This window comes from Homo sapiens, chromosome 12 (assembly GCF_000001405.40).
Source record: "Homo sapiens chromosome 12, GRCh38.p14 Primary Assembly".
In the NCBI taxonomy this organism is placed as follows: domain Eukaryota; kingdom Metazoa; phylum Chordata; class Mammalia; order Primates; family Hominidae; genus Homo; species Homo sapiens.
In genome coordinates this window covers 17,084,651-17,144,740 of record NC_000012.12, presented here as the reverse complement: position 1 = coordinate 17,144,740, position 60,090 = coordinate 17,084,651, and the positions used below count along the sequence as shown (strand labels likewise).

The 60,090-nt window shown below is 35.4% G+C and overlaps 1 pseudogene, besides 2 other annotated features; it reads right to left on the bottom strand.

Annotated features, from left to right (window-relative positions):
- Window positions 10,889–11,033: an enhancer, noted in NCBI's record as "145 bp 12:17286714 sequence used in MPRA reporter constructs". NCBI's record gives its function as "activates a minimal TATA-containing promoter with rs7139319 allelic activity by MPRAs in C283T melanocytes {active_cell/tissue: C283T}" and the evidence as "EXISTENCE:reporter gene assay evidence [ECO:0000049][PMID:36423637]".
- Window position 10,961: a transcriptional cis regulatory region, noted in NCBI's record as "rs7139319 or 12:17286714 MPRA-significant variant associated with a GWAS melanoma risk locus at 12p12.3". NCBI's record gives its function as "allelic transcriptional activity by MPRAs in C283T melanocytes {active_cell/tissue: C283T}" and the evidence as "EXISTENCE:reporter gene assay evidence [ECO:0000049][PMID:36423637]".
- RPL7P40 (ribosomal protein L7 pseudogene 40) lies at window positions 22,281–23,025 on the bottom strand (annotated as a pseudogene).

Here is a 60,090-nt window from a genome sequence, read left to right as displayed (position 1 = left end):
AAATTAAGCATGCAGAGAAAATGATCTCACAGTTCAAAGGGTGTAGATATAAGAAGATTCTTTACATGTAAGAAAGTGGGTGACTTTTTTTTTTTTTTTTACGTAATTCAGTGTATTCCACAGCATTGTATGTTCTAAGTCAGTCTCCATGAAAACCTCAAAGAGACAGCCTTTTGGTAATTCATTAAACTGTTAAGGCATGAGAAATCACATAGTAGGGAGTAAGGATTTTCTAAAGATAGACTGTTGGGAGAGAAAGGTGCTTTTTCTGAAGACTTTTCTGGGAAAATGATCTTCTCTACAACAAATGAAAAACCAGAACAGTTCAATAGGTATTTAACATTTTGCAAGATATCCAGTGCTATCAAAATTCATCCCAGATTTTCAAGATTGAGTTCTGGTTATCCCTTTTAAATCATATATGACACCCAGCAACCTCTCTCACTTACCTTCATAGTTCTATCAGACTTACCTTCATTGTTCTATCAGACTTAGTTCTTCGTAAGAGAAGCAAACATCAAATAACGTATCTTCTAAGATGCATTTGAGACCCAGATACTGAAAGTAGAATAGCATGCCATTTTGGTCATTTGACATATTCAAAGAGAACCCAAATAAAGCAAGTAGCTTCACTTGAAGGTGGAGAGTTGACTCTCTGGAACAAAACAAGATATCTTAATTTACTCTGATAATAAACAATTTCTATATTCTGATATGCAGAAAAAATACAAGAAAATACCTTTTGTAAAACTATAGATTGAATGTAGATTCTGCATGTCTTTCAAGTGTAATTTCTCCAGGTCTATCAGTTGTTATCTCCCATAGTCAATCAAACTTCAATTCAATTCTTTATTAGCAGTGTGATCTTAGAGAAATGCCTATTATTAGCCACAGCTCCTCATCTGCAAAATGGGATCATTACTACTATCTATTTCCTAGAATTATCTTCAGCATTAAATAAGATCATACATGCCACAATCCTTTAATGCCACCTTCAATACCACCATCCTCACCACTAAAATGATGATTCACAGATTATATCATGATGGAGAAAAAGTAAGGAAACTCATTTGGTAGTCATACTTCATGATTATAATTGCAGCTTTGTTGTGACTATCTCAAAATTTGATGTCCTGGAAAAAAAATAGCATTACCTTCCTTCCAGACTTGTTTGCCCTTTGTTTATTTTCCTCTTGTTCTTCAGCATCGATATAAACGGACATCAAGTGCCAGAATTTAGTTGCATACCCCATAATTTTGAAAAAGATAAATTACTTGCTGTGGGATAATTTTAACATTCAGCGCCTGTGTAATAAAGTTCTGCACCTTTCATCTTTGTGATCGGAAAGACCCATAGCTAGGCACAGAAACCAATGTTTATAATTCTTATAGAATTGGAGTAACTTGGAAGCAATAATAGAATGTTAACAACAGCAACATGAAAAAGAAAAACATTAAATTTAGAAAGGAGAAAAAGAGAAGGCAACAATTTGAGAAAACTCCAGTAAGGGATTTCAGTTGCCATTAGGATATGTTCCAAAAATAAGGACCCCAGGGAACTTAGATTAATCCATCATTTATCTTACCCACGAGGTGGATCTGTAAATGACTTCATTGATCCACAGCTGTGTTCAGTATCTTACACAACAGTGGATCAGGCAGAAATAAGATTGTGTGGGCAAAAGGGCATTAATAGAAAAGATTGAGCTAGAATTAGTTTCTCAGATTCTTTGCTAGTGTGTCCTGACAGCTTCCACCTGTTTGGTTTTAAACTCAAAGGAAATTTCTTCTTACATGATTATTATCATGGAATGCTGTTCAACGCTGAAGCAAGTCCTTTCACTGTTTCCATTGGCCAAATGAAGGAGATTTCTAAAGACATGCTATCAGATCATTTTCTCATCACTGATCTGTGATGTTTATAGTTTAGCAGCTATTTACAGGGGAGTTAAAGCTGATCTGTAAAATTTAAAAATGTATATTTTAATTAAAATCAAATTCAGCTCGGAGGCAACAATTTAATATTCTTTGTGACTAAATCCCAGGGAGGTCCCAGATTAGCATAGATTCATGTTCCTTGAAATTCAGAACATCTTCCAGATACCATCTTGCTGTTCCTTCAAGATCAGAAAAGGAAATGTATTGGCATTATGCACTGCTCTAGGTGAAAGGAGTGTGTCTTACAGAAGTAGCTCTGGCAGCACAAGGTTGCTACAAATCTCTGACAATACTATCATCTGACCCATGTGGGTTTGTAACTTCAAGAACAATCCTGCTGGTATACATTTGCAAAGGTCACCTGAAAACATTATTAAAGCAGCATATGTCTATGTGTTTCAAAATGAACTCAATTTTGGTTCTGACATGGCAACACTGAGAATCAGCCCATTGAGAGATTTGCTTAATTTCCTATATTACTTATTGAGGCCAAATTTTTTATTGGAAAGCAGCCTGGTATTTGAATAAAGAATCTAGGAATATCGAACAAGATTTTTATTCTGTCACACAGATGAACTGTCTCTCTTTCCCAAAACAAGTTTCTGCTTTACATCTTAATCAGTGCACTTTTCCGTTACTGCCCTTGCTTATGAGAGAATTGGTGCATGACTCAAATATTGACCAGACATGTGGTCCTCTTGCCATCAGATGTAATTTGGCTTGCCCAGTGGTAATTCTATGCATGTGGCCACTTGTGGGGAACTTGCATTGATATTACATCTCTTCCTTTTATTGGTTAGCAGAGATTACTTTGTCTCCTAAACTATTTTCCTGCAAATTCTTAGTTTGGTAAGAGAAATGGCAGGTGAATATGTGTAGAATAAAAAGAGAGCCACATATCTATTATTTGAACATCTTTTTAAAATGCAACATGTGGGCAAAGAAGTCCTTTCAAAAGTTGGTTGGTTGGTTATGTGACCAGTGTTAATGATAATATCTTGGGTGCAATGCATGTCACTCTCTGTCACCCAACATGACTAAAAGCTTTATATGCATATACACTTTGTGTAAGAGGGTTGAGTGAAACTAAAATAGAAAACCAGAGTTACAAGTCTGAGTATGCAAGAATGACAAAAGAGTCAAGTAAAGTGTGATAAAGGAGACTAAAAGATTAACAGAAAGAATAGAGACCTTGAGAACATAAATTATAAAGAATTGGCAAAAATCTTGGAGAATACACAGCGGTTTTAAAAGGTACTGAATTTTAATTTAAATCTCAGAGTATAAGAGAGCACTTGATAATATTTGGTTACATAATTTAAACAATAAATAAATAATTTTTTCTCTATAAACAGCTTCATTTCTGACTGAGTTTAGCATACTTTGGTCTACAAAATGAGGCAGGAAGGTTTTTCCAGTCTTTTATAATTTTATGTTATCCAAAAAGTTGAAATGTATACTAAATATAATGTGGGCATAAGTCAGGACTACGTCTGTGAAATTGACAAAAAGCAAACACACATATACTAGCAGAAATATGAAAACAAATATATTGCCCTCTTTATCTGGCAAATTAAAGGGCTTTCAGATCCAATGATTCAAAGAATGTGACCAAGTTATTTATTCTTTTAAGTGCCATCTTGTCATCTTTTGGAAGGCAAGCTCTTAGGAAATAATGAATTCCTTGTCAATGTAATTTGCATGACAAAATTGAATGATTCACATATTATAGAGATAATTTTAGGCTATGGATAGAGGTCACGTGTATACCCAATGAGATCAATGTCCTTGAAACCTCATGATTCCATGACACTACTAATTCTTTTATCAAGAGTCTAGAAATACAGACTTTAAACTGTTAAAAAACATATGCTTGGTAAGCATCTAAGCTAATGCATGTGGGGCTTAATACCTAGATGATGGGTTGATAGGTGCATCAAACCACCATGGCACACATTTACCTATGTAACAAACCTGCACATTCTGCACATGTATCCTGGAACTTAAAATACAATTGAATTAAAAAAAATCTTCCTTTCATACTGTCACCCCCACTCGACTGGTCTTCTTTTCTCTGGAGACCTTTGAATGCTTTGACAGTATCATCAAAATCACGGCTGTCCCTTCCCCTCACTGCTAAATGTGAAATGCTGTGGTAGTGTGAAATATAAAAGCAACATCTTGGAAATGGTGCCCTCTCCAAATCCTTGGGTCTGGTCTGGCTCTGGCCCACCCTAGGGACCCTAGGGACAGTGGGTCATTTTCTACAGCAGCTCAGGCCCAGCTTTAACATCAACCTCAAGGCCAAAAAAGAAAATGTACCTTTCTTCTGTGGGGCTCAGAAAACAATACCCCAAAATGAAGGCTTCAGAAATAGCCTCAGAAATAAAAGTTTTTCTCTGACCTTCTGCTTTCCTGTCTCTCAGTCCCATTCTCCATCCGAGGCTAGCAAGAGAATCTAGAATCCCTCTTCTCCAATGCAAGTTACAGAAATCAGAATGCTTTTTCCCCAAAGCCAGCCATAAAAACCTAAAACTGTTACTCTAATTTTCCCTTCAACTTTCTGTGTGAAAACTGGCCATAAAGAAGTAATCTGACCCAGCTTGTTTGACTGTAGGTCACAAGATTCCCATTCCAGAGAGGGCCCTGCCCCATACCCAGAAGAAAGGAATGCTGCTCAGAGAGGCCAAGAAGAGTCTAGACAGACAGGCTTTGCTGGGTTCCCCGACTCAGGCTATTAGCATTAGATCAGACCTTTTTTGTGCAATTGTGTTTCCACACAGCTGTCCATACTTTGTTGAACCTAAGCATAAAAATGGAAAATCTCCCCTATATTTTTGAGTTTTCATTCCGTATGCTCTCATGTATACATACATGTTAAATAAATTTGTATGCCTTCCCCCACCACACACAAAAAATCAGATGCTTTAGTGACTGTAGTTAATAATAACATATTGCATATTTCAAAATAGCTAGAAGAGAGGATTTTTAAATGTTCTCACCACAAAGAAATGAAAATATTTGAGGCGATGGATATGCTAATTACCCTGATTTGATCATCATGCAATGTATAGATGTATCAAAACATCACGTTTTACCCCATAAGTATATACAATTATTTGTCAATTAAACAATAAAATAAAACTTTAGAGAAACAAAAAACAGAGACTTACAAAATCAGTTAAAAGAAAAGATAAATAATGTATGCGATTATAATGGGAAATCAAGTTTTAAAAATCAAATTCCAATTTACATGCAGATTCTCAGGAATAATATCAGTATTTTAATTGACAAGTAGTTTTTTTTTTTAATTTTGTGGAGAGAGGGACAAGGTTTTAATACACCCATCCACCCAGACAGCTAGCCAGTCAGGCAGCCATTTGTTACTCATTTATAAATAAATATTGAGCAGCAAATATATACCAAGCCTTTTTCTAAGAGCATGAGATACATTGGTGATCTTATTAGACATGGCCCCTGCCCTCATGCAACTCATATTTCTAGTGGGAAAGGCAGACACAAAGTAGGTTCAAAAATAAATACTTTACATTAGAATGGGGAAAGAGTTATATAGGACGGTCAGGAAAGGTCTCCCCAAAGACCCGACATTCAACTTGAGATGAAATTTGAGGTCTCATCACTGAGCAAAGAAAAGCAAAGGGTATTCCAGTACAGCCAGTATCAACAAAGGTTTTGAAGGTAGCAAAGAGCTGGCCAGATCAAAGATATGAAGAAAATCTTTATCATCGAAGTCAGAGAGAAAAGAATGGCATTAGATAAAATTGTGGCAGGAAGCCAGTGCCAGATTATGTACATTTGGAGTTTGTACTTTATTTTAAATGCAGTAAGAAACCGTGGCCAGGCACAGTGGCTCGCGCCTATAATCCCAGCACTTTGGGAGGCTGAGGCAAGTGGATCTCCGGAGTTCAGGAGTTCGAGTCCAGCCTGGCCAACATGATGAAACGCCCGTCTCTACTAAAAATACAAAAATTAGCTGGACGTGGTGGCAGCCGCCTGTAATCCCAGCTACTCAGGAGGCTGAGGCAGGAGAATCTCTTGAACCCAGGAGGCAGAGGTTGTAGTGAGCTGAGATAGCTAGATAGCACCGTGTACTCCAGCCTGGGTGACAAGAGCAAAATTCCGTCTCAAAAAAAAAAAAAAAAAGAAAGAAAGAAAAAGAAACCATTACACCATTTTACATAGGAAAGAAACATGATATTATTATTTTATAAAAAACTTCAAAAGCAGATGAGTAGAAAATGTATTGAAAGTGAGAAAGAGTAGAAGCAAGGGGAAAATTAATGGATTTGAGATATAATGTAAGGTGAAAATGATAACATATGCTACTAAATTGAAAAACTATGTTTTAGGCAATGCTGAAACCATAAACCAGTTTGAAAACTCTACCTAATAATAAAGACAGCACCCTCCCTCCAGTGGTAGCAGCCCTGATATTATTTACTGTTTGTTAACAATAAGTTCCCACTAAATAATAGAGAAAAAGACTCACAGCAGTTTCTCCAATAAAAAGCAATATTCTGTGTTGATTGAGTCAACACAGGTTTTGCTAACTCCCTAAAATTTTCATAATCCTTGTAGGTAATGACTACCAAATTGTATGGTGAAACAGTTAACAATAACACTTAAAAAAAAGAGAGAATAACCTGTATCTGAATAGTACTTTGCCATCACGTTTCTCCTTCATTTTCTTGAGATATTACACATCTGTGCAATAGGTATTATTATTCATGTTTTACAGATAAAAGTAACTGAAGATCCCAAAGGTTAAGTGACTTGTCTAAGGTTGCAAAACTGAAAAAGCAACAGTCCTGATCAAACCTAGGTCTTCTGACTTTTAACCATTAACTCATTCTCACATGTAACACTGCCTTCTCCATGCAAATTGGATCTGTCCTGCTTTGTCTCATGCTTAAATATGAATTTGTATGAAGTGACTATATTAAAAATTTGCTTGTAATACCAAGCTAGCAGGAATAGTCATAGAAAGAAGAAGGAAATTTAGCCTCTTTAGTTAAGCCTTGGCCTTTCTGTTTAGACTGCAAATTAGCACTGATTGTGTTAGAGGTTTCCATGGTGTAGGCACTAGTCTCTCATGAACTGAACTTACATCGTCAACATTTAAAGCTGAAAGCCATTAGACAACAGCAACTGAGGTCACTTGTTACTGTTAAGAATTTATGCAGCACTTTACATTTGGAAAGAGGTCAATGAAATCTAGACAGATTTGAGTGCTGCCTAAATGGACAAATCTGTGCTGGCATCCCAACAGCACAGTCGCTTCATAGTACAGTTTTTATCCCTTTTGATTTATGACAGAATGTGGTATTTATAACACAGTGCACAGTTTAATATGTACGGACATTCACTCATACTAAACCAAAAAATACCATATTTGTTTTAAGTTAACAGCTTTATCATTAACTATTCCTGGGCATCAGTAAACTTGTAAAAGATCCAATTTATTCCTTGGTCCCCAGGTATTCAAGAAAAAAAAAAAATCTTAGATGTATCAGGCTTAGTTTGTATTGAAACAATTTAGCATAGTTTGATAGTTGTATTCTTTGAAGTCAAGGCACACACAGCTTTCAATTCTTTTGTCTGACCTTCTGGTAATTCTGTGACTTTTAGGTAGGTCATTTAACTTTTCTGTACCTTTAATAGCATTTCTTAGGGGTTGAGGAAAACATGTGGGTATCATTTATTATCTTTGGCCACCTAGCCACTAATGTAACTCCCACTAATCCTAAGCTGCTGTTCCCGATATTATACTTACTTTTTTAATCCTCCCTTCTGGTTATGAGGCAGACACTCGAACTATAATTTGTCAATCACCAAAGTTACCCTAGATATTGATTTAGGATCTAGTGATGCAAGAATTAGGGGACCCCCACAGAAGTGGCAGCAGCTATATCTCTTTTTCCAGGGGCAGAGGTAGGCGGTGTCGGCAACAATGTCCACTGTTTGGTACCCATCTTTCCATTCGGCACACCAGATGCCATGTGGGTGTCTAGTGTACAGGAAGGGAAGTGGGACTGTCACTAAACCGATTCTCCCCCATGCTTTTGAGTTTTCCTTCTGGTTCTTCTTGGCCCCTTACAGATCTACTCTGGGTTTTCCAATTCTTTTTCAAATAACCATTTGCTTCTGGCTAAATCATCCCAATCATCCCTTGTTGCTTGCACCAATGAACCTTCGACTTACAATAAAAGTAGTGAATTGGGTATCTGACAGTTTTATGTATTGGCTTTGAAGTTTTTGAAGAATTTTCTTTTATATTACTTCTCTTAATCATTGCAGTAATACAATGAAAAGATTAACAATTTACTGAAGAGACTGGTGGTCAGAGAGGTCTCATGAGGTTCCCAGTATTACGTTTGGGAACTACCAGGATTAATTCTTTTATTTTCCTGAAAGTATATTTGGTATTTATTATTAAATCATAACTGTTCAGACATAACATTTATGTGGGTTCTTGGGTATCCATTTTAATAAAGATCAACAATGCATATTTAAGTCATAAGATGTTGCATACAAGACAATGTCATTTATGTAGAGCAACCAGCCACCCTCAAATAGCACACTTACTATGGCTATTATAACATCAAACTTTGCATAAAGTAGACATTTTGACAACATTCCATCAGTTTCCAATCTCCTATCATGCATTATAAAACAAAAATGTATGATTTTCTAATTTTCAAGAAGCAGAGGAATATTATAATGTAAAAATTTCATATTTATTATAAAATATCCCAAATTAAAATTTTACTGATTCCTATAGAATATAAATTTGTGATTTTAAATAAAAATCCAGAAGTACTCAAATATATGATTTCCTAGAAGTCTCAATATCTCATTCAAGATGCACTACACTACAAATATGTTACTTATTTCTTTGAGAACTTAAAATATTAATTTTAATGGTCAACAAATGCCTCATGGAAAAATCATATTGTATGCTAAGATTTCAAATTGGTACAACAACTTTGGTTAATGGCACAAACTCAAGTTGAACATGTGCAAACTCTATAACTCAGAAATCCCCCTTCTATGCATGTACTTAGAGGAACAATTGCATCTTTCTAACCATGAGGAGCATACAAGAATATTAATTATGGCACTGCTTATAATGACAAAATATTAGAAATAAACCAATGTCAATCAACACGAGAATGGATAAGTTGTGGTATATTTTTACAATGCATTATAAAACATTAGAAAAAATAAATGATAGCTGCACACAAAATGGATGGATCTCAAATACATAGTATTAAGTAGAAAAAAAGCAGCAAGTCAGAAAATAAAATCATGCTTTATGATTTCATTCACCATAGTTCAAAAAGAGACAAATCTAAATGATATTTTTGGGTTGCATATAAATGTAGCAAATGTAGAGAAAAGTAAGCTTTTAAAAACTACAAAATTCATGGTAGCTTTTACTCCTGAAAAAGGCAAGAATGTGGTGAACCTTTAAAATGTATTGGTGGTATGATTAAATGAGTGATTATTTTATTTGTATTTTAGTAACTTAAACTACAAGTACGACCGAATTCTTCAAATAACAGATTTTAAGAATGAGTATATATGTGATTTACCTATTAATCATCCTAAGTATTCAATTGTTGAAAGGGTTCACAGATCTCAAATAGTTTATGCTCATGAAATAGCTTTATCATAGGCTCAGGTACGATATAGCAAGAGCAGGAAAAGTCTGCATTCCATGGGTCCTCACTTTTAATGCAGTCAACATGACTACAGTGTAGTCTTCTTTTTCCTACCTCCACTGGTCAAGTTGCACAGAACATATTGATTGTGTCAAGCTCTCAAACTGCTACCTTGTAGCTACGTCACTACCAGAAAGTTCAATGTCTTCTTCTTCCAGGGGGTTCTCTTAGAGTGAGCTGGTCTGTTCACACAGGTGTAGGCACATTCTAACTTTCTAACTGTGTGACATTTCTTAACCATTAAAACAACATCTACCTGCTTATGGTGGCTCAAGCACATACCTACACACCCCTCTACTCTGCAACCCACTTCCCAGGAGAGGCTCTACCACACAAGTTGCAATCCATAAATTCAATTAAAATTACTAAGTAATGCTGATGGACTAATGCAAATTGAGGAACTAAGAAACCTGTGGTCATAGAGCACCATTTTCATAATTAATAGGTTTCCTAGTACTGGCCAAGGGTCAGTACTTCTGGGTATAAGTATGGGGTCAATCCAGAGCAGGTGAGAGTAACACATGCTATGCAGTATATATTATGACACATGTGCACCACTGATAGGGTAGTATTGACTACATGCCAAAAATATGAGTAATTATTAACTAGCCTATGTGTTTCTATATCCATCTAATCTTGATTGCTAAGCCACTTAACCCCTACCTCTAGGCTTAGTCCAGCTGCTGATTTTTGGAAAGCCTCTGTTCCTAAGTAGAAGCAGTGTAGGGAGTATCTTCTTCAGCCAGCCTCAAATGTGCCTTCTCAGTGGTTTCTTTTTTAACAGCTTTGTTTTTAACAATGACTATAATAAGGAATACCACTTAGTAAGAACCTTTTACATTAAGCACTGGACTTAATAAGAAAAAAATTATTATCTCATTCAATGTTACAACAAGAAAATTGGAAGAAATTGAGATTCTGGACATTTACACAACTTTCCCAAGGCTAGAAAAAAAAGCATGTCAGTTAAACATGCTTTCAGTTGCAAGTATCAAAAACTTGATCATAATGTGCTAAACAAATCGGGGCTTATTTTTCTCTCATAGCAAGAAATAAATAGCCCTGGCCTAGGCTGTACAACAACATCAGCACTAGGTTCTCTATGATACGTTCAGCCTTCTTAAGTTGCAAGAGAGCTGCTACAGTGACATGAATTGTATTTGCATTTGAGGCAGGAAGGGGAAAGGGGCAACATCAGTCAAAAAAACAAAAAAAGGTCCCTATTATTAGGAAAATGAAGTAAAATTTTCTACTGACGCTCCCAACAAATTCTCCTTAGTTCTTATGTAGAAGTGTCACACGGACACTCTCAACTGCTGGAGAGAGGCAAAGAAGAAAGTATTTAGACTTGGATGTTGTGTAGGCCAACAAGAGTGTGTGTTAGCCAGTTAAGGGTAGTGCCTGAATTCAAAAATTAATATTAAGCAGCCACTCCTCTCATTCTCTTTGAATTAAATTGGTGTTCTCTTTCCACAATCAGGTTTTATTTTTGGTTTGTTGTTTTTATCTTGCATTTGAGTCCTTACCTTGATTCCCTATGAAGAACACTAATTTCTCTGAGAATGCTCTCCTACCATCTCTTACTCCACTGACCATCTGTTCTTTGCTCCTCAAAGCAGAGTGTGCACTTTTCTGGGCACCTATAATATCTTCTTATTTTGATCTGCTGGCTTGATCCATCCTTCCACTTGATACAATTATGGTCATTTGTTTTTCTCATTAGTCCATTTATTGCACCCAGAATATAACCTAGCATTTTCTCTTAAGATTGTGCCTGGGATGGCTTCTTTTCAATGACTGTCAATTATTCCAGCCACAACACATTGTCATATTGGAATTGTCTCAGAACACCACACCTATAGACAGATCTCTATCTTCTATGAAGAAAAGTAGAAGGTATTGTCTACCATCTGTTTGAAAAATAATCTCTTGCCCTATAAAATCTGTTGATATATTTGTTGTTTATCAGGTATTTTTTTATTTTAAATTTTAGAAAACTACAGTTTAATAGAAAGAGCATTGAATTTATAAATTGCTTTGGGCAGTTTGGCCATTTTAATGATGTTGATTCTTCCTATCCACAAGCATGGAATGTTTTTCCATTTGTTTGTGTCATCTCTGATTTATTTCAGCAGTGTTTATTAGTTCTGCTTGTAGAGATCTTTCACCTCCCTAGTTAGTTGTATTCATAGGTATTTTATTCTCTTTATGGCAATTTTGAATGAAAGTTCATTCCTGATTTGGCTCTTGGCTTGACTGTTGTTGGTGTAGAGGAATGCTAGTGATATTTTCCACACTGATTTTGTATCCTGAGACTTTGCTGAAGTTGTTTATTAGCTTAAGAAGTTTTTGGGCTGAGACGATGGGGTTTTCTAGATATAGGATCATGTCATCTGCAGACAGGGATAGGTTGACTTGTCCTCTTCCTATTTTAATGTCCTTCATTTCTTAATCTTGCCTGATTGCACCAGTCAGGACTTCCAGTGCACAGGAGATATAGGCAATGCCAAAGCTGTGCATCAGGCAAGACTCGCATTCCTCCCTCCTCCGTCATGGCCCACAGCCTCATCACCATGAGATGCCTTGGAATCTGTCTAAATTAACTCTATTATACCTTTTATTTCTGTTTACTTCAGTCCCCAAAGGAAGGCGAAGACCTCTTGTTATCTCTCATCATCTAGAATCCCATCCTTATAAGGTTTCATGCATCCCTAGTGTCATCTTTTCTTTTGTGCTTCACCAATTCCTAAAACTCTTCCACTATTCCGCCTAAAACAGGGTTACCAATCGCTTTATTCTTATCTTTTCTGAACATTCTCTTCACCTTCCAGTTTTAATGGAAACTTGACCATTTTCTAAGCACACTGGTTTCCTGGAAATTCTCTCACATGCTACTTCTCTGTCCATACCTTTCAAGTTACCAAGCTTGGAAGTACAGCAAGTATTTATCATTGTTACTTCCAGACCATTTCTCATCTCTGCTCTATTTACAAATAGAAATGGGAGAAAACAATTTTAAAACCATGTCAGTAGCTTTGTCAAACTCTACTCTTCTTCTGTGCAATTATCTATAAAATATATCCTTTTTTTATTCGTCGTTTGTTTTATCTCCATATTCTCTCTCATATTTCTCCTGTCAGTATTCTTGGTAACTTTAATAATTTCATAAACAATCCTTCAAATGCGGCCTTTTAGTTTTTTAACATTCTCTGCTTTGATCATCTGATCTGATCTACCTCTACTTTAAACATACACTCCCATAATTAGACGCTAACCGCTTCTATTACCAGCAACTAAAACCCCTTCACATAACATCAATGGTAGTAACTTCTCTCTGACAATTTCTGATTTATCCAGCGCATCCTCTCTAGAACCTTAATTCAACAACTTTCTTTATATCTAAAAACTATGAACGTTTTATCTAATAATTTTTCTACTCTAGCCTTCCTCCTTTATGTCTCATTAGTTGTGCTCTGTAGTTTATGGTCTATTATTAAAACTACTGCTAAAACATATCCACATAGCGCCACATTTCTTGCACTTTCTCCATTGGTCATACCTCCCGGATAAAGCCCAACCCTGGATTACTACAACTCTTTTTCTGTTCTTTGCACCTAAGCAAATAAATGTGATTTAGAAGCACATAACCCAAAAGGCACAAACATATTAATTGGTCTCAGGCCATTAAATATAGGTGTTACTTGACATTTCTGTTACATTTTGTTGTCCCTATTATCATTATTCAATCTCTCTCATTAAAAACTATTTTATACTTTCTCCAATAACTGTCCCAACAAATCCACTCTTGGAAAATAAGCTTAATTCCTATTTCACTACTAGTATAAGCACAATCAGAAGAGATATCATCTATAATTTCATCTATACCCCTATCAACCTACCTGCATCTATACTCCAGCTTATTTCCTGTAACCACATGTGAACCATCACACTACTATTTAATATCAACTTTTACATATGTGTGTATTTTTTAACTCATTCCTCCTATTTGCTAAAAATTATTTCTTCAAAAATTTTGCCCTCTTTAATATTAATTATTTCCTTTCTACTAGATCATTTCAACAGCATATAAACATGTGATAGCATCTTCCATAATGAAAAGGTAATTTAATCCCAATCACATTGTCTCATCTATTCTCCTTTTTAAAATCCCTCTTAAAAATTAAACTCCCAGAAATGCACACCTGTATTATTTAAGTTCCTCTTTTTGCTCTTCAGCCAACACCAATCATTCCTTCTTCCATCCCTTCTTAGAAAACTGCTGTTTCAATGTCATAAATCATGAATTATTCAGGCAGTGGTTTATTAGGAGCCCTCACCTTGCTTCACCTAAAGGATTTAATACAATTGTTCATCATCTACCTCATGAAACAATTTGTTCACTTGGCTTCTGGAATATACTCGTTCACGGTTCTACTCCTACTTACAGGCTGTTCTTCATCTGCCCCATCTGCTGCATCCTCATCTTCTTGGAGTCCCTTAGGGATGTGTCCTTGAACCTCTTCTCTTTTATTTTTCATGCTCTTTCTGTTGCAATCTCATCAGGTCTCATGGCTTTGATACTGTCTGTATACTGATGACTCTCAAAAGTATATCTCCATCCCAGACCAAGAGCATGAGCTCCAGATTTGCTTACCCAACTATTCCCTCACTTGGATTTTAGACAGCTTAACATATCCCAATCTGAATTTTTAATTTACTTCTTCAAATGTGAATTTCTAATTTACTTCTTCAAATGCGATCCTCCCTTGTGTTCTGCAGCTCAGTGAGTGGCAATCTTTACCTTCAGGTGCTTAGGTTAAATTTTTTAAGTCATTTTGACACCTCTTTCTCTTCATTCCACATCAAACTTGTCAGCAAATTCCTTTGACTTGGATTTCAAAATGTATAAAATATCCAATCTTATCTCATAACTTTTGTTATGATCACCATAACTGGTGTTACCAGGATTATTGCAATAGTGTTCTAATTCAGAGGTCTACAAATTATTGCCTGAGGGCTAACTTACTTGTTCATATCTTTTGTGCATTTTGACGTGGATTTTTTATCTTTTACTTATTGATATGTAGGCAATAGTCATATATCCTAAATAGTACTCATTTGTCTGCTGCATATTTTGCATCTGTCATCTTCTAATCTTTAGCTTACTTTTTACTATGATTTATAGTATTATTAGTGTACAATTTTTCACACATTTTACCAGCTAACTAAATTTTAAATTCCCTGAGGACATTGTCCCTTGCCTGCTACTTTAGTATCCTACTATGGCTAACTCATCATGAGTGTTTAATCAACATTTGTCAGTTGATTGATCCAAAATACTGCATTTCACTTGAGTGAAATTTTCAGTACACAGCACACAGGTAACAAAGTTATAATATTCAGCAGTCTGCACTAGCACTGACCTGTACCCTATCAGCAGCCAGAAATGAGCTTTGGAGGATAAGCTGGTTTCTCATGTTCCACTGTGTCAGAACTCAGGTACACAGGGCAATAAGTAGGAGGCAGCGTATAAATGCACAGAGGATTCCAGACAGAATCTTAAAGTAGTAAATGCACTTTCAAAAATGAAAAGGTTCATTTCAAGGTCCTGCTTCTTTACACTGTTAGAAATATTATTCAGGAAAAGTCTTTTAAAGAAGCTCTGTTCACATAGTGTGCAATTTTATACACACAGGACAGTCAAGCTACCAGGGACTAGTTTTGTATTCTATAATTCATTTGCCACCTTCAACTGTTAGCTTGCATGTATGTTTACATAAGACTCTATTTTACATTTACTACCAGATCAAATAATATATATGCAGCACCAAGAGAAAGTATTCCTACTGCCCCTGCAATAATATCATTCACTAAAACTTTAAAATATAAGAGAGATGCCTTTCTAGCCATATACTTACTCTGTCTCTTTTTTTCCTCTCACTGTCTCTCTCTTCGCTCAAAAGAAATAACTATCTTGGAATTTTACTGAGTTTATAAGCCTGCAAATAAGTTATACTGATATAACGAAAGTCAGGAGGGACAACATCTGAGCAAGATAAATCTGAGGTAAGAGAAAAGGAAAACGTATACAATGCTACAAAAACTATGAACTAATTAACATTAGACTCTCACTTGTTTTGTACGTATAGGCTTTGCCTGGTTATTGCATCTGTGTGTCTGACTAGAGAATGTTTTTAATGATTTCTGAACATCTTAAGTCCACTGGAAAACTACTATCTTACATAGAAAGAGTGAGCATAACATAAGTGACTAGTCTGACGGTAGCAGACCTAAAAGTAATAGACAGACATTAGGAAGGGAAGTACTTGAAGAGAGAGATTGAAAGAGAAACAGAGGTATATAGAGAGAAGGGTTAAAGAGGCAGCCAGTTCTGAAATGAAAGCTAAGAGGACATAATATTCTGATATAAATGATTTATGTACTCAACACATTATTGCCATTTATTTTCTGCACTGTGAAATATCAGCTAATGTTCTTAAACTTATATGGTTAGAAGGATCGGCTAGAAAACTTTTAAAACATTATTCCCCAGATCTATTCCTCTGTCTCTGAACCTCCACCCCACTTTATGGTTCAGGATGGCAGCTGGTCATTTTTTATGCATATATTTATTTACTTTTAAAGTATCTTGGCTATTTATTTATATACAGATGCATTATATATGCATGTATTAAGTTCAGGAGGTGATCCTGATTTCCAAAGAGGTTTGGGAAACTCAGACTAATTTTGTGATTCACTGAAAGCTGGGTAGGAAGATATCTCTGCTTTTTTCTCTGCCTCCTTAGCTTTTCCTTCAAAATTAGAAGAAATACTAGTCACATTGAATGAGGTTTCAGGCCTGCCATTAAAACATAAGATTCACAGGATAAACTCTCTCTTCTGCTAGATTGATAAAAGGACTAGGATCTGAAGTTCTAACAAGTAGATGTGGCCAACATACTTATTTTTCTGTTCCATTTAATCAAGATTTCTTTGATCCCTTTGATGATTTTTTTCTTGAAACCAATTTGAGGTAAGGTTTGGACTTATATGGAGAAACGTTCCTAAGAATTTCTCTCAAAGTAGTTAATTTATAGCTTTTTTCAAGTGTTAATTGTGACTCTGTAAAATAGAGATAATAACACTTATCTTCCTTTTGGTTTTGAAAGAGTATAAATAAATAATGTATATGTATGGCTAGAATTTAAATGTATTAATATGCTAATATATTCAGATATGCTAATATGTTCATATATGCTAATATTTATATAACAAATATGTAAAATGGCATATAATATTATTTATATAGTTTACCAAAGATAGAATTGTGTTTCAACTACCAAACTAGATTTATAATATGCTCATGATCATTTTTAACATGCTCATGATCATATAACATGATCATTTTTCTAAAACAAATCACACTGCATGGTATATGGTCTCTGGTTGCTGACCCAGCCCAATATTTCCAGACATCTAATCTATTAATCTTTCATACTATTTTTAAAATTCATTAAATTCTTTATTCCATCTGCATATACAAAGAAAAGGGAAATCAGACCAATTCATGCTGTTGAAAAGTATTCTGAGATATGCAGCCTCGGTTATCAAAATAACATAGTCTTATAGTCAGAGACTTCAGATTACTGAACCATGCCAAAGTAAAAAGGAAAAAAAATTAAATATATATTTCAAAAACAATTTTATAAGAGTTACAAGAGACTTCAACTATCTCACCTGCATTTGCTGTTAGTCTTTGAATAATTATTTAAACTTGTTAGGTGAAATTTTCTTCATATTTAAAACATCACAATGATTATCTCTACCATATTTGAGTGTTGTAAGAATTAAATGTCATCATTTACATAGAAAACACTGTATCATTTCTGGCATATTTTAAGGGCTATACACAAGTTATCTATTTTTATTTACCATTATACTTATTTAACATCATAATGACAGAATTCATACTCCAGGAAGTCCTCTGTGTATTCTAACCTACTCCCTAAATTATTATTTTACAATTTCATTTGTATATTGTTATATATATATTGAATGCCGTGTGTATCCCCAAAATTCATATGCTGAAATCCTAATCTTTAGTATGATAGTATCAGGAGGTGAGGTCTTTGGCGGTGATAAGATCTTGATGATGGAGCCCCCATGAATGGACCCTGGAGAGTTCCCTCACTCCTTCTGTCACTTGAGGGTACAGGAAGTAGTTAACCATCTTTGACCAGAAAATAGGACTTCACCAGAACCCAATAGTGCTGACATCCTGGAATAGGGCTTCCAGCCTACAGAACTGTAAGAAACAAATTTCTGTTATTTATAAGCTACCCTGTCTGTGTTAGTTTGTTGTAGCAGCCCCAACAAACCAAGACATACAAATAAAAACTTGTTTCAAAATATACATTTTAATTATTACAAAAATTACAGAAGGTTGAGAGTTTTTATCCTCAATCCATCATTTTAGTATAAAACACAGCATAGTAATAGAAATATTTATATTTGTTATAAATAAGTTAAATGAGCCAATAAACTGATTCTACCTACTAAAATATATTTATAAAATGTATTAATTAATTATTTATTGATTTCTCCAAAAAAAGATACTATCACTGGCTATAGGAGCAATTTTAACATGACATTAAAGGAAATTTTCACACCAAACTGAAATTCAAACACTGGCTCTGGAAATTTTAATCGATGATGAAGTAGCACAAACATATAAAATATCTAGATATTTTTCAAAATATTATTTATTTATTTATCTGTCCATCTATATAACCTGTCTCTTTGACAAGAGCCATTTTGAAAATTGCATTTTACAAAACATGAGATGCAAAATGACACTACTAACAAATCATTAGACTTTCCACTACTTTCACTGTAAAAATATATCCAGAATTTTGCCTAACATCAAACTTAAGAAAATGATCTTGCTTTTGAGAAGGTGTTAAATAAGTCATGATAGGCCAAAGCTTAGAGTTCAACAACTAGGAAAACTTGGATTAAAAATATTAATCATATTTTTAAGATACCCATGTGCTGTCAAAGCAACAAAAAATAGATTAACAGGAATTTTACAGAAGAAAAGGACTTTCTGAAGTAAGTTGACAATCTGAGGCAGTTTATTTGCTTATTTGCAAATTCTTGTCATGAACTAAAAATCAAACTTGCTCAGGTAGAAAAAATCTGTGGGATGAAAGAGTAATCAACAGAACTTTACCCATCATGAGTTGTTGATGAGACACATTGGAAACTTATGAGGATTCAAACAAATGACTTGTTCTTCTGTTAGATATTTTCTAAACGCTGTTCTCCACCAGAGGCTAGGGTGTCAAAGTAATAGCTTCTAAGTGGCAAAGTAAAATTTCCTATAGTTTTATAAATTATAGCAATAAAAAAATTGTTGAAAATTCATTACTTTTTTCAAACATTAATGTATTTTTAAGTTCATATAGTTGAGAAAATGGGCTGAAACTTCTGAATATCCAAGTTGAGATATCCTAATGTTTCGGGGCTGAGAAAATGGAGAGCTAACATACGTTCAAACTGACAATGTGAAGAATCATGTACTAGACAGGGACTAAAAAAAGAAGTGTGAATCTTAATACACCTAAGCTCCTACCATTTGTTTGGATTCGAATGATTAATCTCTTACTAGTTTTCAAAAAGAATAGAAATAAAAATATTTTTGGTGAAAACTAACATTATCTCAACACTGTCCATCACACAGCCAACAATTACTAGATAGTCGACATGGCAAGAAAATATGGCTTATAATTAATGTAAAAAAACAGAAAATAGATGGATATCCACAGTTTTTTAATATTTTTGACTTAACAGAAAATAATTATCATTAATATGTCACAGAAAACAGAAAAGAATAGATGGATCAAATATTTGAAAAGATTAATGTCACCAAAGAACTGGAATGTGTAAAACAGAATCAAATGAACATTCTAGAATTTAAAAATGCAAACTGATGTCAAAGAATTCAAAGTTTGGTTAAATTATACTTTGGATAATATAGAACAGTGTTATTAAACTCAAACATACATTTAATATAATTACTGATTAGCTAAAATTTACTATTGACATTTTGCCCACTGTTTTTTGAATGTTTTATAGTTCCTTCATTTTTTTTCCTCTCTTTTTGTTTTTCTTTGTGATTTGTTGATTTTTTTTTTGCAGTGGCATATTTTGATTCCTTTGTCTTTATCCTTTGGGTTTCTACTAATGTTTATTTTTCTTTCTGGTTACCATAGGGCTTACATTAAATATCTTATTGTTATAGATTTCATTTTAAGGTGATAACAACATCAATTGCATACAAAACTCTACATTTTTACTTTTCCCTGCCACCACATTCTATGCTATTGATGTCACAATAGCCAAAACATTCCTAAGCTAAAACAACAAAGCCAGAGGCATCACACTACCCAATTTCAAACTAAACACCAAAGTTACAGTAACCCTAACAGCATAGTACTGGTAAAAAATAAATAAATAAATAAATAAATAAATAAATATATATATATATATATATACACACACACACACATAAATATATATATATACACACACATAAATATATATATACACATATATACATAAATATATATACATACACATATATATACACACACACACACACACACACATATATATATATATATATAGAGAGAGAGAGAGAGAGAGAGAGAGAGAGAGAGAGAGAGAGACCAATGGAACAAGATACAAAACTCAGAAATACAGCCTGATTCTCATCTGATCCTCAACAAGGTCAACAAAAACAAGCAATGTGGAAAAAGACTCCTTATTTGATAAATGATGCCGGGATAACTGGCTAGCCAATATGCAGACGAGTGAAGCTGGACCCCTACCTTTCACCACATACAGAAATTAACTCAAAATGGATCAAATATTTAAATGTATGACTTCAAACTATAAAAATCATAGAAGACAAACTAGGAAATACTTTTCTTATCACTGACCTTTGTAAAGACTTTTTGGCTAAGTTCCCAAAAGCAATTGCAACAACAGAAATTGACAAGTGGAGCCTAAGATTAAACTAAAGAGCTTCCACACAGCCAAAGAAACTATTGAAGCAGTAAATAGAAACCTATGGAATGGGATAAGAGATTCACAAACTATGCATCTAAGGCCTAATATCCAGAATTCATAGATAACTTAAATAAATCTACATACAAAAACAACTCCATTAAAAAAATGGGCAAGGGGCATGAGCAGCCACTTCTCAAAAGAAAAGATATACGCAGCCAAAACACATATGAAAAAATGTTTATCATTTGTAATTATTAGAGAAATGCAAATCAAAATCACAATGAGATACCATCTCACACCAGTCAGAATGACTATTATCAAAAAGTCAAAAAACAACAGATGATATTAAGGCTCAGGAGAAAAGGGAATGCTTAGACATTGTTGATGGGAAGGTAACTTAGTTCAGCCACTGTGAAAACCAGTTCGGAGATTTCTCAAAGAACTTAAAGCAGAGCTACAATTTGACCTAGCAGTACCATTACTGGTATCTATTCAAAGGAAAATAAATCATTCTACCAAAAAGACGCATGCACCCGTGTGTTCATCACTGCACTGTTCACAATAGCAAAGACATGGAATCAACCAAGGAGCCCATCAATGTTAGATTGGATTTTAAATGTGGTACATAGACACCATGAAATATTATGCAGCAATAAAAAAATAAAATCATGTCCTTTGCAGCAACATAGGTACAGTTGGAGACCATAATCCTAAGCAAATGAATGCGGGAACAGAAAAACAAATGCCATGTGTTCTCACTTATAAGTGGAAACTAAACATGAGCTCACATGGATATAAACATGGCAACAATAGACACTGCATGCTACTAAAGTGGAGAGGGAGGCAGGGGTATGGGTGGAAAAACTACCTATCAGATACTATGCTCACTACCTGAGTGATGGGATATGTACCCAAAACCTCAGTGTCACACAATATTCTCACTTAAAAAACCTGTACATATACCCTCTGTATCTAAAACTAAAGTTGAAATTTAAAAAACAGTAACAAAAATAAATTATTGTCAACTGATAAGGTACAATTTACATCTGCCATATTACCAGGTAATTGATTTCTATATGCCAAATATCCTTCTTTTTCTTCTGTTCCTCCATTATTGTCTTCTTTTGTGTACATGTTATCTAATGTGGCATTTTAATTCTCTTATTAAAACAATAGTTTCCATTACTATAATAAAATAAAATACAGTAAAAATAAAAATAATGGGTAAAACAGAAGATAACTCAAGGAATATCCGAACAAAGCCAAAATTTAGCCTTTATGTAATTGAAGTACAATAAAGAGAAGATAGAAAGATGAGATAGTAGTAGTTTTGAAAAAAACGTGGTAGGGAATTTCCCAAAACTGCTGAAAGATATCTACCCACATACTTCAGTTCTCAGAAAACAAAGCAAGAAAAATGCATACAAACATAAAGAAAAAAAAACAAAGAAAGAGAAGAAAATATATAGAGAGAGACAGAGAGGGAAAGAGAGAGAGATTATAAGAATAATCATAGTAGACCCCTTAATTTGTCCCTCTAATAAACCTGTTGATCTGGTCTTCCCTGCGGCCAGAATCTCCCCTTCAACAAAATGGGTGTTCTTTTTTTCATTCCACTTCATGGAGAAGATGATTTGAAGGGCCACATGAAGTTATTTGCTTGTTTGACACATTTTCCAAAAGTATAGGTCTCACGAATCAGATATCCCATGCAGATGATGCCAATATTTACCAAGACTTCAAGCAACCTAAGTGTTATCTGTCAAGGCAACTTGCCTCTTACTGATTTTGACATCACCACATTTGTTGATTAGTTCTTTTACTAACTTCAGGTTCAGGTACCCCAATGCAATATACGGTTCTACAATCCTCAGCATGTTATTTGAAGCATTGTTGAGCTTAACAAAGGTTGCGTTGATGATATGACAAAGGGAAAGAAGCTGCAACATCTTTTGGACCTTTGGGCTCACACTATTGATACTTCTGGTCCTGATGACAAATAGCAATTTGGGTTCTGCAGGTATGTAAAAGTTGCCAGCTTTTCTTGCCAGCCTACCCATTCAAATCTCAGTTTTGTACATCTGCTCATATTCCTCAAGGTAGTGTTTAGTTTCTTCATAGATGAGTTTTCTTCTTTGCTTTCAAAGCATTTATGGGTAAACTTCTTCCTCAGGTACTCGATCTTCCGCTCTGCAAAATTCCCTCACTTTTTCTTAAGGGTTTCTGCCACAACAGAGACCTGCTTTATCTTCTCTTCAGTATCCTCCATGGGGTTCCAGCTGGAAAAGATCCATTTTAACTATTTTTAAGTGTACAGTTTGGTGATATGAAGTATATTCACATTGCTGTGAGGCAGATTTCCACAGCTTTTTCATTTTGCAAACCAAAGCCTATATTCATGAAACACCGCCCTCCACCCTAGCCCTTGGTATTCACTACTCTACTTTCTGTTTCTATGAGTTTAACTACTTTAGATTCCTTATAAAAGTGAAATAATACAGCATTTGTCTTTTTGTGACTGGCTTATTTCAGTTAACACAATATCTGCCACATTCATTCACACAATAGCATATGCCAGTATGCCTTTACTTTTTTAAAAAAAATTTTGTGTATTTATTTAATGGAATACTATAAAATAGTGAAAATTAACTAGCTATTTCTTTTTTTAATTTTTTAAAATTAGGTTTATTACATGATCTGCTTTTTTTTTTTATTATTATTATACTTTAAGTTCTAGGGTACATGTGCACAATGTGCAGGTTTGTTACATATGTATACATGTGCCACGCTGGTGTGCTGCACCCATTAACTCGTCATTTACATTAGGTATAATCCTGCCCCCCTTCCCCCACCCCACGATAGGCCCTGGTGTGTGATGTTCCCCACCCTATGTCCAAGTGTTCTCATTGTTCAATTCCCACCTATGAGTGAAAACATGCGGTGTTTGCTTTTCTGTCCTTGCCATAGTTTGCTGAGAATGAACTTTAAAGTAGTTTTTTCCAATTCTGTGAAGAAAGTCATTGGTAGCTTGATGGGGATGGCATTGAATCCATAATTTACCTTGGGAGGTATGGCCATTTTCACAATATTGATTCTTCCTATCCATGAGCATGGAATGTTCTTCCATTTGTCTGTATCCTCTTTTATTTCATTGAGCAGTGGTTTGTAGTTCTCCTTGAAGAGGTCCTTCACGTCCCTTGTAAGTTGGATTCCTAGGTATTTCATTCTCTTTGAAGCAATTGTGAGTGGGAGTTCACTCATGATTTGGCTCTCTGTTTGTCTGTTAATGGTATATAGGAATGCTTGTGATTTTTGCACATTGATTTTGTATCCTGAGACTTTGCTGAAGTTGCTTATCAGCCTAAGGAGATTTTGGGCTGAGACAATGGGGTTTTCTAAATATATCATCATGTCATCTGCAAAAAGGACAACTTGACTTCCTCTTTTCCTAATTGAATACCCTTTATTTCTTTCTCCTGCCTGATTGCTCTGGCCAGAACTTCCAACACTATGTTGAATAGGAGTGGTGAGAGAGGGCATCCCTGTCTTGTGCCAGTTTTCAAAGGGAATGCTTCCAGTTTTTGCCCATTCAGTATGATACTGGCTGTTGGTTTGTCATAAATAGCTCTTATTATTTTGAGATACGTCCCATCAATACCTAGTTTATTGAGAGTTTTTAGCATGAAGCCCTGTTGAATTTTGTTGTCTTTTCTGCATCTATTGAGATAATCGTATGGTTTTTGTCTTTGGCTCTGTTTATATGATGGATTATGTTTATTGATTTATATGTGTTGAACCAGCCTTTCATCCCTGGGATGAAGCCAACTTGATCGTGGTGGATAAGCTTTTTGATGTGCTGCTGGATTCGGTTTGCCAGTATTTTACTGAGGATTTTTGCATCAATGTTCGTCAGAGATATTGGTCTAAAATTCTCTTTTGTGTGTGTGTGTCTCTGCCAGCCTTTGGTACCAGGATGATGCTGGCCTCATAAAATGAGTTAGGGAGGATTCCCTCTTTTGCTATTGATTGGAATAGTTTCAGAAGGAATTGTATCAGCTCCTCTTTGTACCTCTGGTAGAATTCGGCTGTGAATCTGTCTGGTCCTGGACTGTTTTTGTTGGTAGGCTATTAATTATGGCCTCAATTTCAGAGCCTGTTATTGGTCTATTCAGGGATTCAACTTCTTCCTGGTTTAGTCTTGGGAGGGTGTATATGTCCAGGAGTTTATCCATTTCTTCTAGATTTTCTAGTTTATTTGCATAGAGGTGTTTATAGTATTCTCTGATGGTAGTTTGTATTTCTGTGGGATCGGTGGTGATATCTTCTTTATCATTTTTTATTGCGTCTATTTGATTCTTCTCTCTTTTCTTCTTTTTCAGTCTTGCTAGCGGTCTATCAATTTTATTGATCTTTTCAAAAAACCAGCTCCTGAATTCATTGATTTTTTTGAAGGGTTTTTTATGTCTCTGTCTCCTTCAGGTCTGGTCTGATCTTAGTTATTTCTTGCCTTCTGCTAGCTTTTCGATGTGTTCACTCTTGCTTCTCTAGTTCTTTTAATTGTGATGTTAAGGTGTCAATTTTAGATCTTTCCCGCTTTCTCCTGTGGGCATTTAGTGCTATAAATTTCCCTCTACACACTGCTTTAAACGTGTCCCAGAGATTCTGGTATGCTGTGTCTTTGTTCTCATTGGTTTTAAAGAACATCTTTATTTCTGCCTTCATTTTGTTATGTACCCAGTAGTCATTCAGGAACAGGTTGTTCAGTTTCCATGTAGTTGAGCAGTTTTCAGTGAGTTTCTTAATCCTGAGTTCTAGTTTGATTGCACTGTAGTCTGAAAGACAGTTTGTTATAATTTCTATTCTTTTACATTTGCTGAGGAGTGCTTTACTTCCAACTATGTGGTCAATTTTGGAATAAGTGCGATGTGGTGCTGAGAAAAATGTGTATTCTGTGGATTTGGGGTGAAGAGTTCTGTAGATGTCTATTAGGTCCGCTTGGTGCAGAGCTGAGTTCAATTCCTGGATATCCTTGTTAACTTTCTGTCTCGTTGATCTGTCTAATGTTGACAGTGGGATGTTAAAGTCTCCTGTGATTATTGTGTGGGAGTCTAAGTCTCTTTGTAGATCTCTAAGGACTTGCTTTATGAATCTGGATGCTCCTGTGTTGGGTGCATATACATTTAGGATAGTTAGCTCTTCTTGTTGAATTGATCCCTTTACCATTATGTAATGGCCTTCTTTGTTTCTTTTGATCTTTATTGGTTTAAAGTCTGTTTTATCAGAGAGTAGGATTGCAACCCCTGCTTTTTTTTGTTTTCCATTTGCTTGGTAGATCTTCCTCCATCCTTTTATTTTGAGCCTATGTGTGTCTCTGCAGGTGAGATGGGTCTCCTGAATACAGCACACTGATGGGTCTTGACTCTTTATCCAATTTGCCAGTCTGTGTCTTTTAATTGGAGCATTTAGCTCATTTACATTTAAGGTTAATATTGTTATGTGTGAATTTGATCCTGTCATTATGATGTTAGCTGGTTATTTCACTCATTAGTTGATGCAGTTTCTTCCTAGCATCAATGGTCTTTACAATTTGGCATGTTTTTGCAGTGGCTGGTACCGGTTGTTCCTTTCCATGTTTAGTGCTTCCTTCAGGAGCTCTTGTAAGGCAGGCCTGGCGCCTCACAAAATCTCTCAGCATTTGCTTGTCTATAAAGGATTTTATTTCTCCTTCACTTATGAAGCTTAGTTTAGCTAGATATGAAATTCTGGGTTGAAAATTCTTTTCTTTAAGAATGTTGAATATTGGCCCCCACTCTCTTCTGGCTTGTAGAGTTTCTGCTGAGAGATCTGCTGTTAGTCTAATGGGCTTCCCTTTGTGGGTAACCCAACCTTTCTCTCTGGCTGCCTTAACATTTTTTCCTTCATTTCAACTTTGGTGAATCTGACAATTATGTGTCTTGCAGTTGCTCTTCTCGAGGAGTATATTTGTGGCATTCTCGGTATTTCCTGAATTTGAGTGTTGGCCTGCCTTGCTAGGTTGGAGAAGTTCTCCTGGATAATATCTTGAAGAGTGTTTTCCAACTTGTTTACATTCTCCCCATCACCTTCAGGTACACCAATCAAACGTAGATTTGCTCTTTTCACATAGTCCCATATTTCTTGGAGGCTTTGTTTGTTTCTTTTTACTCATTTCTCTCTAAACTTCTCTTCTCACTTCATTTCATTCATTTGCTCTTCAATCACTGATACCCTTTCTTCACTAGATCAAATCAGCTACTGAAGCTTGTGCATGCATCACGTAGTTCTTGTGCCATGGTTTTCAGCTCCATCAGGTCATTTAAGGTCCTCTGTATGCTGTTTATTCTATTTAGCCATTTGTCTAATCTTTTTTCAAGGTTTTTAGCTTCTTTGCGATGGGTTCGAACATCCTCCTTTAGCTTGGAGAAGTTTGTTATTACCGATCATCTGAAGCCTTCTTCTCTCAACTCGTCAAAGTCATTCTCTGTCCAGCTTTGTTCCATTGCTGGTGAGGAGCTGGGTTCCCTTGGAGGAGAAGAGGTGCTGTGATTTATAGAATTTTCAGCTTTTCTGCTGTGGTTTCTCCCCATGTTCGTGGTTTTATCTTCATTTGGTCTTTGATGATGGTGACGTAGAGATGGGGTTTTGGTGTGGATGTCCTTTCCATTTGTTAGTTTTCCTTCTAACAGTCAGGACCCTTGGCTGCAGGTCTGTTGGAGTTTGCTGGAGGTCCACTCCAGACCCTGTTTGCCTGGGTATCACCAGCGGAGGCTGCAGAACAGCAAATATTGCAGAACGGTAAATGTTGCTGCCTGATCCTTCCTCTGGAAGCTTCGTCTCAGAGGGGCACCCAGCCATGTAAGATGTCAGTCAGCCCCTACTGGGAGGTGCCTCCCAGTTAGGCTACTTGGGGGTCAGGGACCCACTTGACGAGGGAGTCTGTCCATTCTCAGATCTCAAACTCTGGGCTGGAAGAATTACTACTCTCCTCAAAGCTGTCAGACAGGGACGTTTAAGTCTGCAGCAGTTTCTGCTGCCTTTTGTTCAGCTATGCCCTGAACATAAGCTATGCCTTTTGTTCAGCTATGCCCTGAACATTTTCTTCAGATTCACCCCAGAGGTGGAATCTACAGAGGCAGGCAGGCCTCCTTGAGCTGCAGTGGGCTCCACCCAGTTTGAGCTTCCCAGATGCTTTGTTTATCTACTCAAGCCTCAGCAATGGCGGACGCCCCTCCCCCAGCCTTGCTGCCGCCTTGCAGTTAGATCTCAGACCCCTGTGCTAGCAGTGAGTGAGGCTCTGTGGGTGTGGGACCCTCCAAGCCAAGCATGGGATATAATCTCCTGGTGTGCTCTTTGCTAAGACCATTGGAAAAGCACAGTATTAGGGTGGGAGTTTCTCAATTTTCCAGGTACCATCTTTCACAGCTTCCCTTGGCTAGGAAAGGGAATTCCCCAACCCCTTGAGCTTCTCGGGTGAGGCGATGCCCTGCCCTGCTTCAGCTCAGGCTCTGTGGACTGCACTCACTGTCCGACAAGCCCCAGTGAGATGAACCCAGTACCTCAGTTGGAAATGCAGGAATCACCAGTCTTCTGTGTCACTCACGCTGGGAGCTGGAGACTGGAGATGTTCCTATTTGGCCATCTTGGAACCCCCACCTTTACTTCTAAGGCTGAATAACATTCCATTGTGTGTGTCCGTGTTATATATAAAATTTAAAAAATAAAGTGTGGACACATACTTTATTTTTCTAATCTCAACTTTTATTTTAGGTTTGTGGGGGTATGTTTGCAGGTTTGTTATATGTTAAGTTGTATGTTGTTGGTGTTGGTGTACAAATGATTTCTTCAGTGAGGTAGTAAGCATAACATCTGATAGACTGTTTTTCAACACTTACCCTCCTCCCAACCTCTTGCTTCAAGTACGCCCCAGTGTCTATTGCTCCTATATTTGTGTCCATGCGTACTCAATGTCTAGCTCTCACTTATAAGTCAGAACATTCAGTGTTTGGTTCTCTGATCCTGCTTTAATTCACTTAGGAAAATGGCCTCCAGCTGCTTCCATGTTGCTGCAAAGGATGTGATTTCATACAAAAAAAGCTGGTAACAATCCTATTGAAATTATTCCAAAAAATCAAGGAGGAAGGACTCCTCCCTAACTAATTTTATGAGGTCAGTATCTTTCTGATAACAAAATCTAGCAAACACAATACCTAAAAAGAAAACTTCATATCCTTGATGAACCTAGATGCAAAAATACTCAACAAAATACTAGCAAGCCAAACTCAAAAGCACATCAAAGAGCTAATACACCATAATCAGGTAGACTTTACCCTTGGGATGCAAAATTTGTTCAAGATATGCATATCAATAAATATGATTCATCTCAACAGAACTAAAGACAAAAACTACATGATCATCTCAATGAATTCAGAAAAGACTTCCAATAAAATCCAACATTCTTCATATTAAAAACCCTCAACAAACTAGGCATTGAAGGAACATACCTCAAAATAATAAGAGCCATTTATAACAAACCCACAGCCAACATCATACTGAATGGGCAAAAACTAGAAGCATTCACCTTGAGAACCAGACCAAGACAAGGATGCCCAGTCTCACAACTCCTATTCAACATAGTACTGGAAGTCCTAGTCAGATCAATCAGGCAAGAGAAGGAAATAACAGGCATCCAAACAGGAAAAGAGGAAGTCAAACTGTCTCTCTTTACAGACCATATGATTCTATACTTAAAATACCCCATAGTCTACCCAGAAGCTCCCAATGCTGATAAACAACTTCAGTAAAGTTTCTAGACACAAAATCAATGTAAATATTTTGTTCATTTAGCCCTTGATGACATTGAAGTTGCTTCCATCTTTATTGTGAATAATGCTTTTATAAACATGGATGTGCAAGTATCTCTCCAAGCTCCTTCTTTTAATTCTTTTGGATATATACCTAGAATTGAGATTATTAGATCATATAGTAGTTCTATTTTTAATTTTTTGAGGACGCTCCATACTGTTTTCTATAGGAGTGGTAAAACTCTACAACTCCACTAACAGTGGGCAAGGGTTTTAGTTTCTCCATATTTTTACCAACACTTGTTATCTTGCGGTTTTTGTTTGTTTTGTTTTTGATAGCAGCTATCCTAATAGATACTTTTGAAAGATCATTTCACTGGTTACAAAATTCTAGCTTGGCATTTTTTTTCTTTCAATACTTAAATATTTAATGCATTGTCTTTTTTCCTATATGGTTCCTAAAGAGAAGATTCATGACGGTCTTATACTTGTTCCTCTATTGGTAAGTTTTTTTTTCTGGTTGATTTTTATTCAAGTTATTTGTTTTCTTTAGTTTTCTGCAGTTTAAACACAATGTCCCTAGGTACAGATTTTTTTTGTATGTATCCTGTTTAATGTTTGCTTCTGGGATCTATGATTTGGTGTCTCTCATTAATTTTGGAAAATTCTCACCAATGCTGACTTTAAATATTTCTTCTACTCCTTTCTGTTTTTTCTTTCTAGTATTCCCACTACACATATTACATCTTTTGTAATTGTGTCACCATTCTTGAATATTTGATTCCATTTTATTCATTGTTTTTTCTCTTCACATTCAGTTCGGAAAGTTTCCGTTGACATATCTTCAAGTTCAGTGATTCTTTCCTTGGCCATGTCCAGTCTACTAAAGAGCACATTGAAGATACTCTCTATTGTGTTACATTTTTTCTAGCATTTCCTTTTGATTTGTTTTTAGATATTTTATCTTTCTGCATACATTATCCATTTTTCTTACATGTTATCTACTTTGTATGTTAGAGCCTAAACATCTTCATCATAGTTATTTTAGATTTTCTGTCAAATGATTCCAAAACCTCTATCATATCCAAATCTGCTTTGTCTTTTTGGACTCTTAGTGTGCCTTATAACTTTTTATTGAAAGCTGTTGATGACTGATGCATCTGGTAATAGGAACATTTAGGTATTTTCCCACCAGTTAGTGAATCCAATGACTTCTGCTCCTAGTAAGCTAATTTTGGCTGTGATTCTAAATATTTGTCTATATCTCTAGTTTTTTGGATGGTGGCTTCTCCTGTGACCTCAGTTCTCTGATGAATCTAAGAAAAGTCAGTGGTTATCAGCTTATTCTACTTTCTTTTTTATTGTGGATGTAAGAATGATGACTTCCAAGCTTCATGCTCTTTAGATATTGGAACTGAAATAAGAATTCCTAAGTGTTGCTTTTAATACTGTGGTTTTATAACAGAGAGCTATTATTTCTATGAACACCTATATACACATTTATATACATGCTCTTTTACTTTTTAAAAATATGTAGAATATTAAAGTTTAATTCAAACATAATTCTACCTCTCTTTTACCCAAATTTTACAAAACAAGAAGTGAGCGTTTTTACCTACTGAACTCCTTGGCTTTTCCACTTCACTCCACTCAGGGCTAATTATTATTTTTTGATTATTATATGTCTTTCCTGACTTTACCTAAAAGTATACAGATGCACACATATACTTTTAAAGCAAAAGTTGAACCATGTTTTATCAATTGCTCTGTAACCTCAAGATACTTAACTCCATACAGAAAGATAGTGGAAAGAATGAAAGTAATAGGACCAAATTACATTTTGCTACATAATAACTCTACCGTAGGTGCTCTTGGCTAGTTTTGTAATGGTTATCATCCGTAGCAGGCATTTGTTGAGCATCTATTTTGTTCAAAGCACCCTAGTAGATGTGGGATAATAAGGGAGGATTGCAGAAGCAAAACATACATATCTGAATATTGCACTAGAAATTAAAGAGAGTATGGTATTAAAAATAAAAAAACTAACACAAATATATAACTGCTTTAAGTTATAGGAGAAAAACATTACTATCTTATGCAACTGCATTGTATTCATTTGGGTAGGATGTGGGTAGAAATACAATAATTTGGATTTGAGAGCCATATAATTCAGGGAAGAAATCTTGAGCCAAACAAATAGTAAAATTTTTGTTAAGCTAACTTATATTGGCCATCTATCTTGTGCCTTTTCTCTTCTAGAAACTTTGCATGTATTAATACATTTAATACTCAACAATCCTATGAGATAGATACTCTTCTTATCTCCAGTTTTGCTCTGAGGAGATTGAGACATAGAAAGAGCAACAACTTGCCCAAGTTTATGCAGGTTTTGAAGCAAGGTATTCTCTAGATCCAGTGCTTTTCACAATGCTAAATCCAGAAGGTGGACGCATATATCATTTGGGGAGGGGAAAACAGTAATGTTGGAAAAGTAAATTAAAGCTTAACTTTGCAGGCTTCTGAATGCCAAGCTAAGTATTTTGAATAATTTTTCCCCAAGCAATATGGAATCAATGAAAACTCGACCAGAGGAATAGCTTGTACAAAAGAGTGTTTTAAGATAATTAACTTAATAGCAGTATATGGAATCATCTGCGTCTGAATAGACAAAAAGCAGAATAATTATTGAGAAATTTGTTTCAATAGTTAAGTAATGAAGGGGTGAGTGCCTATTTAAAGGTAATGGCAAGAAATAACAAAATCAAAAGGCAGACATTTCAGTCATATTCCTCCTTTAATTCTGCCAGAGGCACTATTATTATTCACACTAAAAAGAAAAAATGGCTTTCATAGTCTGAAATGTCAAACGCAAAAGAGCTTGCCTCTTAGTCTGGCCAAATACAAGATTGGGCAGATGAAAAAAATTCTCAATTGCCATTCAATACATATGCCAACCTTCAGCACTTTCTAAAAGATGTTTTATAATATGAAATTGTAAATGATGTACATATTTGAAAAGTTGAAAGATCAAGATATTCATGATGAGGTCAAAATACATATGTTAATCTACCATATATTACCTTTAGTGAAGGAGCCATTCTCAAAGAGGTAAGCAGCAAAAGGCTTTTAACTGAGGCAGCACAAATTAAGAGGAGCCTCATTAAAGCATAAGCACCTGAGAAAATGAAAGAATACAAAAACAAAAGCAAGATCTGAAAAACAGATATTTTCAGGCAGACAGTAGAACATTCAATAATATAATAAGAAAAGGCATTATAATAGAAAAAGGAGAAAGCATAAACACCTCTGGTGCACAGACAAAAATAATAATTGTTTTTAGAAACCAGGAGATGGGTTCCAATTTCCATAACTTAATAAAAAGACACTTTACATGCAAAAGAACCCCAGAAAAGATTAGAGACTGAGTGATCTAAAATAATGCTTTAAAAGAGCCCTCTTTTTTGTCAAAATTTCACATTATTCAATATAATCATACATACAAAAGTAATCTAGCAACAAATTAATTTTTAGATGCCTGAATGTAACAGAGAAGGACATGTGCAAATAAACTCAGCAGGTAGTTAATAGCTGGTTTTTCCCAAGAACTGATTGTCATCTTTACATCCGAAAAAAAAAAAATCAGGGTTCTGCCTTTGGGAATATCTCTATCATATTTGTACGGCTGATGCACCTCACTAGTTAATGGACATCAATATCCTGACACAAAAATAGAAATACTGGAAAGAGATTAAAATGAACTCAAAGAAAACATTTCACTCTAAGATAAATACCATGAAAATATAGTGGATTGCAGTTTCTTGGGCAGAAATTGTCATGTGTACACAACTCATTAAAAAGGAGTTTAATATTTAAAGAAACTATTCTTGTTACTCCAGTAACGTGTTCATTCTCCCCACCTCTGGTAACAGCACAGCTTAGCTGATAAGTTAAATGCTAAAACAGAAGAAAAAAATATTTTGCAATAGTAGAGCCAAGAGCTATTAGGGGTGGCTTAATGATCACAATTAAAGTACATAATTTTCCTAGAAAGAAATCCAAATCCAAATCCCACTAGCAATTCTGACTTCTTATCTTGAACTAGATTCCAAATTCCTCATTTTATAAAGGTGCTTTACACAACTATGAACACATGGCATTGTCTTAGGAAACATGGGTGTAAAATACAAAAATTAATTTGTAAAATTTAATATTCAAAATGCTTCTGAATGTTACAATTGCATTTTGTACAATTGTCTTCACTATGAATTTATACTATGATCTCAGTTTAAAATATAGAATTTATAGTTCCATTAATCAGTAGTTACTAAAAAATAAAAAATCTAGTTTCACTGAACCAATCCCTGCCAAAACCTCATGGGCCTTCTCTCCCATCTGTGCTTAATTAGCTCATCTGGCTATCAAAATGCTGTCTACACGATTGTCACTCATTGCATGCCATGAAAATAGTCCCAGATCCATGATGAATATGATTCCCAGTACCCTGAGAAGTACAAAAACTGTATCATCTTGGAAAAGTTATGTTAGGACTGTACTATATTTTGCTCATACTAAATGAAATAGTTGAACTTGACCTTTTAGAGACTTTTCAGCCTTTGGCTCCTACATTGTCATGCCCTCACCAGTATTTTCAGATTCCAGACTGACAAGTAAGAATGTCAAGTGTGATGAACTGAGTGTTTGACAGTATTCAACCACTGAAATTCTATTAGGAATTACTAGGACAAAGTTATCCCTGGTCAAGTTATTTTCAACATGTTAGCTTTGTGCCCCACAGTGCTCAGCAGCTTTTTGTGCATGGGGTGAAGATGCTTCTATGTTCTCAGTCAAATTCAAATTCAACTAACACTGACCAAGCAAAATCTGTGGGCCAGGTACTATGCTGAGTTCTGTCGTGTAAATTATTTAACTTAATTATTACAAAAGTTCCTAAATTGTGTTGTGTCAGCATCATCATTTTACAGTTGCAAAAACTGATACTAATAGAGCCTAATAAAGGGAAGAATAAAATTTTGAATCCCAATCTTGTGGTCCCTATACTTAAAGAGATTCTGTGTGTGAATGTGTATGTGTTTGTGTGTGTGTATGTGTGTGTATAGTATTTATGTATGTACCATTATTAGAATATTAGCTATTGACCAGACATTGTACTATATGAGATGTGCGTGTGTGTGTGTGTGTGTGTGTGTGTGTGTTGCAAGGTAGAGATTATGGAACAGATAAGACACAGAGATTTAATAACTTGTCCAAGGTGACAAAGCTCTCATGTGGTAGAGCAAGATTCAAACTCAAACAGGTTTGATTTTAGTGTCCACGGTCTCAGCCACTTCATTATACTGCCTGCACGTTGTATGCTTATTTCCATTCCAGTTTTCATTAACTTTCATCATTATTGGACCACAGCTCAGAACAATTTTGAGGTTATTTGAATCCTACACAAAGATATGTGGGATAGACAAATATTTTTAATTATCTTCTGAAGTCACCCAGTTTCTCTCAGATTAACAAGATGACAATGTGGAGAAAATGTTCCTTGCTTGATCTTTGCTTTGTTTTCTAAATAAAATTAAGAGATTTCCATATGCTAATTTGTCTAGTCTGTTTAGGGAAAGGCAGGGCCTTTGCTCTAACCTCTGGTAGGGACTGTGAAGATCTTATGAACATTCTGCTCTTGGCCCGTGTTCCATTTGCATTGAGTGTGTGTGGAACGGGAAGGGAGGACACATACAGGACTGTCCTACACCACATCTGACCTTTCAACCACCATCTAGAAAAAAATGGCCTGCGGAGTAACACCCTGTTTAAATGTGAATTCCATTCAGCACAATCACTTGGATGACTGGCCATGCATTACTGCATGGTTTTGCACTCATAGATATACTCTCAGTTGCAGCTGTAATCTACCTTTAAATACCACATTTGCCCTCTGAAAAAAAAATTTTTCTTTTGAAAACTTAGCCTCAGTTCTCCAAAACAAAATTTATCAATCTCCTTTGTGTTTTTAGTAGCAACAATGAAAAAAAGAAAAGACAATTTCTTAAATGGAGAATTGACAAGTGACAGTGATTAATGACATTTTTGTTTATTGGCTTGGCTGTTGGCCAAGTATGAAGCAGTGCTTCCCTAGACCCCTTGTTGCTAAAATTGCAGTTAAAAACAGGTGCAAAAACATTACACATAATGTAGTAAAAGAGGGCTTACATCCAAGAAAGCCTACCCATATTAGTTTATATATTTTGTACTTCACTAAAGGAGAAATGTGAATCAAATTTGTTCCAACACAGTTGGAAGCTCTACTTTCTTTTTTGGTCTACATATTGTTTAAAATGCCAGTCAAGATAAATGTAAAACACTTATGCTAGTTTCTATTTTATAATTATTTTTAAATTTTTGATGGCTCTTTACTTTTTAATTACTTTTTCAAGCTACTTTTATCTTCATAGCAAATATGCTAATTATCAAATCAAAGAGTATTTATCGGCCAGGCATGGTGGCTCACACGTGTAATCCCAGCACTTTGGGAGGCCAAAGCAGGAGGATCACGAGGTCAGGAGTTCAAGACCGGCCTGGCCAATATGGTGAAACCCTGTCTCTACTAAAAATACAAAAAATTAGCTGGCATGGTGGCATGCGCCTGTAGTCCCAGCTACTCAGGAGGCTGAGGCAGCAGAATTGCTTGAACCCAGCAGGCAGAGGTTGCAGTGAGCCGAGATCGCCCCACTGCACTCCAGCCTGGGCGACAGAGCAAGACTCCATCTCAAAAAAAAAAAAAAATTTAAAAAAAAAGAGTATTTATCAAACATTAGCTTCACTTTCCTCTTTATATTCTACAGGACACAGTCTCTGTCCTTGCAAAACTTCCATTCCTATCAGGAAAACAACACTTTCAGCATGGGTTGCTCTCTTCTTTAACTAGACAGTAGCTCCTGCAGCTCCATTAACGTCCCATATGCTTCAGTTACACTATTTATTTCTTTCCACCATCTCATTCCTTAGATTCCATATTTGAATTATTAATGCATCAAATGTTCACATTAAATTTATTGACTGTGATGTCCTCATAGGAGAGAAAGAAAAGGCAACTCAGGCTCTCACAGTCTACAGGCACAGATAAAGGAGGTAAAAGACGAGGAAAACAGTGACTCATTTTCACTGAGGGAAAAATAAAATGGAAAACTTCAGATGAAAAGAAAGCCCATAATATGCAAGTACTCAGACAGGTACATTGGATTAATAAAAAAAAATTGTAATCCAAAATAGGCTTATAAAGAAAAAAAATCATAATTTTAAAGATGTATGTATATCTATTTTACTTAATATCAGACATCTTGGGGCCACCTTGAATGTTCCTCAACATTTTCTAAGAATCATTCAAGTGCTCTAAAATGTTATGTGAATTTCTCCTGATATACTCTCTGGATTTGAATATTATTAAAGTATTTATTTCTATCAATTAAATGAGTATATCTCCTATGAAACCAGTACCTAGACTCAGGTTTGCAACCCCCTACCGTACACTGATATTGTGAGAAAGAAATAAAGTTGTAATAGCAATAACTTTAATATGTTAAAATTTTGTTATGACTTTTATAGCTCTTTACCCTTAAGGCGTTTTTAAACCTCAAAAGTTGAACAGAGAATTTGAAGCAACACCAGAATCCTCACCAACTGTTTAAAATGTAGTTCAGTCAAACATATCCAAACCATCAATCCCCATTTCATTGTCAAAATTACCCCATAATCAGACAAACTAGCTGAGTAGTTTCCACCCTTAGGAAACTCAATCCATTAGGAGCATTTGAAAGTGAGTAGGGGCATTTTAAGCTGTCTAGCAAAATGATGAATTGTTCCAACAAAACTTCCAGTGGCACCCCTATGGAAAATAACTGCCCAAATCTAGCTCTTTCTCCATAAAAATAAAATAAAATAACCCTAAAACCTAGAAAAGAAATGTCCTACATGAGCCAATGTCAACCCTAGTTTTGTGGGCACCCCAGGGTATCCCCAGTTATCTCAAGCGGAGGAATGACATTTTGCAAAAACTCCTCAAAGTGAAGGTTTAGGACCTATTTAAAATGAAGCTTCTGTGCTGCATTTTATGGTGAGAAGGTCTTGAGATCAAGCTGGGTAAGGTATCAAAACTTCCAGTTCAAGAGCCTGTATTATGGAGCCTATTACTTTACAGCCTTCCTGAAAAAAGTAGGATATTGTAGGGGCCGCGCGCAGTGGCTCACGCCTGTAATCCCAGCACTTTGGGAGGCCAAGGCAGGTGGATCACAAGGTCAGGTGAAACCCTGACTCTACTAAAAATACAAAAAATAAATCAGCCGGGCGTGGTGGCAGGCGCCTGTAGTCCCAGCTACTTGGGAGGCTGAGGCAGGAGAATGGCGTGAACCCGGGAGGCTGAGCTTGCAGTGAGGCGAGACTGCGCCACTGCACTCCAGCCCGGGCGACAGAGCAAGACTACATCTCAAAAAACAAACAAAAGAACAAAAAAAAGTAGGATATTGTAAATCATCTATAGCTTTGCAAGATCAAGTGAATGGACTACATGAGTGGGTAAATATTTTGAACAATGCAAAGTGCTGTAAAGGATGTCAAATTAACCAGGTGTTTTCTTGTTCTTATGTAGCTTTGTAGTAAATTGAGGAAAAACTAGTAACTATTTCAAAAATTTGAATGGAGTAAGTACCTTTAGAATACAGAGACCAAACCTATTGCAGGTTTTTCTTGAGAACTCTGAGAATCGCCCAGGTGATAAGGTGACAGGTAAAGCTTTGTCTCTTGTATGACTATTTCAAAGAAAATAGGTGGGCAGAAATGAAAATGAATGTTTTTAATAACTTGTTGTTTCATGAGTTAGCCCCTCAGTATAATAATATTTAGTAAATTTATAACATCATCTATCAATCAGTGAATTAAAGAGACAAAAATAAAGTCGATGTAAGAAGTTATGGAAGTTTGATTATTAGCTTTATTTTTTAAGATTTTAAAGTGTATTGTATATATATATATATTATCTTGGGGACTTTATTAGAAAATGTTTCCATTTACTCATTTATTCATTCATTCATTCATTCACCACTAAAAAGGTTTCTGTTACCCAAATTTATGGGCAAAACAGTTTGCCCTGTGCTAGACAATTTGGGAGGAAACAGGCATATAAGACAAAAGACCTTAAAAGACCTACTTTCTAAGATTTTACAACTTTCAGGTCTTCTTTGACAAAATAAATAATGAAACACTCCACAAAGATGTTGATTTGACAGCAAATAAATTATTGCTGATGTATTATACTAGGTCACTACTATATCTTAATATAAGTCTAGAAATACCATCTAGAGAGAGTAAAATAAATGTCAAATTTATTGTGTTCCACACTGCCCTAAGTGCTCTTATGAAACCACAAATTAGCCTGAAATAGCCTAATCATTTCTCTATTCACCAAAAAGGGGTGACACCAAGTTTGCATTCTCTCAGATAAATGTTCATAATTTTCCATTTTTATTCTGATCCTAGATTTCAAATAGGCATTCCAATATAAAGTAATGATAAAAAAAAGCAAAACTGCAACATTAGGATGATTGACACTTTTATGGTATCTTCAGCAGACATATTCAGTAGAATACTTTTCTATATGTCTTCTTTTACTTTTCTACTATTATTCTGTCAGTCTTCAGTTGGATACAAATTTAAAAATATGATTGTCACAAAAGTCTGTCCCCTCCTTTCACGTATCTGTATATCTATATATGGGCATATATAGATACATGCACACACATATACATATATGTGTGTATATATATAATAGGTATAGGTATGTGGATGTATGTATATATGCATTTATTTACTGACACACACCATTTAGGTGCATATTTAGATAGATATAGAAAGAGAAAGAATAAGAAAGGAAGAACAGAAAAAAAGAAAGGAAGAAAGGAGAGAAGAGGGAGGGAGGGAGTAAAGATATCTTTACCACGTTCAAATGTGTAGACCCAACATTGTATAACTTTATTTTAGGTAACTTCATTCCTAAGAAAAGACAGCCATGTTCCTTTTTAAAGTTCTTAAACCATGGATACCATTTTTCAGGGACTAATGTTCCAAACTGAATTACTTAGGCCTTTGAATGTTCCTCTTTTTTCCTGCCGTCTGTCTCTGGATAACTTCACAGATCAGTACATCAATCAAAAAACTAGAAAAAAATGTTAGAGATGAAATTAAAATCTTTAAATTCATTTTGTGCATATCTCTGGGCAGGAGCTTTGGTTAGTGAAAAATTAAAAATGACTACTGCCTCATTTCATTTGGGTTTGTTTGCTTAATTTTAACAGAGACAGCCTAAAACAAACACACCAAAACTGGCTCTCCTTCAAACTAAGATCCATCCCCATTCTCTCCTTTTAAAATCATATCTGCTGAAAAACTGCCTTTACCCACAGTTTCCCTCACTGATTCTCTGGCATTCTGTTCACATCCTTATCATTCTATTGAAATTTCTTTCTCAACAGCCATCTATAGGCTATTCTTTGTCAAATCCAATGACCTTTTCTCGATTCTCTCATTTTACTCCCTGCTGCATTTTCCATTCCGGATCATTTTCTCCCAGGATCCCTTCTCTTCTGGTCTTAGCAAAAAGTCTCGCAGCTGTCTAGTTTTCTATCCTCTCTGAATGTTGGGCATTCTCCTTCCAACCAGTCAGCAAGCCTTGCTCACCCACACACGCAGCTTACAATCAGCTTTTCAGTGTCTTAATCTTAAATATAAATGGATAGCTAAGGTCATAGGACATTTGAAGAAAGACTTCAATGTGAAATAGCACAGAAAACACAGAGGAAATTAGATAAATTTGACAAAATGCACTACATAGGAAAAAAAGCAAAGCAACAACAAAATAACTTCTTTCTTGGTTTAATGATTTCTTGTAAGTTTGTATCCTTTGTCATATGCAGTTACTGAAGTCTCTGCTTATATAGCTTAGTGGTCAGATAATAATTGGTCAGAGTTTTCCTTAAATGCCTGGAAACAATAAGTTTCCCAGTCCTTGCCAAAGGAATCTGGGTGCATCTTGAGGCACATTTTTGACCCTAAAGCCCTTCGGTTTATAACTCTGCCTTAGCCTTCATTTCCTTCTTAAGGTGCAACTGCAAGATTACCCAGAAATTAAATAACAGGGCCCCAGTTCTTTGCTGACCATACACATAACCCTCAACATGCACACAGCTGTTCACATATGCACCACCCTCTAGAATCCTAGGGACATGTCTGAGGTTTTCAAAGCCCCTATAGACATCTCATTTCCCTAGATTTTCCTACTAAGCTTTTTGATTTGCCTCTTGTCTGCCCAAACTTTTACTCAAGCACCCACAATGTTAAAAATTGAATCAATGCATGTCTTTCAGTGGTATTTTACTTTTTCTACTGTAAAACTCTGATAAAAATAAAATTTAAAAAACTAAATAAATATTTAACAAATGTATAAATAGAGAAAAAACTTCGTAATATTTTCATATGGTTAATGAGGAACTACACTTTGCCTGGTTAATCCCTCCCATCCTACAAGTCTTTGTGTAAAGGCTGCTTCCTCAAGGAAGCCCCCTTTAACTTCCCATCAACCTCCAACAGTGTTTAACACTGCTGCACAGCCTCCAAATGTATTAGATGAAACTTATCACAGTTGATATATCTAAATATTGGTATAATTCTTTGACTACTGCTGTTAGCCTAGTATAAGTTCCCCTTGGGCAAGAACATATCTGCTTTTGTTACCTCTGTATCCTTACCACTTATTTCACTTACTGTCACATAATAGAGTGTTAAAAACATGTTGAATAATTACAGTTCTACATTCTAGCCATAGGAGAACTCACCTAATTCCATGACTTTATTTCCTCTACATACAAGCATAACTCCAGTCTCCAGAGGTCCATATGCTAAATTCCTAACTGTCTGCTGAACACCTCCCCAAAGGAGGTCTGTTAGGAACACACACCTAAATGTCTTCCTTTTCAAATATGCTTCCAATGCCAACTTATTTGTATATACCCTGCAGCTACTACCATGCTTAGAACATATTGGTTATTCCACATCAATTTATGGACTTACAATTACTTCATAAAAGCTGACATACTTCTCAAATCTTGAAACCCTATACTATTTATTTTCTGTACAATGACAGATAGATAAGCCAAACACCTAGTTATTTGCTATTTCTCATAAAAATAACATGGAAGAGCTCTATTTTATCAAAATTTGTAAGTCTTGTAAATTGCTGTGTTGTAGCATCAACATGGAAATCTGATGCTATAGTGTGAACTAAAGTAGTTTATCATATTGTAGTTGTTTACTTATTATACATTTCTATACAGAGACTCATTTGTTAAACAAAATACACATGTTTTTGTTTACAAATTTTATTGTAACCTTATTTTTATTTATTTTAAATTTATTTTAGACAATTATAAAGCAGGTACATAATTAAAATTTTAAATAGAACAAAAGGGTATTCAAATGCTAATATTTATAGTGTTTTTCTTTTCTTTTTTTTTATTATACTTTAAGTTCTGGGATACATGTGCAGAATGTGCAGGTTTATTACATAGGTATACATGTGCCATGGTCGTTTGCTGCACCCATCCACCCATCATCTACATTAGGTATTTCTCCTAATGCTATCCCTCCCCTATCCCCCCACCCCCTGACAGGCCCCAGTGTGTGATGTTCCCCTCTCTGTGTCCATGTGTTCTCATTGTGAGAACTTGCAGTGTTTGGTTTTCTGTTCCTGTGTTAGTTTGCTTAGAATGATGGTTTCCAGCTTTATCCATGTCCCTGCAAAGGATGTGAACTCATCCTTTTTTAGGGCTGCGTAGTATTCTATGGTGTATATGTGCCACATTTTCTTTATTTAGTCTATCATTGATTTGGGTTGTTTCCAAGTCTTTGCTATTGTGAACAGTGCTGCAATAAACTTACGTGTGCATGTGTCCTTATAGTAGAATTATTTATAATCCTTTGGGTATAAATCCAGTAATGGGATTGCAGGGTCAAATGATATTTTAAATTCTAGATCCTTGAGGAATCGCCACACTATCTGCCACAATGGTTGAACTAATTTACACTCCCACCAACAGTGCAAATATTCCTATTTCTCCACATCCTCTCCATCATCTGTTGTTTCTTGACTTTTTAATGATTGCCATTCTAACTAGCATGAGATGATATCTCATTGTGGTTTTGATTTGCATTTCTCTAATGACCAGTGATGATGAGCTTTTTTCATATGTTTCTTGGCTGCATAAATGTCTTCTTTTGAGACGTGTCTGTTCATATCCTTTACCCATTTTTTGATCGGGTTGTCTGTTTTCTTTCTTGTAAATTTGTTTAAGTTCTTTGTAGATTCTGGATATTAGCCCTTTGTCAGATGGATAGATTGCAAAAATTTTCTTCCATTCTGTTGGTTGCCTGTTCACTCTGATGATAGTTTCTTTTGGGATGCAGAAGCTCTTTAGTTAAATTAGATCCTGTTTGTCTATTTTGGCTCCTTTTTTTTTTTTTGCCATTACTTGTGATGTTTTAGTCATGAAATTTTGCCCATGCCTATGTCCTGAATGGCATTACCTATGTTTTCTTCTAGGGTTTATATGGTTTTAGGTCTTACATGTAAGTCTTTAATCCATCTTGAATTAATTTTTGTATAAGGTGTAAGGAAGGGGTCCAGTTTCAGTTTTCTGCATATGGCTAGCCAGTTTTCCTAACACCATTTATTAAATAGGGACTTCCTTCTCCATTGCTTGTTTTTGTAAGGTTTGTCAAAGATCAGATGATTGTAGATGTGTGGCATTATTTCTGAGGCCTCTTTTCTGTTCCATTGCTCTATATATCTGTTTTGGTACCAGTACCATGCTGTTTGGTTACTGTAGCCTTGTAGTAGAGTTTGAAGTCAAGTAGTGTGATGCCTCCAGCTTTGTTCTTTTTGTTTAAGATTGTTTTGGTTATATGGGCTCTTTTTGGTTCCATATGAATTTTAAAGTAGTATTTTTCTAATTCTGTGAAGAAAGTCAATGGTAGCTTGATGGGGACAGCATTGAATCTGTAAATTACTTTGAGCGGTATGGCCATTTTCACGATATTGATTCTTCCTATCCATGAGCATGGAATGTTTTTCCATTTATTTGTGTACTCTCTTATTTCCTTCAGCAGTGGTTTGTATTGCTTCTTGAAGAGGTCCTTCACATCCCTTGTAAGCTGTATTCCTAGGTATTTTATTCTGTTTGTAGCAATTGTGAATGGGAGTTCACTTATGATTTGGTTCTCTGTTTGTCTATTACTGGTGTATATGAATGCTTGTGATTTTTGCACATTGATTTTGTATCCCGAGACTTAACTGAAGTTGCTTATCAGCTTAAGGAGACTCTGGGCTGATATGATGGGGTTTTCTAAATAGACAATCATGTCATCTGCAAAAAGGAACAATTTGACTTCCTCTCTTCCTATTTGAATATCTGTTATTTCTTTCTCTTGCCTGATTGCCCTGGCCAGAAATTCCAATACTATGTTGAATAGGAGGGGTGAGCGAGGCCATCCTTGTCGTGTCCCAGTTTTCAAAGGGAATGCTTCCAGTTTTTGCCCATTCAGTATGATATTGGCTGTGGGTTTGTCATAAACAGCTCATTTTATTTTGAGATACGTCCCATCAATACCTAGTTTATTGAGAGTTTTTAGCATGAAGGGGTGTTGAATTTTATTGAAGCCTTTTCTGCATCTATTGAGATAACCATGTGGTTTTTGTCATTGGTTCTGTTTATGTGATGGATTATGTTTATTGATTTGTATATGCTGAACCAGCCTTGCACCCCAGGGATGAAGCCGACTTGATTGTGGCAGTGCTGCTGGGTTCAGTTTGCCAGTATTTTATTGAGGATTTTAACATAGATGTTCATCAGGAATACTGGCCTGAAATTTTCTTTTTCATTGTGTCTCTGCCAGGTTTTGGTTTCAGGATGATGTTGACCTCATAAAATGAGTTAGGGAGGATTCCCTCTTTTTCTATTGTTTGGAATAGTTTCAGAAGGAATGGTACCAGCTCCTCTTTGTACCTCTGGTAGAATTCGGGTGTGAATCCATCTGGTCCTGGACTTTTTTTGGTTGATAGGCTATTAATTACTGCCTTAATTTCAGAACTTGTTTTTGGTCTATTCAGGGATTCAACTTCTTCCTGGTTTAGTCTTGGGAGGGTGTATGTGTCCAGGAATTTATCCATTTCTTCCAGATTTTCTAGTTTATTTGCATAGAGGTGTTTATAGTATTCTCTGATGGAAGTTTGTATTTCTGTGGGATCAGCGGTGATATCTCCTTTATTATTTTTTATTGTGTCTATTTGATTCTTCTATCTTTTCTTGTTTGTTAGTCTGGCTAGTGGTCTATTTTGTTAATCTTTTCAAAAAAACCAGCTCCTGGTTTTTTGAAGGTGTTTTTGTGTCTCTGTCTCCTTCAGTTCTGCTCTGATCTTAGTTATTTCTTGCCTTCTGCTAGCTTTTGAATTTGTTTGCTCTTGCTTCTCCATTTCTTTTAATTGTGATGTTAGGGTGTCGAATTTAGATGTTTCCTGCTTTCTCTGGTGGGCATTTAGTGCTATAAATTTCCCTCTAAACACTGTTTTACCTGCGTCACAAACTTTCTATGCATTTGTGAACCTTCTCAGGCATACACACACACACACACACACACACACACGTCTTTAGTTTTCACATTATATAGAACATGTAATAAACAGTAATCACAGATTCTATAAAATGTATACCAGGAAGCAATTTGTTCCTTTGCAAGGTGATGGAGAATGAAAATTCTGGTCAACGGAAAATTAGAAGGAACTGAAAATAGTCTATGTGATAGGATAAATGCTGCTCTGGTGTGTTTGTGGCTCTAAAGTAATTTGAATGTAATTTTTACACTATTTTCTAAGTGATATATTGGTCCCATGGGGAAAGAGGGAGCCACAGAAAACAAACTCAATCATGATTTGGTTTTCAGTAGAAATTGCTTGCTTCCTTTGTCATGTGTCATCGCTGACAGAGCTCCTGTCTTCACACTGAATCCCACAACAACTTGGAGCATTTTCTTTGGAAAAGGGCATCAGAATAGCTCATATGAAACAAGGAAATTAGTAAGTAAAAGTAGCGAAAGAACTGTAACTTGCAGGTTCACATTAACTCAGTTGATAATTTTTTGTAGGTTGTAGGATACATAGAGAGGCAATTGCACAAAGAAAGGAAATAGGTGCTTGGTCATGTTGAAGGGAAAGAAAAAGATTATTTTGGGGAAAAACTGTTTTTAAGTTTTCAAGATATGGGTTTTTAATCTGATGTGTTTCTTCAGTGAAATGTCAACTCTTGAAAGAAAGGTGCTGTTTATACTCTGATCAATTTGTGTAGTCTCAGCGCATATTAAAGGACTGTTGAATGATTAAAGGATGGTTGAATTCAGAAGAGCTTCTAGGGAATTACCTTATCCAAGCAAACAAGAAACACTAGAGCTTAAAATGAGAGATGAAAATCAAATGTTGAGGATAGAGAGTCATCCTGAAAAACCAGGTTCCTAGATGACCTTCTAAACCAGATCCCATCCACCCATTGTGGACTATTTTTAGAGAGATAAAATATCTGATTTATTTAAGCCATAGTATTTTGGAGTCATGTTGCTACAATATTTAGCCTACCCAATAACTAATACCAAAGTAGGAAATGAAAATACACTTCCATTATAAACAACCTAAAATATAAGGCATTGGCTCAGGGGACAGTAAGAAAACAGATATTGCAGACTTGAAAGCTATGAGCCTTGTGATGTCATGTCCAAATATTTTCAACTGTCACCTGCAATAACTAAGAAAGTAGATCACGTGTAACTCTGAGGCTTAAAGATAAAAACAGAAAGTTGCAGTGTTTTGAATTTTCCTTAATGCATTTGGCAAGGTGTTGTAAGAAAGCGCCCAGCCAAAAACTGACAAATTTGCATACCAGAAATTGAACAGACTAGAATTCTATAAGGAAGACTTTTATCTGTCTTTAGCCTCAGTTGGACAGTCCAGTAATAGTAGGCAGGTTTAGGAAAGTCATCTGCTTACGTAACTCACACAGTAGAAAATAATGCTCCAGACATTTGTCAGCATCTCTCTTGATGACTTCTCAAGCAGAGAAATGGGAGCTAGCCTACTGGTAAAGATCAGGCCGGGGATGTATCTTTTATCTGGGGTCTTGCTCTGGTCTTCCACGTGGAAATGAACGAGAGCCACATGCCTGCGTGTGTGAGACTGTCACGGCAATGGCGACCCCACAGGCATTGCCTCCTTCACGGAGAGAGGGCCTAGAAAACTCAAGACTCCCACGGAGGTTCAGTTCCACACTCCCCTCCACCCTTCCAGGCTGGTTTCTCCCTGCTGAAGACGCGTGGGAGCCCACAGATCTTTAACCATTAAAGCAAGGAAGAAAGAAAAGGATCCTAGAACAGAATTCAGTATTTAATACAGGCTTAGATAATTATGTCCAAATATTAACTGCAGTAAGGTTAGTGGCACATGAAAATTATCGGAACTAAATTCATATGAAGGCAAGTATGTTTTTTAAAAAAGTTTATTGTCAGTTGAGCACGGTGGCTCACATCTGTTATCCCAGCACTTTGGGAGGCTGAGGTGGGAGGATCACCTCAGGTCAGGAGTTCGAGACCAGCCTGGTCAACATGGTGAAACTCGGTCTCTAGTAAAAATACAGAAATTAGCTGGGCATGGTGGTGCGTGCCTGTAGTCCCAGCTACTCAGGAGGCTGAGGCAGGAAAATTGTTTGAACCCAGGAGGCAGAGGTTGCAGTGAGCTGAAATTGTACCATTGCACTCCAGCCTGGGCAACAGAGCAAGACTCTGTCAAAAAAAAGCAAGCAAGCAAGCAAGCAAGCAAGCAAGCAAGAAATATATATATATATATGTATGTATATAAAAGAAACATCCATTCAATATTTCCAAACCATGTGATTGAGCTTTAAATTTATTCTTGAACTTTTAGGCCTCTACCAGCAAGAAGTGGGCTGCAAAAGCTGGAGAGTTCTGTAATGCCCAATATGGCCACAGAATGAGGAAGAACTTCCTAAAGGACTGAATCAGAAGTCACAGAAAACAATGGTCAAAATCATCTCTTTCCGAAAACCAAAACTAGTGCCTGATAAAGAAATTTATTTCACTGTAAAAGTGGATTTTTGTAATTCTTGTTCTGAAGGATTTCATCATTGATAACACCTTGTAACTGTCATGTCTTCCATTTTTCCGTTTCTCAAATGGAAAGTTGTTTTTGCATTTATCATGTACTTCTCTCCCTTGGTGAGCGTGATTTCATGGGAAAAGAGTGAGCAAGACAGCTTTATGACCAAAAGGAACAGAAAGTGGAAACTGCCAACCATCCTTCAGGATGCATTTTCCTCCCACTCATCCTCTTAGTAATTATTTGTCCCCACTTAGTGTTAGGTGAGCATATATCTACTCATCTAGAGACTATATTTCCCAGACTCCCATCAAGCTAGGTGTCAAGTGACTAAGTTCAGGAAAAAAGGATATGAAAGGAAGTGATGCATTCAATTTCCAGGTCATTTATTTTAAAGATAAAGCTTACTGTCCTAGATTTTCTTCTACTCCCTTCCTGTGGGCTGGAAAAATTAACATGACATTAGTGAACTTCCTTTTATTATTGTGTATTAATCTGCCATCACACTGCTATAAAGATACTACTTGAGACTGGGTAATTCATAAACAAAGGAGGTTTAATTAACTCACAGTTCCTAGTGGCTGGGGAGGCCTCAGGAAACTTACAATCATGGCAGAAGGTGGAGAGGCAAATACCTTCATCGCAAGGTGGAAGGAGAGACAGCATGTGAAGGAGGAACTGTCAAACAGTTATAAAGCCATCAGATCTCACGAGAACTCACTCACATCATGAAAACAGCATGAGGAAAACCACCCCCGTGATCCAATCACCTCCCTCCATGAGGATTATAATTCAAGATGAGATTTAGGTGGGGTCACAGAGCCAAACCATATCACATTGTGATGAGTAGAATCAGAGAAGCAACCTTAAGTACAGAAATAGAAACTGCATATTGCAACAGAGCTTGAGTAGTGCCAAACTCAACCTGCCAGCTTAGGTTCCTGAATGAACTTTTAGAGCAGAATCTGCTTACCCTTTCTGAAATGTTATGGGAAAGAGTGACACACTCTCATTTTATTTCAGTCACTATATTTTAAGAGTACCTTTGTTATTACAGCTTAGCTTATGAAGACTACATTTGCCTACTACTTTTGCTTTGCCAAGCCTGTGTTAAAAGCTAATTTGATTTCATATTCTTGGATCTGCCTCAGCTATAATCATGGCTATTGCCTCAAGCCTACTGAGGTGGTAAATCTTACATGACAACTTGTCTGGGCCACCATGCCCAGATATTTGGTCAAACATTATTCTGAACATTCCTATTAAAGTGTGTTTTGGCTGAGATTAACATTTCATTCAGTGGACTTTGAGTAAAACAGATTACCCTCCATGATGTGGGTGAGGTCCCATCCAGTCACCTGAAGCCCTTAATAGAACAAAGACTGACCTTCCCCAAGTAAGAAGGAATTCTTCCAGCAGACCGCCTTTGAACTGGAACTGCAACTATTCCCTGAATCTTCAGCCTGCCACCCAACCCCATGAGATTTTAGACTTTCCAAGCCTCTACAATCATGTGAGCCAATACACATCCACATGCACACACACATGCATAACATTGATTCCGTTTCTCTGGAGAACTCTGATTAATACACCTAACCTGCTACTTCTCAGTCTTTAGTATCATTGTAAAATTACCATTTTTCTAATGACAGCCTGTATCTCAACTTTGGATTACTCCTACCTTTTACAAATATGTATTAAAGATATATTGTGTACCAGACTCTAGTTTGAGAATACAAATGAGTCTCTGTCTTGTGGAGAAATACATTTTAGTGGAGAAGACAAATAATTAATCAACCAATCAACAATATGGAGAAAGTGATATGAAGCAAAGAATAGCGGAGGAAGGGACGCAAGAACAAGTAAAAGGGAATGTTCATTTACAGAAGGAGAGGTTTTCTCAGGGGAGGTTTTCTTGATTAGATTATGCAAAAGTTGATCAATGATATTTTGAAGTAGAGTTAGTCACAAAGACAACTTTTCTAACAAAAAGGTCTGGGTTGAGGAAATAGTAAGGATAAAGTTCTTATGGTGATAGAATGCTTGGTGTGTTTCAGAAAAGTTTGCTTGGAGTGTGATGAATGGAATGGCCTCAGAATTAAGCTGGAAAGAGGTTCCTATTTTTGAGATTCTAATTTGGACAGAAGACAGACCTTAAACCAGGGATAAGAAATGCCTTAATATTTCCGAGAGTAAATTTCCAGTGTATCAATTTTAAAATTTCTAGATATCCTTGAGAGTCATCATAAAATAAAGTATCTTCTAAGTGTAGACATATTGATAATTAGTCAAGAAATATGCCTGTAAGTTTCCCCAAACTAAGATGAGATAAATGTTTTGTGTCATATTTACATAGTTACACGCTATATTTTTAATTTCCTAGAAATTTAAACTGCCTAGAACTTAATTAAACTAGCCTAGTCTCAGATGCACGTTAGCAATAGGGAGAAAGAGTATGAACTTGGATCTAACCAGAAGAGCCATCCTTTGCCCCAAACCCAGGGCAATGAGAAGGTGAAACCAGTCATTAGGGAAACAGAGTGAGGAGATTAAGGTCCAGGCTTTCTCACTAATATGGAGAGTTTTCTTATTTTACCAATAGAGAGGATCTGAATTGTATTTTATTAAGGAGATAGTAGTTTTCTTACCACGTATAGCCTTGTATCCAATCCTACATTTCTGGCTTTTAGTCCTAAATTATCCATTTAGTCCTGCTTTGATAAGCAGAGCTTATTAGCAAAGGAAAAAGGTGGGAAATAGAACCTCAAGTTATAAGGCATTTCCCTCTTTCTTTACAACTTAATGACAGCCTCCGGAGGGTGAGGCCTCATTGCAAATATTGTTCTTAAATTAAACATAGCAATAGGCTCGTTCTTGTCATCAAACACAATCCAAACTCCCCATGTTGGTAAGCTAAAGAGAATCTCAATGCTGTTTCAAACACCTATTTTTCCTTCTAAGAAGCTGTATGGAATAACAGCCATCCTGCGTGAGGTGGCATTCTCAAAACATAACTAAAGGAGATTTTATTTTTTAAAGACTACTTATTAGCAGAGATGTGTAAGATGTAGGTTTAAGGGTATTATATAAAGGAAGAGAGTATCCCTAGGCTCAGTAGCATCTTCTGTTACCAGCCCATGTCCAAAGGGACAAAAGGAGGGAAACTTGTTAAAACCCAGAGGAACACAGTCACAGAAGTTAAGCAACTTTGAGAGAAACAGTACACTTCGGTGTAAGGATAGGGATACAACCTAGTAGAGAGGGGACTAGGACAATAAATTTCTGACTTCATTCTCCCCACTCTTTTAACATCCTATCACCAAACCCAAGTGAGCTAATTAGAGAATATAAGAATCATGATGTGATCTAGGACAGTGAGCAGGACAGGGAAGGGTCAAAAATTAACCTGGAGGGACAAATAAAAACTATTGAGCACTTTTCTCTCTCTCTACTCTACAGCAGAATCTTTCCCGAGGTCATTTCAACAAGCAGCGTCTCCATAAATGTGAGAGATAACTATTCCTTTTATCCTGTTATTGATACAGATCATAGTTATAAGACAGGCTCATGACTATGCCTAGTACATGCAATGTTCTGAAGGATGGAAAGCTTTCTATCAATAGATTAGTTGTTATTTCCTTGGGAAGACGACTGAAGTGGAGGTGGGAAAGAGATATTGGAAATGTTTCTTTCAATAATCTCCAATTAAAGGAGAACTAAGGTCTTCTTATCAATGAACTCAAAGAAAGAACTCAAAGAGAGGAGCATCTTTTTAGTTATAATGGCCACAGATGTTAGTATCTGAAGTTAATAATTTTCAAAAGAGAAAAATATCTGGGCACATTTGTCACTTTCATAATACCTAGACTTATTTTGTCATTTTTAAAGAATACTGCAGTTAATATTGGAAATATATTTGCCTCCTTCCTGGGCTGAGGATTCTCAGCCTGACCTTAGGCCATTCTTTAAGGATTTGCAAAGTGAAGCCCTAAATGAAAAGATGAGTCTTTTCAGTTCTTTCTAAAGGTCACCATGCTGAAGATCATAGTAACCTTTAATTTGTGAGTCCCAAGATACCAGAAACACCCATGTAATATAAACTGAGATTTTTCTTTATTTTGTTATCTAGTGTTAATCAATAAAGTTCACGTTTTCAAAACACACGTATTTTAAAATCAAAGAGGCTGTGTGTATGTTGTACATAGTTCAGTAAAATTAATCCTCCCTATTTTAACTTTTATTCTTATGAACAAAAGGAAAGGAAAGAAAACCCAAAACGGTCAAGTGAGATTTTTGTATTAGTCAAAAGCCCAGGATGAAAAACAAAAGTTTCTTTTTTTTATACTGAAATACCCACATGACAGCAGAATACTAGAGCATAATTATTTGTTTATATTTCACTTAGATACAGAGTAAATTATGTCATATATTATATAATCATATAAAAGTATCTTTAAGTACTTTGACATATCTTAATTTACATCACAGATTGCACAGGTGGTGGTACAGTTTCTAAACAATAAAAAATTAACACCAAAAAAAGAAGCATTGATTTGACATTATTAAAAAATACCATGAACAAAATATGAAGCCAAATAGCAAACAGACAAAAATAGCTACAATAACATTTTATATATATATATAAAAATATACAAAAGCAGCTGATCAATAAATAAGAATTAAAAAATAAATACTCAGTTTAAAAATAGAGAAAACTAAAGAGTTTAATCATACATCAAATTTATCTACATCACTCAATTTCTACCTTAGTTCTAATTATCATAATTTTTCTTTCTCTCAGACTGTGAAATAGCCTCCTGTAGTCGTCTCCTAATAGTCTTCACCTTTGCCTTTTTCTAATCAATCCATTTTCCATGGATCAGCCAAATAATCTTAACACATTAATTTGATCATGATCTTTCTACCAGTTTAAACTTTTTTATTGTGTACCATTACCTTTAGATCAAATTCAAAATTCCTATCGATAGTTACATTATCCTTCATGAAGTTGTGATGGTTAATTTTATGTGTCAACTTGACTGGATTAAGAGATACCTAGATAGCTTGTAAAGCATTATTTCTGGAATTGTCTATGAGGTTGTTTATGGAAGAGATTGGTATTTGAATCAATAGAATGAGTAAGGAATATCTGCCCCCATCAGTATAGATGGGCTCCATCCAATCAGCTGAGGGCACATGTAAAAATGAAAACACAGAGGAGGCAAATTCTTTCTTCCTGACTTGCTTTCTTTGTCTATCTCTTCTGGAGCTGGGACATCCATCTTCTCCTGCCCTTGTACACCAGAACTCCAGGTTTTCCTGACTTTGGACTTTAGGACTTGCATCAGCAGCCCAGGTTCTCAAGCCTTTGGCCTCAGACTGAGAGCTACACCATTGGCTGCTCGTTTCTCAAGCCTTCAGACTTGGACTGAGCCATGCCACCAGATTCCCTCACTCTTCAGCTTGCAGATGGCATAGCATCGGACCTCTCAGCCTCCATAATCATATGAACCAATTCCCTTAATAAATGTCCTGTCATCTATCTAATCTTCTACTGGTTCTGTTTCCCTAGAGAACCCTAATACAGAGGTTATTTCAATATAGTCCACTGTAATTTTTTCCCAGCCACTCCCCTTTCTTCTAGCAAGCTCTGATCCAATAATATCCATCTTACATGCATTCATTGAACCTTCTAAGCTTCTTCCTATCATAGGCTTACTTAGTGTCTTTGGAAAGCTCTCCCCTAACAATGGCAAGTGACTGGCTTCCTAATTTAATTCTGGACCCTGCTTAAATATGCCAAGTTCTTTCACATCTGAGGTTTTTAGCATATTCTTCTAAATCTTCCTTAAATTTTCTACCTATTTCTTTTCAAAAATCTGGCTGTTTATTATCCTTTATTCTCCAATTATATATAAACTTTACAGAAACATTCTTCATAAACATCGTGTTTGAAAGGTATTCCTTATTTCTGGTTTTAAAATAAAGGCTATCTTCTTCTTTACTCAGAAATTATACCCAATAAATTGATCAATGAGAAAATAAAACTTAAGTTTTATCTTCTATAGTACATGGTAATATCTATGGTTCAGGCCAACTTTTGTGACATTCACCAAAATTCTTGCCTGTATATATACCCTGTTTAATTCTCTTATGAGAATATGATAGAGCATCACATCCATGATTAGGTTACTAATCAGTCGACTTTAACAAAAGGGAAATTTTCCTGAATGGGCTTGACCCAACTTGATGAGCTTTTATAAAAAGGTAAAACTTCAGAGACATTCTTCTCCTAGAATCCAAAATGAAAAAAAAAAAACTACCATGTTTTGGAAAAGGAAACATGGCAGGGATAATGTATAGATCCTACAAAATGAGGACCTGTCTTACAATTGCAGGGAACTCAATTCTGCCAACAACCAGTAAGCTTGGGAGGACCCTGAATCTTAGACAAGATAACAGTCTCTGCTGGTACCTTGATTTCATCCTGATGATAACCTGAGCTAAGAGCTCATTGTAGGTGTGCCTAGGATTCTGACCTACAGAACTGTAAGATAATAAATGTATGTTTTTTTTTTAAGTTGCTGAGTTTGTGGTACCTTGTTACACGGTAATAGAAAACTAATATATTCTATATAGAACACACATTATAAAGAACTTTCAAATTCAGTGGAAGTGAAATAAAAAGCGTAGAGATAGGCTAGGAGAAAAGGCTTGCAGTCATTCTTCTCAGAATTACATGATACACACTTGGAAAAAAATCAACAACCCATGTTTTGTACAGTAAGAACTGGCTACACAGGCTGATGTTTAAAATTCCACTGCACCTGTTTTTTTTCTCCATGGAGAATTAGGAAAAGCAAGTTTAAGTAATACATCACATTGACTTCTTAAATTTGGTATAACAGATGAAGGAAAAAAATTGGAAAGTCGTGAATAGCCTAGCAGTTGCTGATCTCTGCTGGATTAGGATGAAATAAAGGATAAAGTAACTCATATAAGTACGATCTTCCATCATGAGAAACTTTGTTAAGAATGGACAGAATTCTACCTAGATTGGCCCTAATTGGCCCTAATTCTTCCCAAGAACATGAATGACCAAGGAATATTTCACCTTATAAGAGAAATACTTACTAAAAAGGAACTAACATAGTCTTTATACAAAAATGCAATTTAAAAACAAAAAATTGGACATGAAAGAAAACAAATGTGTCAGTAGGGAAGACTTTACTATTTATCATGAAGGCTATGCAAATCCCTAGAGCATTCAAGTGTTTGTATATAACAAGAACACATGGTATATTTCAGAGACACTAGTAATAAAGCAGTATTGAGAGATAAAACCTTAATTAGCAGTGCTCAGGAAAAAAATTAGAAAATAAATCTTAAGTAAATTATATTTTCTTCTTTTTTTAAAGATATACAAAGCTAAAATAACATTGATTCTGGCCTAATAATAACAAAAATCTAGATCATCGACAAAGTTATAATTTTTCTTGATTCCATTAGAGTTGAGGCAAGAGATGAATCCAGCTAAACTGACTTAGAGTAACATGTTCGTCTAAGAAGAGGCAGAACCTAAGAATGACAAGTTTCACATTTTTCAGAGCTCAGGAGGAAGAGATATTGTCATAAAACAAGTTTAAGAACTGCAAAATATTCATAAGTTTAAAAAATCCTAATGGATGCTAGAGTGGCAGTTGTGAATCTCCAGAAGTCCCCATCACAAGAAAATTCCAAATGTGCTTACCAGCTCTTTGGAGCCTCCACTGGTAGTCACAAGAGAGAACATAGGCAGAGCAGAAGACCTGAGAGAAACACTTTTTATGTCACAAAGGAATAAGACCCTATAAACTTCCCAGATCACCCTCAAGAAAAAAAAAAAAAAAAAAAAAAAAAAAAGCCTTAAGCAACTGAAAGAGGAGCAAAAAACCATGCCAGTCCTGGTAGTAGGCAAAAATCTACTGCACTAGGGAGGGATAAAACCAAAAGCCATTTGACATTAGGGGAAAGACAGAAAACCACTCAAGCCAAGGACCCTGCACTGATGCAAAGTAGATGACCTCCATTTTGGGAGTTAGACAAGAGATTTACTATTTTAAAATATCCTTACCCTAATAGTATGAGAAAAAATCAGGCTTTTATGGAGACGGGGCAGAAAAACTGAAAAGGCTGCGCCCACAAAACAGGTAAACAAGACCTGCCTAAGAGGATGAAGCAAAAATCAAGAAAATTTCCACAGCTTTCTCAATGATAAATCTCAAACCAAATAGCAGGCAAGAATAGGCTCTCTCTGAGGGAGGAGATAAGGTTGAAGAATGCTCTATTCTAGGGTACAAATTTGAATCACCTGGTAGAATCTGGTGGTGGAAGAGGAACCCTAAGAAAAAAATTCAGGTATTTCAGGTCTCATACTAAACACAAGATAACATTAGCCCACCAAACGAGCAGTTTTTTGTCTCTAGTGCACTAAAAGTTAAAGAACACAAAAATCTAATTTAACTAATGGCTGCATTGACTCAATTTCCCATAATATCAAGCTGACAAAAATTTGGGTTGTAAATTATAAAATTATTTGGGTATAAATTATATTTACTTCTTTTTTTAATGCAACATTTAGCATTAGTAAAAAGTTACAAGACTCACAAAAATTCAGGTGAAAGAAACCAAATCTGTTGTGAAGAGATAAAGCAGTCAATGGAATTAAACTCAGAGAACGCTCAGAAGCTGAGACAACCACATAGAAACTTAATTTAAATAACTGAAACTATCTAATGGAATAAGTGAACAACATGCAAACATATAAAGAATTTCAGCAGAAATATAAAAACTATAATATAGTGCAAAATGAAAATACTAAACATTTTAAATATAAAAACAGAATATCAGAGATGTAAATGTCTTATTAGGCTAATCATCAGAATGAACCCAGTAAGAAAGTAATGGTGAACTTGAAGACCCACTAAAACTACACAAACCAAAATGTAACAATAAAAGATAATAGCAAGAAACAAAATTAAGAAAATTCAAAAGCTAAATACATATCAAATGGTCTAACATTCATATAACCAGAGGCTTAGCAGTGGAGAAAGAACAAGCAAAAACAAAGGTAAAGATACATTAGTTGAGAATTTTCCATAAGTACTAAAATACAGCAAACCATAAATTTAAGTAGCTCAGAGAAAATTATTTATACATAACTTTATAAAATTACCTGTATATATAATTTTCTCTGAGCTTCTTAAATTTATATAATTTTCTCTGAGCTTCATATATACACATCAAGAGACATTTTAGTCAAACTGCTTGAAACTACAGGCAAGGAAAGACATTGAACACTTCCAAATTAAAAAGAAATAATACACACAGAAAGGAAAATATAAGAATTACAATAAACTTTTCATCAGAAACTATGTAGCCCAGAAGACAATAGTAAAATCTTTGAAATACTGGCAAAAAAAAAAAAAAAAAAAAAAACTAACAACCTAGAATTCTGTACCCAGCAAAGATACATTCCAAAAATTTTTTTTTCTAAGACAAGAGCAAGATCTCAAATAATTAATTACCAGAACATCTACACCACAAGAAACACTAAAGATTTTCAGAAAGAAGGCATATAATAACAAATGGTTACACAAAAGTGAAGAATATCAGAAGTATTAAAAACCTAGGTATATGAATAAAGTGCACAGTTAAGTCTTTCTTCCCTGTTTGAAAGACAATTGTACAGAGCAAAAATTCTAACAATGATTATTGGTTTTATAACAAATATAGCAAGCAGTAGAATATATAATAACAAAAACACTGAATATGGTAAAGATTAAATAAAATGGTTGTAAGGTTCTTATACTATATGTGAAGTGGCATAATAATATTGAAAACATATAATAATTTAAAGATGTGTACTGTAAATCCTAAGGCAACCACATAAAAATATAAATGAGGTATGACAAATGAACCAATAGTGGAGATGCAATAGAATACTAAAAAATATTTTTCTAAAACATAGGGAGAAGAATAGAAAAAAATGAAAGCCAACAAAGAAAAGATGAAATATATAACAAAAGCAAGATATTTCAACATATTAACAACTGCATTAAACGTAAATGAATGAAACATATAAATTATACAATAGAGATAATCAGATTGAATATAAATGTAGTACCAAACTATTTGCTGCTTACAAAAAAAAGAAAAACCTACAGAAAAAAAATACTTATGTGGAAACACATACATAGGTATAAAACAAAAGAATGAAATAGTTATATTATGAAAACACTAGTGGCTATATTCTTATAAGGCAAAGTAGACAAGGCATGTTACCAGTGATAAAAGAAGACATAACATGATGATAAAAGAGCTATTTCATCAAAACAACAAAAACATATGAATGTATGAATCTAATCATAGCTTTAAAATACAAAATGGCAAAACTATTTGTACTGAAAAAAGTTAGATTTCAACACTCTTCTCTCAATAGTTTATATAAAAATAGAAATAAAATCAGAAAGTGCATAACAAATTTGATATTTTTAATCCACTTTTTGTAGTTGACATTTATATTCTACCAGCAATAGAGAAATATACATTCTTTCCAAGTGCTCATGAACATTCAGCAGTATAGACAATTCCTGTACTAAGAAGCAAATCACACAGAATTTAAAAGAATTAAATAATAATAATTGTATTACCTGAACCTAAATAAATTAAACTTGGAATTACTTTTTCAAAAATTTTAATGTAAAGTCCCTATTTTTAAATTAAACTATACTCTTATAAATAACACATGATCAAGGAAAATATAATAAATAAATTAGATAACATTAGTTAAATTAAAATTCAAAGCTGTAATATGCAGTGAAACTAATGTTTAAAGAAATTTAATAATTTAAAGTAATATGCAGCAAAACTAATGTTTAGAGAAGAATTTATATCAGTAAAATAAAATAAGCATGGTCTCAAAGCAATAAAGCTTCCAATTTAAGAAACTCAGAAAAGGGATGGCTCATGTCTGTAATCCCAGCACTTTGGGAGGCCAAGGTAGGCAGATTGTGTGATTCCAGGAGTTCAAGACTAGCCTGGGCAACATGGCAATACCTCATCTCCGCAAAAAATACAAAAAATTAGCAGAGTGTGGTGGCATATGCCTGTAGTCCCATCTACTTGAGAGGCTGAGGTGGGAGAATCAATGAGCCCAGGAGGTTGAGGGTGCAGTGAGCCGTGATTGTGCCACTGTGCTCTCCCCTGGTAACAGAGTGAGACCCTGTCTCAAATAAATAAATACATACATACATACATACATACATACATACATACATACATACATAAAATATCTACATTGTAGCAAAAAAAAAAAGAAATTGAAATCCAGAATTTTATATAATTTAAATTTGAATTAAAAAGCACAAAGTGCTTACGGACAAATTTTAATAATATATGTGTAAGACTAGCACACTAAAAATTATGAAATAATACTGAAAGAAAGGGTGATATAAATAAATGCAGAGATTTATGGTGTTTATGGATTGAAAGATCCAATATCATTAAGTTGTTCATTCTCAAATTAATCTGTAGATTCAAGGTAAGCTTAATTAAAATCTCATGAGCCATCTGCCTGGCTTGATTTTTAAAATTGACTTGTTTCCTGTGATCTTGCTAAACACAGTTATTTGTACTCATATATTTCTTTTAATCTTTTGGAACTGCCTATTTAGATAATTGTGGTGTGTGCAAATATAGACAGTTGTATTTATTTTATTTTAATCTGTATGCTTTTAGTTTTTTTTTTTTTTGCCTTATTTGGTAAGTTGGATATGATAGAAAAATTCCTTGAAAAACACACCCTATTAAACTCACTCAGAAAGAACTAGAAAACCTAAATAGTTCCATATCTATTTCAAAGATAAACACATAGTTAAATATTTTGGCTAGGATCTCCAGTACAATGTTGACTGGAAGAAGTGAGAGCCAACATCTTAACTTTCTTTCTGATATTCAGAATAATGCATTCAGTCTTTTACTATTAAATATATTACTGGTAGGTTTATTCCTGATGTCTTTTATCAGAATAAGGGAGTTTCCTCTTTTTCTTGTGCACTGAGAGATTTTCTTACGAACAAATATTGAATTTTTTCAAATATTATTTCTGCATCTACCAAGGTAAATTTAAAAAATATGTTCATGTGGCGAATTGTATTGATGTATGTTTTACTTAGTGTTCTCCAGAGTAACAGAAGTGATAGAAGGTGTACTT